We start from the raw sequence: 72,089 nt of genomic DNA on the forward strand, positions 1-72,089 counted from the left end.
CCCTAAATCTCTCCATATTTTAATGCCGTTGATTCCATCAATGCCCCGCATGCGTCCCCGCAACGCCGTGAGGCCCCTCACCACTGCGAATCACCGCCAGCGCCGCCGGGCCCAGGTAGCCCATACCAAGGCAACTGCTCCCGCTGCGCCTTTGCGCAATAAACAGACCACGCAGTGTCAGCGTAAAAGGCCAATTTATTTAGACCAGGCTGCGTAATCTGTACATAACAATAAACATAACCGTTAATAACATCAAACCCCCACTCACACTCCCCTCTCATTTGTTTCACTCGTTTCACCTCATCACAAACCCCTAGAAGCTCCATACCATACTTTATTCCTGCCCCTCAATCACTTGTCATCCAGCCCACTCCTTGCGTCCTTCCAGTCATGCCTCTATCCGCCATTCGAACTCCCCCCCCCAAGGGATGGGTGTGCCCGCTCTTGACCCCCTGTCCCTTCAAAGTACCGCCTAAAGCAGCTCTGGCCTAAACTGGCAACGCTATAGACTGACCCAAAACCACTCCTCCAATTGCCGGGTGGGTGGGAGGCCTTTCTTTTCTCCCTCCCGATGGTGTCAGGCGCAGGAAGAGGAAGTTCCCTTCCTCCTCTGCGCCTATATACCCACCCCCTAACTCCTCCCCTTCCCCTGCCTGTCCTATCCCGCGCGAATGACCCCGGGGGAAGACTAGTTTGTGACTGTGCTTCCCCCGGGGCCTGGCATTCAGCAATCCTCAGAGGCGAGAGGACAAAGAGGGCTACACCCTCGAGTCTAGGAGTTTTATCGCCTACGGGGAGGTACCGCCATGCTCCTCCCTCATTCCTCGCATTCCTTTGCGACCCTCCCCTTGCTCACTTCCAGGGAAATGAAACCGTTCCCTCTGGCACTAAATCCCACTAAAGGTACCCCTCCCCTACTCGCGGGGGTGCCTCTCAGGATTCCGATCAAATATGACCCATGTTGTGAAGCAGCTTTTTCTCCCGCTTGCAAACTTGGCGCTTTACCTGTGCAGAGAAACCCAATGAAGGTCGGAGAGATGCTGAGCCCTCCCACACTGACCTGTCAGTCTTTCTAGCATGTCTTGCTGAGAGGCAAAACAGACCCTGGACAAATACATATTTTCTCAGGAGGTTTGAAAGAATGTTTGAGAGTGTTGCTTAAGAAACTGATTGAGAGGATGAAAGCTGAATGGCCCTCCATTCAATTGGCCCTAAATACATCGGGAAGCGCATGGCCTTTTATGCGCCGAGGAGGACTCTACGGTCGGCCTTGTTGGCCAAAGCCGTTGTTCTTCCTATCAGATTCGCCCAGATCGGAGGTCGTTCCTTCCGTTACTTTGCTGCACGTTGCTGGAATGAGCTTCCTGTTTCCTTAAGGAAAGCTAACAGTCTCCTTTCTTTTAGAAAGGAGCTGAAGACCTGTTTTTTTTCCGTATGATTCTTAGCGACCTCTGCGAGTAGCTGTGTTGTGTTTCTCTTCCTCAGTCCTCTTTGCCAAAGCGCCGGGACACCCCTTGGGGTAGCCGTGCACTATAAAAGAGACATTACATAACATAACATAACAGAGTGCTTGTGATTTTTGATCGGATGTATTGTTTTTGATACAAATGTATGTCTTAATGTGTTGTGATCTTAAAAAATTTAAATAATTGTTAAAAATGAAAAAATCCTTCTTTTGAGAAACAAATAAAAAAAGTGATTAATTCAGACAGAACTAGCAGGCTGTTGCACATATTGTCTTGGTTTGCAATCTGATTGTATAGATTGGATCATAAAACATGAGAAACAGTATTGGCGTTTGTTTAGTTTAAACAACAGTGAATGAGGCATTTGGAAAGGAAAGGTGTGGTTTGACATCTTGTTTATTCCTCCTCCCCAATTTAGGGGTCGATTACTATGCCATCCGGAAGCATTGTTTCAGACCGACTCGGACACATTTCTGTGATCACGATGTACCGAAAGCGTCTGAACTGTCCGAGTTGGTTTCGCAAGGCACTGGGAGTAACTAAGTCCGTTGGAGCTGCATCGTAGCTGTCTACACAACGTGTTTCCAGCCAAGCGATTAGGATTGCAGATTCGGATAGCCTTTCGGATTCAGTTATACCGACACGGATCAGCTGTGGTAATCAAACTTTGAGGGCCCGTTGCAGGCTCCCCTTCACCCAGGGCCCTACTAATTGGGCCCATGGGGATCCCCATGGGTTCCCCTTCCCTTGCATGCACAGTAGGGTGCAAGGTGTTCCCCAACTACCCTTTTTCTTAATGGGGCCCTGTGTTCTCGTTCGCAACACAGGCTCCCATTGAAGTCAATGGGAGTCCTACCGAACGGTGTTAGGACACACCGTAATCGATCTCTTGGACTCTACGAACCTAAGCCATTCAGAAAGCATTACCAGAACAAATCGGTTGGACTGCTTTCTGGACAACATCTTAATCGTGCGCTTAGTATGAAAGCAGCTCCAGTGAAGAACCCAGGCAAGTTGGGAAAGTAAAATGGCTCTTAACCTCTTTAGAAAAAGATCAACAAAGGAAGAAAAGTATCGGTCACTTCTTAAGGCAATATCAGCCAGTCAGGAAACAGTTTAGGCCACTCTCGACTGACAGACCACAAGAGGGTCAATATGTGAAATCTACATCTGTCATGTGCAAGGCTAAGTTATATCACAAAATCACAATAATGATCCTGAAAGGTCCTCAGCAATTAATCGCCCTAGTGGGCTCTGGAGTGTCTGGATGCTTCATGCATCAGCAGTGGCGAGATGTTTCCAACTTCCAGGTCGAAGTAACAATAGATCTGAAGCCATTAAATGATTGGATAGAACTCTGTTATCTTTTCATTGGTAAAATGTGAAACAGAGTTCTTGGTGATGACCACGCAGATAGGCCATTTAGAATAAATCCAATAAAGCATTATTCCAGCCCCTCATTTTTTGTTGTGTTCGAAACTTCTTGTTTAAGAAGACATAATCCCACAATCGATTGGAGTGTTCCTGTCCTACAGTGTGCGCCAAGCATTTGATTGCAGATATGTTATCTGATGAAGACGAAACAGACAAGTCAACCATCCATCTATGTGTCTGGGTATTCTTCCTGTAAGAGCAGAGTGTCTTGAGATCTCAAAGAAAAAGAAGACCAGAGTACTATGAGATATTCCTGTGGCATTCTTAGGGGTAGATTTTCAAACATTTTGCATTGGATTAGTGTCCCAAAAGGGATGCTTACCAGTACAAAATATTTTTGCTGGAATTTACTTTCAAACGCAAATCTTGTTTTGTGTTGGAATTTACCACAAAAGTAGCACCAAGCAGCGCAAAGTACTGCTTAGCGTTACATGGGTGGTACAGGGGTGTTCCCATGCAACCGTCCATGCTTTCTGACGCAAAACCGTATCCCCAAAGAATTGTAGATAGAGTTTTGTGCCAAAAGTAAAGCTACTTCTAAGGAGGTGCCAACAGGAGAAATGTTTTTATTTCTCCTTTCTTTTCTGACTTTGCGTGCATGCTTTACTGTGCATCACATACACAAAGTGGGAAAAGCATTTAAACTTGTCTAGGCATGATATTTTGTACATGAAGGGTCCCCTTCCTGTACAAAACCTTTGCTAGACTCAGGCACACACTCCAGCACGATGGCACTAAGGTGTGTGAGTGGCACACAGCAGCTAAAATTAGTGCCGCCCTAGGGAAAGGGGAGGAGGGGAGGAGAAAGTCATATCTCTGTAGATGGTACCTAGACAGATTATCGAGAAAAAAAGTATCCCTATTCCAAAATATTGAGTCTGCAAGAATATCGAAGTCGCGAATATCAGTTTTAAGGTAAGTAATATCGATTTTTATGATTGCAAAAATATCTTTGGAAAAATATAGTTGTCTAAAATATCGTTTTTTAATGAGTGTTATATATTTTAGAATATTTTTTAATGTATGTGATATTATTTTTTGTATAAGCTTTGTTCATGTTTTTCAATGTGTGTTACATTTTTAGTCCTTATTAAATGAAATTAAAATACATTTGAAGTTTTTTATGTTCTGTAGCAGGTTGTGGGTTTATAGGAGAATAGGGTGGAAGGATATTTAATTATAATAAATTAATGACTATTTTATAGTTATTGTTATGTCTTTAATAGATATTTAATTGTTTTAATTGTGCTTTTAATTTTTTGGGGGGTAAATGTTATTTGTGGGTTGTAGGGTTTATGGGGTAAAGGGTGTGAAGTAATGTATTTGTAATTAATTAATACTTAGGGCTCCATTAGGATGTCGGGCGGATCGCCACCGCCATGATGGCGGTGGCGATCCGCCCGATAAAAAATGACCGCCCGACACCCTTTTCCCCCCTGCTACATTACAATGGTGGGGGGACCGCAACGGAGGGAAACACCAGCCGCCACTTTTCCGCCCTGGTCGCATTGCGGCCGGGGCGGAAAATGATTAATATGGTGGCGGTGTCTATGAGACACCGCCAGCCATATTACGATGGCAAGAGAGCGATGCCTTTCCGCGGCGGCAATGCCGCCATGGAAAGGCAGGTGGTGTTCACTCTGGGGGGCCCTGTGGCCCCCGGAGTGAAGGCCAAAGGGGGGTGGCACACGGGGGGTACCTGTGGTACCCCCCTGCATTTGCATAATCAAAGCAGCAGGCACCGCGCGGTGCCTGCCGCTTTGATTACGTAAATGCTGCTAAGCATTTTTAGTATTGTGGCGGGCGGAGCAGAGAGCTCCACCCGCCACAATACTATAAATACAGGATGTGCCCGCCATTGTGGCGGGCACATCCTAATGGTGCATGCGGGACCCCCGCCCTTAGGGCGGGCGGTCCCGATTCCCGATAGGATGGCGGGCGGGCAAAGCCCGCCCGCCATCCTAATGGGGCCCTTAGTTTTTAATTACTATGAATTAATTAATTGATAATTAAACATGGTAATTTTGTAATGATTTTAGGTGTGGGTTTTGGAATTATAGGTTTAAAGAGTGGGAAGTCATTTATTTTTAGTTAATTAATAATGAGTTGTCAAGTAATATTAATTAATTAATTGATAATTGTTTTTTTATTTTATAGTAACTTTTTTTGTTGTGGAGTTTATAGGGGTAAAAGGTGGAAAGTAATGTATCTTTAATTAATTAATAATTAGTTGATTATTAATATTAATTAATGAATCGACCACTAATTATGTTAATGATTTAATAAATTGTTTTTGGGTGTGGGTTTTGGGTTTACAGGGGGAAAGGGTGGGAAGTAAATACATTTTAATTAGTTGGTAAATACTATTAGTTATTTAATTGAAAATCATTTTTAATTGCATGATACATTTTTTTTAAGGTAAATTTAATGTTGAGTTTGTGGAGATTATAGGGTTAAAGGGTGGGAAGTTAATTAATTTTAATGAATTATAATTTGGTTTTTAATTAATAATATGTGTTTAATTGATAATTATTATGTTAATTTTGCAACTAAATTAATTTATTTTAAATTTTAGATGTGGGAAGTAAATTAATAAAAAAATTGATTACTATTATTATTAATTTAATAATGAATGATGTTAATTGTGTAAATAATTGTTAGTTAAATGTTATGAGTTATTTGTGGGTGTATATCGTAGGAAGTACATTAATGATAATGAATTAATAATTATTATTTCTATAGTGAAAAGTAGTTTGTTGATGAATATTTATATTAATAGTATAAATATTGTTTTAGGTGCAGTTTGTGAGTTTTTTGGGGTTATAGTGTGGGAAGTAAGTAAACTATATTTATGTAATAAATATTATTTTCGTTAAATAATTTCTAAAAAAAATATTTGGATGAAAATTAGTATTGTGTTTATAATAATAGCGTAGTTTATGTGATATTTATTTGACATTGTAATACGTTTTTAATTTTTTAATTTTTTTAATATTAAATATCTTTTTATTTTATTTGTCAACATATTTATATATTTTGTTATTATTTACTTTATTCTTAAAATTATTATTTTTTTGTTGAATATATTTTGTTTGTTTTTATTGTTGAACTGACTGGAGTGGGAATAGTAAATTTCCCCCCTCTGCTATCCAATCCTGTCCCTACTGTTGCATTTACTGGAGTGAGAATAGTAAATGTTATCCTTCGAATTCCAACACTCTCCCCACTGTGGCACTTATTGGTGTGGAAATATAAAATTATACCCCGTCGCTATCCAACACTTTCCCTACTGTAGACTCATTGGAGTGGGAATAGTACATTTTGCCCCTCCGTAAAGCAATACTTTCCCTACTGTTGTACTGACTGGATTGGAAATAGTAAATTGTATCCCTCCGCTGTCCAACACTTTCTCTACTGTTTTACGTATTGGAGTGGGAATAGTACATTTTACTCCTCCGCTATCCAATACTTTCCCTTCTGTTACACTCATTGGGGTAGGAATAGTAAATGTTACCCCTCCTCAATCTAACTCTTTCCCTACTGTTGTAGTGATTGTAGTGGGAATAATACATTTTACCCGTTCGCACTCCAACAGTTTTCCTACTATTGTACTGGCTGGAATCTGTAGAGTAAACCTTACCTACGTGCCATACAATGCTTTTCTTCTGTTGAATTTATTGGAGGGAGTTCTGTACATTTTACCCAATGTTATTATTTTTGCGTTGTGTAGCATGGGAGTAGTACATTTGTTATATAGTAATTTGAATAGTTTGCATAGTTTGGTATAAATTGTAGCGGGACTAGTATTTGTATTCCATGTGATATTTTATTATTTATTTTATGCTGCTATAATTTTTTTTATTATATTATATTATATATATAATTCTTTTTATTATGTTTTGGTTTATTTAAAACTATAATATTTGTATTTATTATTATTTTTAATATGTCAAATAATTTTAACTTAATTTAAAGAATTTTAAGTTGTATAACTTTTTTAATTATTTAGAATGGTTTGTTTTTTAAAGATTGTAGGGCCTATTAGTATGTCGGGCGGATCGCCACCACCCGCATGGCGGTGGCGGTCCGCCAGACAATAACCTCTGCATGCATGCAATTTACCCCCGCCTGGGTATGTTGGTGGGGGTTCCCGCGGCGGACAGGAAGACCATCTGCCGCTTTCTCGCCCGGTCGATGAAAATGTTTGAATATGGTGGCGGCGTCTGCTAGACACCGCCAACCATATTACAAAGGGAGCAGGAAACAGCCTTTCAGTGGCGGCACAAAGGCATATTTTGAGGGTCGATATTGTGTTAGTGAACCCAATTAGATTCTCTACTTATTCCTCCTTGTCCTTCAACCCAGCACAGCCTCTTCAGGGGCTGAGCTGTGTTGCGTGCATTTTAAAAATCTGCCCCATAGCATTTAGCAAAAACTTTGCTGAAATGTCACCTCCTCAACAGCAGCATGATTGGACCGTAGATCAAGTAGTGGGGATATCTCGTGCCATTCGCTCATCACCCCTGGCTCACCCCTCACCAGTAAAACACTTACAAATGATTGATGTCCTCTGCGTAGCTTTATTATTATACCAAACACCATTTTCAGTTGTGGGTAAAACTTCCCACATTGACCATTTATTAATTCACACATAAATGCTGCACCCATACATATGCGCCACAGTTTACCATATATATATACAAATTGGCATCTCTAGAGGCGTGTTGTACCAGCAGAACACAACACCAACCCCTTTTACAAGCCACCAGCTACTAGGGTAGAGCCAGAGAGTCCAGGACCACCAGCAGGGCGGCCCCCTCTCCTGCCTCCCTAGAGCTGCCATAATTGCCTCCCCTGCTCCAGGGTCAACAGTTTTTCCATCCAAAAGGCGTCCCCCAGCCTTTTCTCTTAGAAGGGACCCCACCCCCCACCATTGAACTTAGGGACGGGTGGGTGGGTAACTATTTCCCGGCTAGCCTTCTCGTCAAACAGGCGAGAGACAAAAGAGGGCTACTCCCAGAGGTGCTGCACCTCTTATTGCCTTGGAGGGAGGGTTCTCAGACGCCCACCAAGCATCTCACATTACGGTGAGACCCTCCCCATGACGTCTGGCTGCAGAATCGAAACTCACCCACTGAGGCGGGCACGGAATGCCCACTAAAGGCCCCCCTCCCCCAGTCGCGGGGGTGGCCTCCCATTCCTAAAGCCACCATTCCTCACAGCTAAATATGTCTGCTGACAGTGCAGGAAGATGAAGTATTCAGACACTACTTACACGAGAACTTGAAAAGTGCTTTCGTAGACATTCCATCTCACCTGCAGGAGGCCCCATCTTCTTCATACCTATGCTCACTGGCGAATATCATCCTTGTACTGATTACCACGAATTGCATAACATCAAGAACTCCTACCCTTTCCCCCTAATTTCTGCCATGTTGGTCCTGATTAAGACAACACAGATTATTTCCAAACTAGACCTAGATGGAGCCCTACGTCTGATCCATATATGTGAGTGGAAGACAGCATTCAAAATGACAGATTGGCATTATAAATTCCTGGTAATGCTGTTCGGCTTCTGTAATGCACCTGTGGCATTTCATTGAGAACATTTATAGAAATATACTAGACACTTAGTTGTTTATCTGAACAAAATACCTGTCTTTTCAGAAACTGCAGAACAGCATCAGGAAAATGTCAGAGAGGATTTAGGTGGATTAGGAAACATATGCCCACAGAGAACAAGCATCTGGCTTATATTTAATGAAAGTGCCTGGTAACTGATGGACGAGTGTGTGTGTGTTAGTGCATGGCTGTATTGGTGGGCTAGTCATTGAAGATAGGTGTTGAATGAGTGAGTGGGTGAATGTGAGTGACTGGGTGAATATGAGTGACTGGCTGAGTATGATGTTGTGGATTAAATAGTGGAAGTTGTGAACGCCTTTGTACACGTTTGTTTTCAGCCAGGTTGGCATGTGATGGAAGCTGAGAGGAGAAGGTAGTGGGCAGAGGGAGAGGTGAGGAAAGTCGGTGAATAGTAAGGGGAAAGATCAAAGGAACTCATCACATGAGTGCTGTAATCTCATTATGTAACGAATTGTTAAACAAATTTATATTCTTGACTAGCTATGAAGTTGTGAGAGAAATTACAAGGCATTTGAGGCAGAATTCTGATTTTCAGTAGTTTGTATCAGAAATATGAATATATATAATCCACTGAAATTATTAATTTGCATCATTTTAGCAACACACTGGAAGCAACCACGGTTTTTGTGAAACAGTTTTAGGCTTGTCAAGAAGGAGCTGTCATGCACAGAAACACGATTGAATTTGTCAACACATTTGTGACCTGTATGTATGTTTAGAACATTTTCTTATACCATAGCCCTTTCCTCCGGGCCTGTTTACCATTAATCAACAACAGTAATGTAAAACAAATGTAAGGGTGTTACTTTGGATTCTAAGTACAAGCTGCGTTGGGTAACATTCGGTGATGAGCACCTGGTTTAGTTTTTAGCTGCTTCCGTTTCACTAATGTGAGTACACATTCGCGATCGGTGTCGGGTTTGCAAATACAGAAAAAAGAAATTACAGTACATTTCGCACTACCTACAGCAGTTTGAAAAAGCCATTTTTCCCTGTTAACAATATCGCTCTCCTTTGACAGCCAACAAATGAATGTAACTCTCTGAGAAGGGTCTGTTTTTTACATTTCACACCAGACCTACTTTCATGTTAGTGCTTTAAATATCAAATCAATTGTATGTTTTTACCAAGTTATTGCAGGCTGAGGAGGGGGACTCCCTCATGGGAGTCTATTCAAAGCATGATCATTACACACACAATGGCTTCTGGAAACAACCAACCTGCCAAGTTTTGTTCTTATCACAAGACATGTCAGTGATACTAGTGCTGTGAGGCGGGGGCTTCCCTAGCGCTAAGTAGGGCTGAGCGGTAAACTACGGGGCATATTATCAACAACGAGTGCTATTTTTCGCTAAATAAGCTTAGCAAATTTTTTTTTATCACCTCCCATTGTATATACAGGCTAAGAAGTGGTCTGAGCAGACGTTAGGATTTGGCGATATTCGTGTTTAGCGTGAATATTTTAGTTGCTACGCCTGTGTTGATAATAGGCGATAGCGATGTTAGCGACAGCTTTCAGTCGCTAACAGGTTGGGTACGCCCACTTTGCATGTCATTAGCGATAAATATCGCTGACAAGCAAAGCGGGCCCCAAACCGTTCACTATTACCTAAAAGCTGTCGCTAACATCAGTTAGCGACAGCTTGCTAATAGGGCAATGAAATTATCGCCGCTTTGCGGCCGAAAACGGCCGCAAAAGTGGCGATGATTTCATTTCGCTTGCCTTGGTAATATGTCCCCATGTTCCTCCGGTGAAGTTCGAAAGTTTTGCCCACTCAGCGCTCAGCTTGAAGTGCTGAAGTGCGGACTTTCAGAAAAACTCCGCCAACCGGGCTGGAGAAACCCCCACAAACTTCCTGGTCTGAGCAGAGAATCTTTCCAGCCTGCTCAGTCTGTGACACTGCCCAAATGCTTGCTGGGACCAGGAAGGACGAGGCGCAATGTAGGAGGTAGGCGGCAGCTCCAGGTAAGTGTTTATATTTTTTATTATTAAACCCGCGTGATCCCCCTCCTGGGCTCGCCTGGTTTTCCATCCATAAGTGGTGTTTAGTGTGCCTGCTGCAGAGAGAGGAGTTTTGTCTAGGGGCAGTTTTGACTCATCATAAAGTTGCATAGAGAGTTAATATGCCTGCTACGAAGAATGTGTACCAAGCAGATCACAGAAGTGTATGTATGTAAATAGCTCAGTGAATCACTGTTTTTGTCACAGAGATCCTTTTGTTACATTAGTAACAATCCTAATATAGCACAGTGACCTATGAACTGTCATCAATGAGCTGCATACAAACTACCTGGGATAGGTTAGAACATTGTTTTTTTTACCCAGTCTTTCATTATCCTAATGTTGCTAAAAAGGGTTTGTTTAGGTAGAAATACATTCTTATTAGTAAATCCAGCCCCAATCACTGTGGTGTATTTAAAATATACTGCCTACTGACATGGATAACACGTGACTCCTTCATCTTTTAATGCTCCTTCTCTTATGTAACATTTCCAATAGACTGATTCACACACATACGACTCACTGCCTGTGTGTAATGTGTATGTGTGAAGTGCTCTGACACCCTACCCTGGTATGAATAGTGCTGGAAAACAAAATAAAGGCATGTGAGATGAGTCATGGAGAGTTGAAGGGCACTGTTGGACGGTGGTAGTGAGAGAATCTGTGGAGGTGAAGATCATTAGGGGGCACCAACAATTTACACAATACAAGCATGTCTTCTTGGACTTTGTCTCTAGGCGCCGAAGTCCAGATCTTTCCCCCAACTGGTTCTCAGGGGATCTAAGTGGGAGTCAGCCTCACTGGCCCTCGGAGAGACCCACAGGTCATGGGGTCAAATGAGGCAGAGTCCTTGGTCCTTTTGGGCATCAGGGAGTTCCACCTTCCAGTTGTCCATGGCTGTCGCAGTCCCAGGATCCAGCAGCAAAAAGCTCAAACAGCACCAAAAATAGCTCTTTCTATGTCTTGTACAAGAGTTTTTAAATGGGGTGGAAGGTTCTAGAAGCCAGGCCCCCCTGTGCCCCTGCTCAACCCCTGCCCCAACCCTCCTGTACAACATGCTGGGACAGTTCAAGATGGTGTCATCCAGGATTCGCTGGTCAAATCTGCTCTTGGGGTCTCTCCCCTCCCTGGCATCACTGTCAGCATTTTTCCACCAAAATTTCAATGCTCCCTCCTTTGTGGCTCAAGTTGTCTGTCTCTGCTTCCTCCTTTTTTCACTGGGTCTGGACTGTTCCCAAATGCAGATTTTCCTTCCACCCCTTCCTCCTTAGAAGCTGAAGGAAGCATTGTTAATTACTCCTTTTGTGTGGGGCGGCCTTTTTCGCTCTGCTGGGGAGAAAGGTAACTTAGTCCAGCAGACAGACCAAAAGCCTAGGCTCTGATCCTGAGGTAAGCCAGAGAAATATGACAATTCTGGGTGACCCATAAGATGTACATGTATGGTCTTGGGACCTGCGAAGATAAACTTTAGAACCTTTTCCACCCTTGTTTTATACCTCATGCGGCTTTGTGGGCCTAAGTGAAGTGAAACTACACTTGAAGGCAGATTTCCCCTCATGTTCATAATAAAGTGGTACTACAGACAAAACAGTAATCCACTCTGACTTTACCTATAAGTTAGCACACACAACAGAGAAGCCCTATATCAAACACTCTCATCTGTACACTGTCCAACCCCAGATTGAGATTATTGATCCTATAGTGATCCAACTAGGGAAAGCAGAAAATAGAATACATCCTGCTCCCTAAGACAAAACAGGGGAAGAGAACACATGTCTTAATACTGCCCTCACACACTTTGCAGTGCCATGCTTCATCATTTGGCCACATCATACATCTAGGTGCAGACCAACACACTAGATGGAGCGCAATCTTTTTTTAGACAAAGGTTAAGCGGTGAGGGTAGAGAGATAAAGGAAAAAGATGTGATAATACACATACAACACGTAAACGTAACACAACACAAAAAGAAAAGAAAGAAGGGAGGTCTCTTCCCCTCTATAACGGGACCAAAAAGTGCAGTGTTTGATTTAAAACAACCTAGGGATCGACATAAATACTTTTATTCTGTCTGGGGTCCCCTGGAAGGGTTAAAATGTATATATTGGGGTATAAAGGGAAAGCAATGATCCCTATAGCCCCACTGCAATTACCAACATGTTTCTGCCACTACTAAGCCCCCATAAGTGTGGCACTGGCTTTCATCAGGGTGTTGGTCCCTATTTTCCAATTCTTACCCTAGTTGGGTGTCTATTACCTTAGTCTTTATGTCTGTAGATAATTTCTCATATTCTTGCTCCTCTCCAGGATTTCTGTGAGGGAACAAATTCTTACAGAGTCAAAACAAGAGAGAGGAGTTGTAAACAGCTCATGTTATCAATGCCCGTCGGGTAATCACCTACCCACTCACTCTATACCAGTCTTTTGCTCTCCAAGTTAATGACATGCATCTTCCACAGTGTTTTACTACAACCCAAGCACGGAGTGCTCCAAGGCAAGAGTCATCCCGGTCAGTTCACACAACAGGAGTTATTGTCACATCCACAATAATGGCACACTGCCTTAGATTCTCAATAATCCCCTCCACTACCCTTAAAGCAAAACTCACAATATGCATTTTCACAAATCGGATCATACTCATACTCATACAGTCATCTGATCACCATCTCAACCTTTTCAATGACTTCTTCCCTATCCTTAAACAGAAGGCCCATAACAACGACAAGCCAGACCCCCAACCCCACAACCCTACCTACATAGACACTCCACCCCTCTCACCTTCTTGTAGGACCTCACCAACCACACCACACTCTACCATCCCAACCACCTCCCCGGACTATGGTATAGTTACTCCTGACCTTGTCCCTAACTTCAAACAGTTAGCACACAGTAATGATAAGACCGGCCCCTCCATTTTATAATCCTACCATCATAGACAGTCCACCCCTTTTACATTCCCACAAGACCTCACCAACCATTCCACACTTTCCCAACCCAACCACCCCACCTGATTGTGTCATGACAACCCAATCTCACCATACCAATCCTTGCTCGACCGCAACTTCGAGAAGGACCACAGAGCGTTAAATTGCCAAAAATGTATCCATCACTAGCCCAAAAGAACCAACACACTCACACATCCCCCTCCACCTCCAATAGAACTACACAACAAACAAACTCAGACAAAACAGACATCTCAGCACCCCCACCCTCTGACCACTATGCTGAGATTGAAGCCAGACTTAGAGACATCACACAGGCTCTCCAGCAACTCAAAACTGTCGTACTGAATCTAAGGAACATTACTTTGTATATCTCGCACAACAGATACCCCCGAAACTACAGGAGAATAATCGACCACTACACATTATCAACAACTCCCACCACTCCCACCCCCCAAGTATCACTTTCAACAGGTCCACCCATTTACACCCACCCCTGGCCACAAAACTGCGCTCTACACCCTACCACAACCCCTCATCTAGGCCAGCTAGGACCAAGATTCCATTCTCTGATAAGGACATCCAAGCCCTTCTCTTCACTTACGAGACAAAACATCAGGACTTCTCACACAATCTGAACCTCATCTCAACAATTGTATTGAACCCATACAGAGAACAAAGACCAAACTCGAGAGAGATAAATGAGGCCAACCTCAAAACAGTACCCCTGACAGAGACAACCTCTATGGACAACAAAACTCACTTGAAGTGCATGCTCCTAAACTGCAGATGAGCCGTAAAACACGCAGCCGACATAGCAGACCTCATTATTACGAATGATCTTGACCTAATCCTCCTAACCGAAACATGGTTAAAGACAGATTCTACATCCATACTTGACATTTTAATCCCTCCATGCTATGACATCATACGGGCAGACAGACCAAAAAGATCAGGAGGTTGCATAGCTTGTATACAATGCACCAACTTCAAGGTTAACCAATCTCAAACCACCGACCTCCCCTCCTGCGAATACCTAAGCATAAATATTGTGAGCAACAACAATACCCTATGCAAATTACACCTGATCTACCACCCTCTGGGCAACAACCACTCATTCATCAAACAAATCATGGAGATCATCTCCTCCATCACAGGACAACACTGCGCCCACATCTTCCTTAGAGACTTTAACCTCCACTGGAACAAATTCAACAACCCCGCAGTTAAGAGCCTTAAAACCTTCCTCACTGACCTTAACCTGGTCCAAATATGTGACAGTCCAACTCACAACCAGTATTCAATACTGGAACTTGTTATTGCTAGTCCTAATTCCATCAAACTAGAATTGATCAACGATCATCCCCTCTGACTGGACAGACCATTACTAGATCACCTTCCTCCTAACTGAACCAACTAAAACACATAAACACCAACTTAAGAAGCCCAAACAATGGAAAAGGAACACCCATGACATCAACCTCCATGATCTAACCTGCCTCAGCAACAACATTCTATTACCGCCAGTAGGCATGACAGAGGTCCTCGACTTCACTAACCACTACAATAACTCAATGACAAGCATTCTTGATGCAGTTGCATCCTTTCAGCTAAAAAGAACCTCCCCTAAAGACTCCAAACCATGGTTCAATGGTTGAATAAATTACCAAAGACGCAACCTAAGACTAGCTGAATGGACATGGAGATCCTCACCATCGCACCTTAAGCAACAGAGATCTCAAAGTAACACCTAAAACAAGCACATCAGACACTCAAAAGAAACTTTCTTCAAAGAGCAATTAAACAAGGCCAAAAATCGACCAAGGAAACTCTTCGAAATGATCAAGCAACAATCCGCTTAACAAACCAATGCTGCTCCACTAGAACCAAACTCCCAAAAAAACTGCAACATATTTGCCTCCCACTTTCTTGTAAAGTCTAAAAACATAGAGAATGAACTCCGAACAGCAAATGGCCACCTCAATAAAATACCTCACGCTACCCACCACTCAACCCTGTCTATACAAACCACTAACCAAAATGAACTCCCCCTAAAAAACAAAGCGTCCTGTAACACCTTCAAATCTCTTAACAAAAATGACATTCTCAAGATCTTAACAACAGTTAAACCATCTAACCACTTCTGCGACCCCATGCCTGCCAATATCTTCAATTAGATCAAAACCTCTCTAATCCCTCTGTGGACAAAGATAGGGAATCCCTCCCTACTGCAAGGAACCCTTCCGAGCTGCCTAAAAACAGGTCAGATAATGCCCATTCTATAAAAAAAAATAGCTAACTACACTATCCCAGCTAACTACCGCCCAATCTCAACTATCTCTACCCTAGAAAAACTACTAGAGAAATGCATCCATTCCCAATTATGTAGCTACATAGCTCAATTCCACCTCATTGACCAGGTTCAATCTGGCTTCCGCCAGGACCACAGCACGGAAACTGCCATGACACACATCGTGGTTGACGCGCTTAGAATACTAGACCAAAATGAATCTTGCCTCCTAATCCTCCTAGACCTATCCTCAGCCTTTGATACGGTCAAAGGTCTCCTACACTTACATGAACACAGAATGGGGCCATCTGGGAATGTCCTAAAATAGTTTGCATCCTTAGACAACCTAACACAAAGAGTCAAGCTTAACCAATCGATGTTGACCTCTACAGCGGTCACCTTAGGAGTACCTCAAGGTTCCTTCCCCTCACCTACTCTCTTCAATCTATTCATGGAACCCTTAACCAAAATTATAAAACTCTCCAATGTTCAATACCACATATATGCTGATGACACCCAACTATACCTAAAAGTATCATCTCCTGAGGATATCCGCTCACTCAATACAACCCTACAAAAAACACACACTTGGCTAACCAGAAACCACCTCAAACTCAACGCGCTCAAAACTGAATCCCTCCTAATTACCCCACCGCGAGGACACGCTGACATAGAAGACTGGATGAAACATTTAACAGCCTTCAACTGCAAACCACACATCATATACTCCGCAAAATCTCTAGGAATAACAATTGACAAAAATCTCAACATGCAGGAACACAGTAGTGCTGCCACAAGAAGAGCAAACTTCCACATGAACATCATCAGAAAACTAAAGCCCTTCCTTCCCATCAACAACCTCAAATCAGCAGTACAATCCCTAGTGATGCCCAGACTAGACTATGGGATTACACCCTTATGTAGTCTGCCGAGATCCGGCCTAGCTCCACTCAAAGCCTTACTCAACCAGGCTGCAAGTCTGGTCACCGGCTCCAAAAGGAACAACCACCCCTGATCTAAAGACTCTGAACTGGATCCCTTTCAAGGCAAGATCACAGCTAAAAATCGCCTGTATGACACACAAAGGTTTGCACTTTGGCACACCAAAGTATCTAGCAGAAAAAGGGTAACTATCAGGCGGTGGCAGAGCATACGAGAAGCTCCAACACCTGGCTACTGAAACCACAAAAGTTCTTGAAAAAAAACATAACCAAACTTTCTCCAGCCTAGCACCCAGAATCTGGAATGCCCTGCCCCCAGAAATTAGAACAAACACTTGAGCACCTCCTTCAAAAATGAAGTCAAACTGCTTTTAATGAACCCATTTCTACCCAACCACCTCTGCTCTGGGTCTAGTCCGTGCTATAGAAAACTCTTCAAATAAATAAATAATCCAATTTCCTAACCATGATATCAGGGCCAGCTTTAGCGTTAGTGGCGCACCCCTCCCTATGTCGGTATGACCTCCATCATAGATTCCCTCAATATCCTCTACCAGTGGTGCCCCTCATGTCTCCGTTTCCTTATTTTATAGTGGTATTAATCCCAATACAGACTGCCAGAGCTGATTATATCACAAACATATTATGCAGAAATGAGTGATGCAATTGTATGAATCAATTTAAGGGGAATGTCACTTAAAGAAATGAGCACTACAAGGTGAAGAAGTCATCCATACTAGTTGACATTATATGTTAAGAGTGCTTGGTTTGGAGAAATGAAGGCAAAGATTTCCTACATTTTCATATAGCACAGTATTCAAAGTTGCTGTGCTGCATGAAAAAACAGCATGCAATATATCTACTATGACATAGTGCTGCTGCTCTCTCCTCTAGCACTTGCGTGCCTTAGACTGCCTTGCGCCAATGTACACACCATTGCACCACAGTGCAAGGGAGGAGGGCGTGATGTCAAGCGTAGGTTTTATACTGGAACAACAGCCTTCCCGCACAAATTTCTATTCTTTGACAATGCTATAAAGGTTGAAATCCATTTCTACCAAAGGCATTAGGTAGAGATTAGCGACCATGGGCGGATGCATTGGAATGGCCATGTATAGCCCAGTAAATGCCTCCTTGTAAATCAGCACATAGTGCCACTTTGTGTTACATTATGGCTACTGCTTAATGCATTTCAGTGTATGCGCTGTAAAGTAAGCCTCAAAAAACTTTGCATAAGGTTTGCATCACTTTTGGGATGCAAAGCAGACACAAAGTTCTAGTAAATCTGCACCTAAACTCAGGATTTGAAACATAAAACAACGCTTGGAGGTGTCATAGTAATACAATTGTATTACCACCTAAAGGAACCCAGCTTTTAGGAACCTTAGAATAATGAAAACTTGGGGTGGGGGGTAAGGTTCTAAACCTCTGCCTTTCAATGTGCATGTCGTGCTTTGATGCCAGTTCATATCTCAGTGTGCTATTTTAGGATTGTAAATTATGAACTAGTAGTAACAAAAGGATCTCTGTGACAAAAGCAGTAACCCACTGAACTACCTTCATAAAATACTAATCTATGATGTGCACATGCAGCAAGAATATGAACCCTCTATGCATTATCATGAGTCAAAGCCCTGACAGGAAAAACATAGATCTATCCTTTAAGTGCTTTAACCCCTGAATGATCATGCAGCTTTTATTATCCCCTTAAAAAAGCAGGGCACACAAAGGTCTCTGCAAGTTGATCTTCCAGCCTCAGCCTGTCTTGCCAAAGCGCCCCTTTGACCTTGAAGCGCAGTGCGGCAGCACCTGTTGCACTACATGCTGAGCAAATACAAATGTGAAAGGCAATCCCCCACACATGATCGGTTCTAAGTAATCTTAGCCCACTACAAAGAAGTAAGATGCAACAATAAGTACTTCTGGTCAAAAACTGAGACTTCAATGCCTTCGTCCTACAAAGGCATTTTAGAACAGATGCCATTGTTCATCTGAGTAATATTCTTCTTCAGGACTTTATGATAGTTTCGTTGAAATAAATGAAACTTTTTATTTTGATGCCCTGTTCCATCTTCATTAAAACATGTCAGCAACACACACTTACTCTGCATTGTTTTAGCTACAAAACCAACCAACTGTGTCTATCCCACCGGTTCATTTCTGGAATGAGACTCCCGCAGAGAACAAGTATGTCATGTCCATACCCTGATGATGGGTGTTCAAAAAGGGACATGGTTAGGACTGGGTTACTGGTTGATTGGGAGCGTTAGACCTGGTCAAGCAGCAACCACAGTCCTAGTCAGGATAAGGCACAAGCAACCCCCAATTAACCTGTACTCACCTCCTGGTAGCCTAGCATACAGCACCAAGGCTTAACTTAGAGGCATTGTGTAAATTATTTGAGCAACACAAATAGTTTACACATTGTTTACACAAAAAGATCTCACACCATGTTAGAAAAATAGGGCTTGATTTAATAAACGAAACAAACCCAAAATGATAAACATCCAATCAGTAGAACCAGATTTATAATTTTTTTAAAGAATAAACTACAATCTAGCTCCCAATAGCATAAAGTGACAATAATGGTTATTGGGTCGAACTGGACCTGGTCAGAATCAAAAGTTTAGGCTGACCATGATAACTCGAGACAAATACAGTCCCAGATTAGTCCTGGTGAAAGTTTACCTTCTCAAATGTTGTGCCAAGAGTACCTTTTGCGTTAGAGAGGGCTCCAAGGAGCAAGGAGTGCATCGAGGGCGGCAGATGACGTGGTGCGAGGAGACGGCTAGGCATCGCAGATAGACAAGTTTAGAGCTTAACGTTGGCAATCCTCGCTGGCTGGCGAGCAGTACGGTTTCGGTGGAAACCCGTCCATTAGCAGTTGCAAAGAGCCCAATAGCTTAATTTAAGAGCCTGCTGAGCCACACCAATGGTCAGAACCTGAGTATCACCACTTGGGGGTCAGGAACTCATTGAAGATGGGTCCTGGAGCTGTTGGGGAGCCATTTATGTCCCTGGGGCTAAGGTCAGGAGGCCAGCAGACTAGCCATTTGAATCACTCTGGGGTCCTGGGTTCAAGATGTTCTTCCCCAGGCAAGAGGGCAGCAGGTCAGCACACCAAGGCAGCAGTTCCTTCATAGCAGCACTCAAGCAGAGTGGCAGTTCTTGTATCAGCACAGTAGTATTTCTTCCTGGCAGACTATCCACAGGCCCAGCAGTGGACTGAAATAGTTGTGACTGAGGTCCTTCTTTTATACACAGTTGTCCTTTTAAAGTGGGGAGAAGCTTCTAGAGAAATGCGTTGAAGTGAACAGATTCTCTGCCTTCCCGGCTCCAGACTAACCACCTGAGGTATTTTTCCCTTTTTGTGGAGGTAGGGCACAGCCTATTCAAGTATATGTGTGTGGCTGTCTAGAAGGAACACACAAAGCCCGACTGCCAACTACACCCAGTCCATGTGATCAGAGACAAGCTGCAGGTTCCAAATGGCTCAGGCAAAAAAAAGCCAACTTTCTAAAAATGGCATTTTTGGGATTGTAATTTGAAATCCAACTTCACTATAAATTAGTATTTAAAATTAGGATTCCAGAGACACCAAACATGACCCAGCTGTATAATCCAATTTGAAAAGTGCACATAAAATATAATAAGGCAACTCCAATGTTATCCTATGGGAGGGATAGGCCTTGCAGTAGTGAAAAATGAATTTGAGAGTTTTTCACTACCGGGACATGTAAAATTTAAAAGTACATGTTCAACTTTTTAAATACAATGCACAGTGCCCACTGGGCTGTCCAGGGCCTAAGTTAGGGCCTACGTTAGGGTTGACTGATAGTTTTGAGCCTGGCAAAAGGTTTATTTTGCCAGGTCACCATGACAGGTTAAAACTACACACACAGGCTCTGCAATGACAAGCCTGCAAAATGCTTAAAGAGCTACTTAAGTGGGTTTCTCAATTTTGTGCTCATGCTCACTAGTACCATTTAATTTTCAGGCCCATGGTATGTGTAGTACCGCTTTACTAGGGACGTCTAGGTACATTAAATATGCCTGTTGGGTATAAGCCAATGCTACAATGTTTTGAGTAGAGAGCACAAGCACTTTAGGACTGGTTAGCTGGTGAAGTGTGCAGAGTCCTAAGGCCACCAAAAAGAAAGTCAGAAAAAACAGGGCATCTCAAGAAAAAAAGTTGGGAGAAACCACACCAAGGAAGCCAGGTCTAACAGATATCTTGATGACACACTGCAGGTATAGGCCTATGTTATAATGTTTGAGTAGACAGCACAAACACTTTAGCACTAGTTAGCAGTAGTAAAGTGTGCAGAGTCCTAAGGCCACCAAAAAGAAAGTTAAGAAAAACAGGAGATATCAAGGAAAAAAGTTTGAGGGAAACCATGCCAAGGAAGCCAGGTCTAACAGATATCCTGATGAAACACTGCAGGTATAAGCCTATGTTATAATGTTCGACAGGGCGGGCGCTAGGAATGGGATGTGTGGGAAGTTGCTCAGGGCCTCTCACTTAGCCTACCAGCATGGGGCCCGCACCGATCAGCTGCCCTGTTATTTCCCTGCCGATCCAACTAAAAGAAAGCTCCTTGCAATTAGGTTCCATGGGAGGGGTCCCCTCCCCAGGCCTCTGAGGGATGGTGTCTGGAGGCCTCTCAGGGATGGTGTCTGGAGGCCTATGGGAGGGAGATGCTTCCTGTTTTCCCAATTACAAGGAGACCATTCAGAGACACTGTGGGAGGCCCATTGTCCAGAGTTTTAACTTTTAGCCCACAAGTAATTCCCACACCTATTCGGCTGAATGTGTGAGAATTGCTTGTGGGCTGCAAGTTAAAACTGTGGGGGCGCTAAAATACTGGACAATGGCCTCTCTTAGTGTCTCTGAATGGTCTCCTTTGAAGGGATCACTTATGTAAATTAGATGGGCCTCGCACATTCCCTTTTGGTCCAGGGCCCCGCAAATCCTAGAACCGGCCCTGATGTTTGAGTAGAGATCACAAGCACTTTAGCGCTGGTTAGCAGTGGTAAAGTGTGCCGAGTCCTAAGGCCACCAAAAAGAAAGTCAGCAAAAACAGGAGATCTCAAGGAAAAAGGTTAGGGGAAAACCATGCCAAGGAAGCCAGGTCTAACAACATATTGATGAAACACTGCAGGTTTGAAGAGGGCATTGTCAAATCTGCCTGCAGAGTAGTGGAGGCCTGTGTGATGCCACCGAGGGAATGCAGAAATAAACCGTACACCATCTGCATAGCTAGAGATACTAAGGGTCCAGGGTGTCAGTACCTTAAAGCAGATGAATGTGAAAAGTAAAACATAAATACTTCGTTTTATTAGTTTTCTTCTACCTTTGATACTACTTTACTATCACATCAACAGGATCTGGTTCTTCTTAAAAATAAATATGCCTTGTTGTGCAACTCCATCAACTCCCTTCCTTGGCGCGCATCCTCAAGTAAATTGGATTATTTGTATTTTGGATGTCTCGAGAAATGTTTGAGAGTGTATGGGGCTACATCAAAAGATTTTTTATAAACCCCAAAATATCCTTTCATCCTCATGCAAAATAGAGATTTCAAAATATGATAAGTAAGAATCCTTAAGTTGGGTCTCATTTTCAAGTTCCTTTTTAGGTCTCGCCCTGGTGAAAAGAGCACAAAGCGAGCTCTCGCCGCGAGACCTATAGCCGTCCACTCCGCTTCCAAGGAGACAAGACATGGTGACGCGCATCACGCCCGAATCGGATCAGGTCGCGTGCGCTCCATCTCCTGTCTCCCTTGAAAGCTCCAACACAGACAGCCACACCTCCCCCAGCTTTCGCACACGCATGCGCACACACAGAGACACACACACATGAGCGCACATACATGCACGCACACATACAGAGACACACACACCACCCCCCCAACCCCCGCCGCCGCACACACACACACACACGAGCGCACTCAGACACCCCCCCACCGCCCCTCTTCCCCCTCCAACTAAACCCCACTCACTGCATCGGCGCCACTCCGGACTGCTCCTCTGGCCAGGCACTCCATGGGCGCGGGCTTCCAAAGACGGAAGTCCCGCCCCTTGACAGGTTTTGGTTTCGCTCACGTCTTGTCCCATCAACACCCTTTCACTTTACTAGTGTAGGAGAGGTGCACGCGCATGGTGTGAGCTTGCTGCAAAGGGGTCTGTACCTTTTGTAAATTGTCACCCCCCCCTTCCACGCCTTACCTCAGACAAGCTCCGCTACACTACGGTGGAATTCAGTAGGACGCTTGGCATGCAGGCGATGCTGCTTTCAATCCTCAAGGATACGCAAGTCGGGTTTGCTTTGTTCCTATCAGCCGGTAGCTTCGCAAACAGCATAAAAATGTAATGATTTGCATCGCGCCCCCACCCGCAATCCGCTGTCTATACATTTGTACCATTTTTAGCACTTGGCCAGAGCACAGGCAGCTGATGCCTCTGCGGGGACTACCCCTGTCGCCCTCAAGTTATAGAGTCGCACTGGACCGGACGCACATTGAAGCCTGACCCTCCAATCAAGGCGCTCCACTAACCCGCACATGAATAGCAGAGGCCTCCCCCTGGAAGATATTCTGCATTCAACTCCATTGCAGAGCACTGCAGAGGCCACTGCACACCGGGATATAAACGGCACTTAACTCCTATGCACATGCGTGCTGTCTCACTCCCTGTAGCATGCAGTGAACTGGGAACCACGCATATAGCTCAGGCGTGTGTTGCACCACTGGGGGTATATTACACCCGCCCCCAATTAAAGATTGTACCCCAGAAAGTGCACCAAGGCTAGGGTTATTCCCTAAGGATTTCACAACAGTAAGCTCATCTGAGTGTAGTGGACACTTTATCTCTGAGCACCAACACACAACGTATGGACCTGAGCTCTGAGTTCACTAAGAATGCCCTGTGGACATGCGCACATGGTATATGCACCCTGTTAGTTCGGAAGTGTACAGCACTCGAATGCATGGCAAGTGGTACAGAGAGTAGCGGCTGGTTCTAAAAGCGCAGCTACGTCTGGCTTCACATGGGACAACTGAGCCATCCCCTGTGGGCTGTTGACGCAGCTTCCTGGCAGAAAAACTGCACCAAAGAGCAGCAGACCTAATATAGTGTATGTGCGCCCTGAAGGATAAGCTGCGCTCAGCTGGCGCACGCACTGCGTGTGAGACACAACTCCCTTACCAACTCCTCAGTAGCATCCCTACCATTGCCGACTTAGCTCTCCGTAGGACAGTGACACACACTCTGCACGCAGCTCCATTACTGCTAGCTCAGCAGGCGCCGGCCCCCAGCAGTCCCACTGCATGTGGCTCTGGCACACCTGAGACAGGAGGCGCTGCTTGCCGGCCTTACAGCAGCACCCCTCCCCCAGCGGGCGCTGCTTGTTTGTTAGTCTGTTTGTGTTCCTTTCTCTGTGCGTACATGCCTGCTTTCCATTATTTTTGCATGCTCCTCTGTGTGATGAGTGAGCCTGTCTGAGTGACTGCAAAACTGAGAGACAGAGTGCGACGGAGTGTGCCTCTGTGTGTCCTATTGGTGAAACGTGCGATTTGTCTATATATACATTTCCATGGCACTTTGTGCCTACATGTGCTTGCAGTGTGAGTATGGGTCAACTTCTCAGCACTCACAACTGCTCCTTGTGAAAAGTGGACTGTCTGCTCCTACAAAGGTTCGCTTACCATGGCCCACGCTATTTACTTTGAATAATTTGTTAAAGGACCACTGGCGTCTCGCTTCTCGTTACCTTTTAAAACTTCTAGTTGTGTTGTCTTATTTGTAATCTGTGTCATGAAGAGTCATGCTGGCTATTATCACTCAACTGGGAAGTTACAAAAATCGGAAATATACTGAGCGTAGACCCCTAAAAGCGGTATTGGCCCTATAGCCCTTAGAAGCACCCACAGCTGTAACTAAGATATACGGAACTACTGATGTAGTGACCACCAGGACAGGGGGCAAAAAGAGCATACTGTGTATAAAACGACTATAATCATCTGTTCCATTCATGACATCCACAGTGCTTCTGATTTACAGGAGCACCCCTCCCCCAGTGGGCACTGCTTGTTTGTTAGTCTGTTTGTGTTTGTTTCTCTGTGTGTACATGCCTGCTTTCCGTTGTTTTTGTATGCTCCTCTGTGTGTGATGAGTGAGCCTGTCTGAGTGACTGCAAAACTGAGAGACAGAGTGCGACGGAGTGAGCCTCTGTGTGTCCTATTGGTGAAAAGTGCGATTTGTCGATATATACATTTCCATGGCACTGTGTGCCTACATGTGCTTGCAGTGTGAGTATGGGTCAACTTCCCAGCACTCACAACTGCTCCTTGTGAAAAGTGGACTGTCTGCTCCTACAAAGGTTTGCTTACCATGGCCCACGCTATTTACTTTGATTTATTTGTTAAAGGACCAATGGCGTCTCGCTTCTCGGTAAATTTTAAAACTTCTAGTTGCGCTGTCTTATTTGTAATCTGTGTCATGAAGAGTCATGCTGGCTATTATCACTCAACTGGGAAGTTAAAAAAATCGGAAATATACTGAGCGTAGACCCCTAAAAGCGGTATTGGCCCTGTAGCCCTTAGAAGCACACACAGCTGTAACTAAGATATACGGAACTACTGATGTAGTGACCGCGAGGACAGGGGACAAAAAGAGCATACTGTGTATAAAATGACTATAATCATCTGTTCCATTCACGACATCCACAGTGCTTCTGATTTACAGGAGCACCCCTCCCCCAGTGGGCGCTGCTTGTTTGTTAGTCTGTTTGTGTTCGTTTCTCTGTGTGTAAATGCCTGCTTTCCGTTGTTTTTGTATGCTCCTCTGTGTGTGATGAGTGAGCCTGTCTGAGTGACTTCAAAACTGAGAGACAGAGTGTGATGGAGTGTGCCTCTGTGTGTCCTATTGGTGAAACGTGTGATTTGTCGATATATACATTTCCATGGCTCTGTGTGCCTACATGTGCTTGCAGTGTGAGTATGGGTCAACTTCTCAGCACTCACAACTGCTCCTTGTGAAAAGTGGACTGTTTGCTCCTACAAAGGTTCGCTTACCATGGCCACGCTATTTACTTTGATTCATTTGTAAAAGGAGCACTGGCGTCTCGCGCCTCGTTACCTTTTAAAACTTTTAGTTCCCTCGTCTTATTTGTAATCTGTGTCATGAAGAGTCATGCTGACTATTATCACTCAGATGGTCAGTTACAAAATTCGGAAATATACTGAGCGGAGCCCCCTAAAAGTGGTATTGGCCCTGTAGCTCTTAGAAGCACACACAGCTGTAACTAAGATATACAGAACTACTGACGTAGTGGACGCGAGGACAGGGGACAAAAAGAGCATACTGTGTATAAAATGACTATAATCATCTGTTCCATTCACGACATCCACAGTGCTTCTGAGCTGCTCTGGACACATGTGCCCAAGGTAGAGGAGATGTGAGGTCCAGTACCTAAGCTGAGTATGAGAATGAAAATACCGCCTTTATTTAAATCCTAGATTCGGTACATACCCAAATTGTGTGATCCTGATCAAATCAATGTATTTGCACCAGCGGCGTGCCTCTTATGAAAGAAGGCAAATGTGGTGTGACTTTGTGAGAAGCTTCAGGCGCCTCATTTCCACCCACTTGAGCAAATATTGGCCTGAGTGGAAGAGACTTATATTGCGCATATGAACACTGAATTCCAGGGAGATGCGGAGATGTTTCTGTTCAAAAGCCAGTCACTCTCTCGAAGTCCCTCATGTAGGATGCACCTCCCTGTACCCAGGCCTGGTTCCTATGGGCTTTATCTTTTCTACTCTCCACACATCACCCTTTTTTCTCTGTCTCACTTTCCACTTTCCCAACTTCACCCTCCTTTCTCTCCACTACAACTTGCTGCCCCACCCACTTCACCCTTCCACCGACTCAATTACAATAACTTTTATTCAAGTATTAATTATTTAAAAAAAATTAAAAGCCATTGTTATTTGTAATATCAATACATCTAAGTCACATAAATACAACACATATTGCATTAGAAATGCTATAGGTGTCACATTTGCGAAAGTTATAACTATTGGCATTGTCATACACCATGCCAATAACTCAAACTTTAATGCTACAAGACCTATTGCATTGTAAATGCTTGTTAGTTAATGAATCAGAGACATATTTCCTTCATGGAGGAGGATGGTACAGGTTACTGAGTGCAGCTTCTTCTGTGCTGGCACCCGCAAGCAACAGCCACACTGAAACCTCAAGTGGCATGGAGCAGCTGTAACCAAACCAAAACAACAATGAACTGTTCCTCGGAGACATGCGTCACCCATTTTGTCATGTCATTAGAAATAAGTGAATGCAGTGCTTTTTTTCATTTTGCTCTCACATGGGTGTTTGAGTACAATGTATCTGTACCATAGATGCTTTGTGCTATCCCACACTCCTCAGATGATCAGTATGGTGATCCGGCTATACTGCTTCAGTCCTTGGTGGTTAGATGCAGGACCAGCGGCAGCTCATCCGCAATGGTGGATGAGCGTAGCCCCACTGACTCAGAGCCAGCAGCTCAAATATAAAACTATATTTTATCACTGTTTTTTTTGGACGGATGTTGTCCATTGGAGAGTTAGAGGAATAAAGTGGTGTGTGCAATTTTGAGTGCGCATGTCTGTTTGACCGGCTGTCTTAGGCTGGCCAAACAGACATGCACAGCTAGGTTTATCCAACCCTGCTGTATTGCACAGCCCGGTTGAAGAAAGAGCACAGACTTCCTGTGCATGAGTGAGTGTTAAAAGAGCGCACTCAGGCCAATCCCATGCTGCTCTCATAGCATGAGAGCAGCACAGGGATTGTACAAGGAGTCTATGATTCGGTACCAGGGTCTGCTGGGACCAGGGAGCAGCAGAACACCGAGGCTCAAGGCGCGAGGCAGCCAGCAACTTCAGGTAAGTTTTTTTCTCGTTCCTCGCCGGAAGAACCCAGAGAGTCCGCCTCCCCCCGTTCAGATCCAAGGCCACCGAAGTCATCTGCGGCGTACCACAGGGATCATCACTCAGCCCCACCCTCTTCAACGTCTACATGAGCCCCCTGGCAGCCATCGCACGCAAACACAACCTCAACATCTTCTCCTACGCCGACGACAAACAGCTGATCCTCTCCCTCACCAACGACCCAGCCAGAACCAGCCTACACGAAGGGATGAAATACGTCGCCGAGTGGATGTAGAACAGCCGTCTGAAACTGAACTCAGACAAGACGGAAGTTCTCATCCTAGGATTATCTCCCTCCGCCTGGGACGACTCCTGGTGGCCCCCTGCCCTGGGCACCACTCCCAAGGCAACGGACCATGCACGTAACCTGGGCTTCATCCTGGATTCCTCCCTCTCGATGACCAGACAAATCAACGCCGTCTCATCATCGTGCTTCAACACCCTGCGCATGCTCCGAAAGATCTTCCGATGAATCCCCACCGAAACCAGGAAGACAGTCACCCAGGCGCTCGTCACCAGCCGACTGGACTACGGAAACACCCTCTACGCCGGAACCACAGCCAAACTTCAGAAAAGACTCCAACGCATCCAGAACGCCTCCGCACGACTCGTCCTGGACATCCCCCGACACAGCCACATCTCCGACCACCTGAGAGACCTGCACTGGCTCCCTGTCAGCAAGAGGATCACGTTCAGACTCCTCACCCACGCACACAAGGCTCTCCGTGACCTTGGCCCCAAGTACCTCAACAACCGCCTGACCTTCTACACGCCCACCCGCCAGCTACGGTCGGCCAGCCTCGCCCTTGCGTTGTTCCACGCATCCGCAGAGGCACCACCGGTGGAAGATCATTTCTCCTACCTGGCAGCCAAGACATGGAACTCCCCCCCATCCACCTCCGGCTAACCCAGGGCCATCTCTCCTTCAGGAAGCAACTCAAGACCTGGCTCTTCGAGCAGTAACGTACCCCCCCCCCCCCCCCCCCCCCAGCGCCTTGAGACCCTTCCGGGTGAGTAGAGCACTATACAAGTGTCATGATTGATTGATTGATTGACCTCCTTGTGCTCCCCCCTGTGCCCCTTCATCCGCCTCACCTCTTTTTGTTTACGTCGTGCCCTCGTTGGCAACCTGAAGGTAAGGAAGAAAAAAATAAAAATAAAATTGATTATCATTTTATTTTTCACTTGTGGGACTCTGCTGCCACCTAGTGGGGTGACACTCCTCTGCCATACCGGAGGCGCTGCCCCTGTTTTACAGCCTCCATATGTCAAGTCAAGTCAAGTCAAAGAATTTATATAGCGCACTACATACCCAGAGGGTCTCAAGGCGCTTAGGGAGGGGAGGAGGATTACTTGTCAAATATCCACGTTTTAAGTTGCTTTCTGAATGCTAGGTGGTTCTGGGTAAGGCGAAGGTAAGTGGGGAGTGAGTTCCATGTTTTAGCTGCCAGGTATGAGAAGGATCTTCCTCCCATGGTGGTCTTGTTGATGCGGGGTACAGTGGCGAGGGCTTGGCTGGAAGAACGTAGTTGGCGGGAGGGGGTGTAGAAGGACAGTCGTGAGTTGAGGCATTCTGGTCCGATGTCGTAGAGTGATTTGTGTGCGTGGGTTAGCAGTCGGAAAGTGATCCTCTTATTGACGGGTAGCCAGTGGAGGTCTTTCAGGTGGCCAGAGATGTGTTCGTTACGCGGGATGTCTAATATGATCCTGGCTGAGGCGTTTTGGATTCGTTGGAGTTTCTTCTGGATTTTAGCGGTAGTACCTGCGTAGAGGGTGTTTCCGTAGTCCAGTCGGCTCGTGACCAGAGCATGGGTGACTGTTTTTCTGGTTTCGGTGGGGATCCAGCGAAATGTTTTTTTGAGCATGCGAAGAATGTTGAAGCAGGATGAGGATACGGCGCTGACTTGTCTGTTCATTGAAAGTGAAGAATCCAGGATAACGCCTAGGTTCCGTGCGTGGTCTGTCGGGATGGGTGCTTTTCCAAGGGCTTCCGGCCACCAAGACTCGTCCCATGCAGAGGGGGATGTACCTAAGATGAGGACTTCTGTTTTATCTGAGTTCAGTTTCAGACGGCTGTGTTTCATCCATTCGGCAACTTCTTTCATTCCTTCGTGTACGTTGGTTTTGGCGGTGCTGGGGTCATTGGTGAGAGAAAGGATCAGTTGAGTGTCAACCGCGTAGGAGATGATGTTGAGATTGTGTTGGCGAGCGATGGCCGCAAGGGGGCTCATGTATACGTTGAAGAGGGTGGGACTGAGTGAGGATCCTTGTGGTACGCCACAGATGACTTCAGTGGCCTCGGACTTGAATGGTGGAAGGCGGACTCTCTGGGTTCTTCCGGTGAGGAACGAGGTGATCCATTCAAGTACTTTTCCTTGTATTCCGATGTTTCTGAGGCGTTGTAGAAGGGTGCTGTGGCAGACTGTGTCGAAGGCTGCAGAGAGGTCGAGGAGGATGAGGGCGACTGTGTCTCCATTGTCCAGTAGAGTTCGAATGTCGTCTGTTGCTGCGATGAGGGCGGTTTCAGTGCTGTGTTTTGCTCGGAAGCCAGATTGTGAGGAGTCGAGGGATTTGTTGGCTTCGAGGAAAGCGGCGAGTTGGTTGTTGACAGCTTTCTCGATGACTTTGGCCGGGAAAGGAAGGAGCGATATGGGGCGGTAATTTTTGAGTTCGGTGGGGTCCGCTGTGGGTTTTTTCAGAAGGGCAGTGAGTTCAGCGTGTTTCCAGCTTTCCGGGAAGGTGGCGGAGTTGAAGGAGCAGTTGATGATGTCTCGGAGGTGCGGTGCTATGACGGAGTCTGCTTTGTTGAAGATGTGGTGAGGACATGGGTCTGTGGGGGATCCTGAGTGGATGGAGTTCATCAGGCGGATGGTGTCCTCAGTGGAGATTGGGTTCCAGTCGTTGAGGGTGTTCAAGGGGGGAGAATGTTCAGCATATGGTTGGGTGGGTTGGTCTCCGGGTTGGTTGTCGAAGCTGTTGTGGATGTCTGCAATTTTGTTGTGGAAGAATAAAGCCAGGGAGTCGCAGAGGGCTTGAGAGGGGGTGATGTCGTTGGAGTTGGCCGAGGGGTTGGTAAATTCCTTGACGATGTTGAAAAGTTCCTTGCTGTTGTGGGCATTGTTGTCTAGTCGATCATTGAATGCTGTTTTCTTGGCCTTTCGGATTAGTTGGTGGTGTGTGCGGGTGGCGTTTTTGAAGGCGTCCTTGGTGCTAGTGGTTGGGTCTTTTTTCCAGGCCTTTTCAAGGGAGCGGCAGAGTTTCTTGGACTTCTTAAGATCATCGTTGAACCATGAGGCCTTCTTGCTGCCAGGTTTGCTTTGACGTTTTTTCAGTGGTGCTAGGATGTCGGCGGTGTTGGATAACCATAGGGTGAAGTTGGCGGCGGCTTGGTCTGGGTTAGAAGAGTGGGCTGGGGTGTTTAGAAGGAGCGATGAGGAGATCTGGTCGATGGTGATTTTGTTCCAGTTTCTTTGCAGAGTTGGTTGGAGGTGGTTGGTGGGTTTCGGCTTGTTGTAGGTGAAGTGAACGCAGCTGTGGTCAGTCCAGAGGAGATCCGTAGTGTGGCTGAAGGAGACATGATTGCTGGAGGTGAAGATGGGGTCGAGTGTGTGACCTGCGATGTGGGTGGGGGAAGTGACCAGTTGTTTAAGTGAGAGGTTGGCGAGGTTGTCCAAGAGGGTGGTGGTGTTGCGGTCGTTGTTCTTTTCAAGGTGAAAGTTGAGGTCTCCCAGAAGGATGTAATCTTTGGAGGGGAGCGCGTGTGGAGTGATGAAGTCCGTGATGTCTTCACTGAATTTTGCGCGGGGTCCTGGTGGTCTGTAGAGGAGGGTGCCTCTGAGTGTGGTCTTGGGGTCGATGTGGATCTGGAAGTGAAGGTGTTCAGAGTTGGCGAGGTTGACGTCAGAGCTGGTTGAGATGTGGATTGATTTTTTATGGACGATAGCGATTCCTCCTCCTGTGTGGCCGGTACGGTCCTTGCGTGTGATCTTATAATCTTCAGGGATGGCAATGGTGATGTCTGGGGCGGAGGAAGCGTTCATCCATGTTTCTGTTAGGAAGGCGACGTCTGGAGAGATGGTGTCTAGTAGATTCCATAGGTCAATGGCGTGCCTGTGGACCGGTCGGGTGTTGAGCAGGATGCATTGTAGGTGGTTGGGGTCGGGGATCTGAGGTGTGATCGTAGCGGAGTTGTTGACGGTGCCGATGAATTTGCAGGAGTAGCAGGAGAAAGGTCCATGGGTATGTCCAGGCGCGGCTTGGACGCAGTTGGGGGCGCGACCGGGGTTAAGGGCTAGGAGGGTGGTGGCATCGTAGGTAATGCGGGTGGGCTGGGCAGCGCGAGGGGCAGGGGGTCTGGCGCTGGGCGCGGTCCAGGCGCGGACGGGCGTAGACGGGCTTACCTTTGGCGCACCTTCGGCGCGGCCGAAGCGCGTGGACGCTGCGCATGGGGGCATTGGCCATAAATGGATGGTGGAGGGGGTGGAGCGTGGGAGGGGCGGCTGGGAGGCGGGATCTGGGAGGAGCCACGGGCTGCCGAGGGTAAACACAGCTACAATGGAGGTAAACACTGAAAATGCACTCTACAATCGTCTCTTTTCTGATAAATCAGCAGTAGTGCGCAGAAGGACCTCAATATAGTATCAGCAGGCAAATACTAGCGAGCGCCGAGTACAATACAGAGAAGACAATTAAATAAATAAATTAAATCTGCACCAAAACGATACCGAGCGCTGAGTGCGCTTAAGCAGCAGGCAGGCAGGCAGGTAGGCAGGAGCGAATGCAGCCAGCAGTGAATGCAGCGTCTGGGGGAGGCAGAGGGCGAGGGGAGCGACCGGACAGGACAGTGTCCACTCGGTATCACAAAGCTCCTCCCTCTATCTCTACTTCCAATAGAGAAATTTGCCAGGCTAGTAATATTATTGGCATCCACGATTCAAGCAATTTCTTTATGGCCACTTCATTACAGAGCACTTGAATGTGTAAAAACTAAACACATCAAGAAATATTTTTCATATGCTCACTCGTTTCCTCTCATCAGGAGGGCAGAATGGAACTCCAATGGGGGTTGGACCATGAAATTGGTAGAGATGGAAACCCTATTCTGAATTCCAGACTTGATCTAGCTAGCCTTACATTTCAGTGGAAACAATCTGGTTTGGGCAGTAAGACAATTTCTTCACTAGCGAAGAAGTCTTGTGGGAGCTCACATGGCACAATAACTGTTAAGCGATTTTTTAAGGGATCTTCTGCGAATGGACAATCATTCAGTAGAGCCCTATGTAAATCACACAGAAAACACAAAATCCCGATCTAGGCCCTTATTGCAAGGGCCCCAGAAAATGGGATGCTGTGGGTCCCCTTAGACATGAGGAATTACTTATGGAATCAATAATTCTGGATCTGATTTTCCCGAAAGTCCTATTTTCCCCTAGATTTTCACAGGGAGATTTCAGCTGCTTTAAGGAGTTTAAATTTCCATGTGAAAATAAACAGATCCATGGAAACACCACATATCTCATCATTCGTAGGGGGTTGGTAACTGCTGTCACTGGTCCAAACAGAATTAAGATACTACTCCTGATGATGACCCTATGTATGACGATCCATCGAAAACCTTGTTTGCGCGCGCGTTTACAGCGCGGCAGTTACATCGCAACGGTAATCACAGCGGTAATGTTTTGATCGCACGTTGTTGCGACGCTAATGCGGCCTTCGTATTGGATAGCGTGTCACATCGCAGACTTTACATCGCGCGACATGACAACGAGATTGTTGTTTATTTTAAACTTGTCCATCTCTATATTTTGAATGTCGTGTGTCGTGCGTATTTATCCAGCAAGACTCCACCGTTTTGTGGAATACCCACACGAAATAGTCGGAATCCAGGCTTGCGCACACATTCCCGGGTTGTGCCCTTCAACCCTTGCACATGCTTTATTTCGATCAGTAGGACCGAGGGATGTACAAATCAAAGATCTCATATTTTAGATTGGCTAGAGGGTCTTTACCTTAACAAAGGAAGAAACAATGTATTTTTGAGAGCGATGTGTGAGAGAATAATATTTTTAGAAGGAGTCCCAGCTTTGAGCGTGGGAGGGGTGGGTGACACTTATTAGTACAATGGAGCTATGTTAAACAAAACAGTCTACTTGTTTTGCGCTTTTAGGGGTTGCTTCTCAACAGTCAGAGAGAATATAATTCCAGTTTACTAAATCAAGGGGAGTGCACTGGAAGGGTTACATGCCAGATGGAATTGAAAATCAGGACGCGCCTCAAAATTGAATTAAGTTGGAATCACATAATGTTTTGGAGATTAAAACCGATATCCAAATTAGGGAGTGGTACACCTTACAGCATATAACTCCGGTGAGACAGGATCACTTTCATAGTCATCGAAGCAAGTATACCATTAGGTGGCCTGAAAAAGATGAAGTAAAATTAATAAGTCCCTTGAATTCCTTGATTCCAGCCTCAATACAATTAGCAGCGGAACATTCCTTGGTTTCTAGTTCTGCTTCTCAAAAGGGCCAATGGAATTGTGCTATTAATGAGGGCTCTGTTTAAATTTACCCGAAGCTATCTGAAGTGAAAATTTAAAAAAACATCGGGTTGTACCCTTCAACTCGTGAACCTGCTTTATTTCGATCTATAAGTGCTTCGTGTTGATGCTCCTGCCACAAAAAGTTACATTTCAACACGAAGCACTTACAGATCAAAATAAAGCAGGTGCACGCGTTGAAGGGCTCAATCCGGTTTTTGCGTTTTGTGCAATACCTAAACTGGAGCACTTTCTAGTGGTCATTTTTTCATGCTACCCCGGCTAAATGTATAAGGGCAGATTTACAAGCCCTTTGCGCCTCTTTTGCGTCACTTTTTCCATGTTAAAAATGGCACAAAATTGGCGTAAGGGCCTTGTCAATAAGCCCCATAGTGCCTTACCTGCACTACAGCATTGTTGTGTAAGGTGGTGAGTCTGCTTGAGACAGATTTACCAAAATTTAATGAAACAGGCAATTTCCCTTCCTGCCATTTTTGTATCACTTCTCCCTGGGCTTGTGTCACCGCATAGTGTGTAAAGGTGGCTCATGGGAGATAAACTTCAACTATGATCCTCACTGGAAGAGGAGTGAGTAGCGCAACCAGATGTTTGAAGGGAGAAAGCGCAATGAGCGCCGGTAGGTAGAGTGAATGCGGGTGGCACGCAATTCCACACTGACTTCTGAAATGACTGCACAGAAAGACCTGCAAATCATTGTCATTTATGGGGGTCTCTCAAGAAATTTCCATTTATTTGCAAAAAGCAACGTTTGCTCCTTCATTGCACTTGACCACATTAAGAGCTGTAAGCCTCGAGAGGGATACAGAAAGCACTTGATATATAGTGATTTATTATGCCACCTTTGCCATACATGCCTCCACCCATGCATCCATCCATCCACTCACCCACACATCATGCACCCATCCACAATTTATTATGCCACCTTTGTGAATCAGTGTGAAACAGCTTGCCATAAATGTATTTCAGTAGCATAATTTTGCCACCTTTGCCATACATGCCTCCACCCATGCATCCATCCATCCACTCACCCACACATCATGCACCCCTCCACAATTTATTATGCCACCTTTGTGAAGCAGCTTGCCATAAATGTATTTCATTAGCATAATTTTGTGGTCACCCGGGAGCGCAGTTCATGTGAATGCTTATTATGTGGGATTAGGAAAGGTCTATAGCCAAGTGACAAAATAGATGAAACAAATTATTTTACTATTTTCTAAGGTGAAACCGAAGGTATTATATACCACATATATATATGATGTGTAAAGTCCAACTGTAGTCAAAACCAATAAGCATTAGATATTTCTGATATAACTTTATTATTCTTTTTATATATAAATATAGACTTTTATGTACTTTTTTTCTCTGTTATCTTGTTTTGTTTTTTTGGGTGATTATTTTTTGTTATATAATATTCAGTTAAAATTACATAAGAAAAGATACAAAATCAATAGACATGAAACTGGTGTAGAATGTTGAAGGCAAAGCGGTAGACACCACTATGCGCGTTTCGGCTCTTGAGCCTTCTTCAGGTGACCGTCTATTGTTCTACAAGTAGTAGAAAGACATACATAAATAAGATTACAGAAACAAACATACTATATACAGAGGACTAGAAACAAATATACAAAATATTTACATTTTTAGCATTTTTCCAAATGCTTATTATGTGAACAGTAGCATAATTTTGTGGTCATCTGGGCGCATAAACATCCGGGAGCGTAATTTATTATGCCACCTTTGAGCGCATTGGCGTTCACATCATGCACCCACTTGTCCATGTGAATTTGAGCACATTGGCGAATCGGCATAATCTCTATGGCATTATTTCATAATTCCACTTGAATGTTCAATTCCACATAATAATCGGCATAATCTCTTATGGCATGACATCCCACTCGAATGTTCAATTGCACATAATAAAGCGTAAACATCCGGGGGCGTAATTTATTATGCCACCTTTGAGCGCATTGGCGTTCACATCATGCACCCATTACTGTTTTAGGGGACATCCGGGAGCGTATTTCAGTTGCATAATTCCACTCGAATGTTCAATTACACATAATAATCGGCATAATCTGTTATGGCATGACATTCCACTCGAATGTTCAATTGCACATAATAATCGGCATAATCTCTATGGCATTATTTCGATGGCATTATTTCAAGGTCCATGTGAATTTGAGCGCATTGGCGCATTGGCGGTGACATGCCTTGCAATGTAACTGTAAACGCGCAGTAGTCGCATGCGTTGAGAAAGCATGCTATGTAACCGCCCCGCGATGTAAAGGTCGCGATGCAATGGCAGCGCGACATAATACTGTTGGTGTAATGGGTGTTCCCCCTATACTTGTATCACCAAAAACATCCTTAGAGCTCTGTCTTCAGAACTTAATCTTGGTTAGAGTAGAATAACTTTCAGAGAGTCACAACATTATTGTGGATTGTCATTCCATGAAAACACAAATGAAAGAGGGAAGGGTATGACACTGTACGTCCCTTCACTGACTCGGCATGAACACAAAAGTGGGTACAGTGGCTGCTTAAAAGCAAAGTTAAGTGGAGTACTCTATGATTAGGATTTAATAGATCCAGTACACCTCTCCAGATTTTGGAGACAGTGAAAACTTGGTCTCCTACCTGGGAAAGGTCATCCTTAATGGAAGAGGAAACCTCACACACTTGATAGTGTAATGTTTCATCATCGGGATCCTCTCCCCACCCCGGAAGGGCAGTGCCACATAGGTGGACCCAACCTCCTAGAAGACTGTAACGAAAGGAGTAAGTTTCTAAATAAATGTTACTGGACAAACCCGAAAATAAAGGGGATCTAGACTGAAATTAAGAATACCTTAGTGTTCCTAGCGTAATGTCTATATTCAACAGGACACTCGGTATGAATAAAAACCTAATCTGAATGGGTAATGGAGGTCCATGACTCACACCCATTTCCTATCTGCCAGCAAGTTTCGTCCCATCTATGTTTGCCTAAACAGTCTGTGTGAGGCTATCTAATTAGATAACTCAAGTGAGACCTACCTGATAATTTTATTTTGTTTTCAAAACCGACCTTTATTGACATCTGTAAAGTTAATACAGCAGGGTGCCTACATCCCATCGGGCCGACACAGCAATATTAGACATTCTATACAGCAGATAAGGGGGGGCGAACATAGCAAGCCGCATACAACCCCCTAGGGGGCCGGCCGTGTCAGGTGGGCAAGCAGGGCATACAGTCATATGGCCGAGATACCCGCCACCCCCTCTCAACACAATCCCCGAAAGGAGGGAAACCGGAAACAGTTCTTGAAGTTTTTGGAAGTGGGATGGAGTGACCATCCCGGCCGTATTTATTAAAACAAAATTAAAACATTAAACGTTTCATGTTATGTACAATTTCATTACCATATTGCGATGTTTGGCTAACCTTAACAGATTCTCTAATACAGAGGTTCTCCTAGCCGAACTAGCAACCTACAAAACATTTCTTGACATATTGAAATTGTACAACCTAACGTTTAAGGGCCAACGGCAAGGTCATACCCGGTGTCAAGATCCCTAACCAAACTTACCCCTCCCCCTTGGGATGGGCGACAGCACGGAGGCGTACCTCAAGTGCAACTACTACCAATTTCCCTTGACTTGACGGGGGCACCTAAAACTCGACGCCAGTTAAAGGTCGTTCGAATACTCGTGTGAGGTATCTAGAAGGTATCGTGGACCTTATCCCAACCCCACACAACTTACCGCATCTGCCGTCGCAGATGTCACTGGCCCCGGGAAATTCCCCAGGAGGGGGCTGTAACCCCTCCTACAAAGGAAGGGGGCTTGACCGCCTTTCCTTTACTTCCGGCGACCCATCCTTAGAAGGGACCGCCTCCCCATTGAGGGGCCAATGGCCACCTCTCCCGAGCGCTCCCATCCGTGTTGGGTGACGCCCACTCATAGGGATCTACTAATTAGTGCTCACCGATCATGACCTTACCGCCTACCAAAATAAATACGACAGTGCAAATTAACCTAAGAATACATTGGCCACTATGACCGAAAGAGCATGCATCAAAATTCAATCCTAAACTGAATATCTTTAATGGCAAACATACTCAAAACGACCATTCTTTATTAACTCAAAATCAACATGGCACTACAACCTGTAAACGAAAACAGAAATAAACTTAATCAACTTTATTATACACAACTGGCTGTCTTCAGGGGCTGGTGGGTGGGTCAAAATTGGCTCTTCGTTCTGTCCCGAGCTCACGTGCAGCGAGGAGGTGCAGCTTCAGAGCACAAGAACAAGAGGATGTCTTCTGGTCTTGCGTCCCTTTTTATCCGTCTTCAGGGCGGGCGTATACCCGCCCCTGCCTGCCCCTGAGGGCGTGGCTGGCTGCGTCGGTGTCTAGGCCAGCCCACTCTAGGGCGGGAACGAGCGCGCCCCGGCTACGCCGCTTCGGGCATACCAGCTGAGACGCGCCTCCCGCCCAAAAATGGCTTCCCGGGGGGATCGAGGCACTCGGCCATACGTTCGGGGGGACCGAGTCGGTCGCCCCTTTCCATATGGCCGAGATACCCGCCACCCCCTCTCAACACAATCCCCGAAAGGAGGGAAACCGGAAACAGTTCTTGAAGTTTTTGGAAGTGGGATGGAGTGACCATCCCGGCCGTATTTATTAAAACAAAATTAAAACATTAAACGTTTCATGTTATGTACAATTTCATTACCATATTGCGATGTTTGGCTAACCTTAACAGATTCTCTAATACAGAGGTTCTCCTAGCCGAACTAGCAACCTACAAAACATTTCTTGACATATTGAAATTGTACAACCTAACGTTTAAGGGCCAACGGCAAGGTCATACCCGGTGTCAAGATCCCTAACCAAACTTACCCCTCCCCCTTGGGATGGGCGACAGCACGGAGGCGTACCTCAAGTGCAACTACTACCAATTTCCCTTGACTTGACGGGGGCACCTAAAACTCGACGCCAGTTAAAGGTCGTTCGAATACTCGTGTGAGGTATCTAGAAGGTATCGTGGACCTTATCCCAACCCCACACAACTTACCGCATCTGCCGTCGCAGATGTCACTGGCCCCGGGAAATTCCCCAGGAGGGGGCTGTAACCCCTCCTACAAAGGAAGGGGGCTTGACCGCCTTTCCTTTACTTCCGGCGACCCATCCTTAGAAGGGACCGCCTCCCCATTGAGGGGCCAATGGCCACCTCTCCCGAGCGCTCCCATCCGTGTTGGGTGACGCCCACTCATAGGGATCTACTAATTAGTGCTCACCGATCATGACCTTACCGCCACAGGCCCGGATAGTTGACCGGCTATCCGGGCCCCCCACAAAACTCCTAGCTAAAGGTCATGTTCCAACGTTTTTAACCATGCAAAGAAGTCTCCTATGAGTAACTCATTTCCCACCCGAGACAAATGCACACCATCCCCCAGATACATACTGTCATCATTAATACAACCGTGCGAGATAGAATGCAATGTCCTGGAACGGAACAACCTACTCATTTTGTTATTAAGTTTCCTAACAGAATGGTTCAAAGCAGGGATCGAAATAGCCCCCCGCCACACTTTTCGTGGGATCATATGAGACCACGCAATTATGCACCCCGGAACTTTCCTCGCCAACCAACTTACAGTGGAAAGCATTGCCTCCAGGAGAAGTCGTCTACCGGTGGTGACCAAATCATTGCCCCCTAAATGTACTATGACTATAGACGGCGGTGACCTCATCCGCCCTAACAAACCCTCAAAGAATGCCTGAAACTGGTCAATACAGAGACCGCCCCTTCCGTAGAAGGACATCCTGTACCCGTATTCCCCAGCTACGTGAATCATGTCACCTGCTTCGAATACGTCTGCGGCACGCCTCACGTATGAGTGGCCCACGACCCACACCTCCATTCTCACAGCTGGTGATGTCTGACCGCTGGCCCGGTGTTGGGTCGACTGCATAGTCCGCCCCGCCTCGAAGGCTTGCGTAACTGAAAACCAAACAAAAGACAAGAAGCGTGAGTACATTATTACAGCTTCACAACATGTGCAACCGCACGTACCTCTTATAACAATTGGAGGACCAACGCCCCACTCGTTTTACTTGTTCCACATTAAGACCCCTGGCTGTAGCTTCAGTGGCAGCCCCTATCCGAAAGGAATGGGTCCCAAACTCACCCGGGTCCAAGCCCGCTGCAGTAATTGACATCGCGAGCACCCGCTGAAACTGAAACTTCGTCAGCGGGGTGGCGTCCGCGTGTCTCAACAATGTCCCTCCCCATGATGCCACCCTTCGTGCTAGGTAATCTTCTAAACACTTCACCGGACACATGGGGGACCCTGGAATCCTGCGAATGACTATGCAGTCTCCCACCCCACCTTGATCGGTTTTCGACTTAACAAAGGATACAGTCATCGTTTCACCCCTGATCTGAACGTGTTCCCGGCACAAACCCCCCACCACATCCTGCTTGTTCCTTGCCACCAGCTCACTTATCCTCATCGCCCCGTGAAATGCAAGCGTAAAAGCAGCTCGGAACAAGCAGGCCTCGAACTGAGACGAGCATGTGGCGGGGAGTGTGGCCAGCAACTGGGCCAACCTATCCAGACCTATCGGGCGCCTCTCATCTACTCTGCGACCCTCAAGGCGTTGCCACCCACGTAGCGCTTTCTGTACCACGAAAGACGCTGTCGGGTCCTGGATATTATGAGCCCTGGCAACAAAGGAAATGGCAGCACGATGCCTCTGGGCTGTAGCCACCGACTTCCCAGCCCTACGCAAGGACATCAGAAAATGTACTACCCAATCCTCGTGCCCCCAAAGCCCCCCTCTCTCAGTCCCCAAAAAGGCTAAATAGGCCCGAAACGCCCCTTCGTATGCCTTCCTCGTCCTTGGTGCTAGACTCTCTCCCACGAGGTAACGAAGTTCGGGGCACCGAGAGACCAGAGAGCTTCGGGAAAGGGTGCTGGCTCTGGGTCCGCTGAGGGAAGGAAACCCAAGAAAGCCTGTATTTGAAAACGAGACAGTGCATCAGCAGCCTGATTCATCACCCCCGGGACATGTTTTGCTCTGAATACCACGTTCAGTTGCATACACAGTAAGACAATTTCTTTAAGCAGCCTTAAAATCATTTTACAACGTGCTGCCTGACTATTGATGCATTCTACAACGGTCATATTATCAGACCAAAATATGACAGAGTGATTTTTGAATCCATCGGGCCAGGTTCTGAGGGCCACCCAGATGGGAAACAGTTCAAGGAAAGCAATGTTACTCGTCAGCCCCCCTTCATGCCACCATGTTGGCCACCTTTGTGCCGACCATTTTGTGCCGAAGATGGCGCCGAAACCCATGCTTCCCGCTGAATCTGTCCATAGACCAAGCTCTTCAGAGGACAAGGCCGGTTTGTTCCAGACGACTCGACCATTGAAATCCGCCAAAAATGCTAACCAAATACGCATGTCCTGGCGGACCTCGGCCGATAATCTCGTGCGATGGTGACCCTCTTTTAGGCCGACCATCGCCTGGGCAATTGAACGGGAGAAGGGGCGGGCCATCGGGATTACCCTCAGGGCAAAATTCAACTTCCCCACCAATTGCTGCAATTGATGCAGCGTAACTTTAGATGCAATAATACACATTTGCAGGGCTGCCCTGAATTTCGACACTTTGGCAGCTGGTAAACGAAAACAACCCTCACTAGAGTCCAACTCGATCCCGAGAAACTCGAGGCAAGTCGTGGGACCCACAGTTTTACCTGGTGCCAATGGCACGCCAAATTGATTCATTAAAACACAAAATTCAGTCAAGGCTCGGGCACATTCATCATCCCCAGCGGCCCCAAGGAACAGAAAGTCATCGAGGTAATGCATCACATTTCGAAAACCCGTTTTCTTCGTGTAAACCCATTGTAGAAAACTACTGAATTTCTCGAAATATGCACAGGATATCGAGCACCCCATCGGCATACACCTATCCATGTAATACGAACCTTGAAACATGAAGCCCAAAAGCCGTTGGTCTTCCGGGTATACCGGGAGCAAACGGAACGCTGACTCGATATCTGATTTCGCCATCAGCGTCCCGGGCCCCAGGCGATTCAAAATGGCTACGGCCTCATCGAATGATGCGTACCGCACCGAACATATCTCTGGATCAATTGCGTCGTTCACAGAAAGGCCATGAGGCGCTGATAAATTGTGAATCAATCGAAACTCACCTGGGTCCTTCTTGGGGACCACCCCTAAAGGCGAACAAACAAAATTCTGTACCGGGGGAACATTAAACGGGCCGGCAACCCGACCTCGGGTAACCTCTTTCCGGATCTTATCCTGTACTACAGTCGTATGCTGCAAGACGGAAAGTTGGTTTTTGCACGACCCGACACCCTGAAAGTTCCCCACCGGGATGCGGAAACCATATGAAAAACCGTTTCGTAGCACCCCAGCTGAAGTACGATCTGGGTATTCGCTGAGCCAGGGAATCATCGCCAGGGTATCAATCGGGGTTGGTAAAGGCGCCCCTCGGACTATATTAGACCTGTTTGGCGCCCCCTCTACCCCCATTTTCACCCGATTTGGCTCTGCACGAGGACTCTGGATGGGGTGCCCCACAACCACTACATTCGTGTTTGAATTTACAAGATCCCGAGGGCCTAGTACATTTACTTCTGTTGAAATTGAAACAGAAACCCCTCTTCCCTGTATTGCCGGCGGGTCTTGGGTAATCGTCTGTACTCGTACCCGACCGAAAGGGCGTCCCCCCATTTTGGCGGGAGGATTCACCAACAGTACTCCCCACCAACGGCACTTTCAACATCCCCGACTCTTTCATCTTATTCCATGTCAAAGAATCGTAACAGTCCCAGGTTAAACTTTTGTTATGCTCCATCGCTTTCCTGAAAAGGTTGTCATAACAGAACCATTGGTTACCTTGGTGCGATGTCGAGTACCCCATAATTCGTGACTGATATACTGGAAATTCAGGGAGCAATTCAGGCCTACGTTCCCCCAAAATTGACGTAAAAATTCCCCAAGCATTACCCCAGTTGCCAATATTCTCATTCACTTTAAAGGCGGCCATTTTTGCGCGCCAAACACTTGGATGCATCAGATCCTTTTGGCCCTTAACAGTTTCAACCTCATAATGATCAACGAGCAAGGAGAAAATGTTTACGTATTCCCCCGCCCAAATCTTTTCCTTTATTGCCAAAGGAACATGTTGCCCCAACTTTTCTCTACGAGAGGGTGTTGACTCATCCCTTGCGATCGGCAATGGCCGCTTACCTGCACCGGACGCTGCCTCCGCCACTCGTGGCTTGTCTATCACCGCATCCGACGCGGGCACCTTGGCTGTATCACGTTTCTCGCGCAACTGTTTAATGAGTGCTTGCGCTTCGGCAGCCGTGGCGCCCTCGCTACTGTCCCCCAACCACGCCGCTAACTGTGCCGCCAACTCGGGAGGCATGTCTTCAGTGGATGTCGGGGTAATTACTACAGGAATCGGATTCCCCTCCTTCGGTACCGGGGCCGGTACCGGGGCTGGCGCCTCGAGCGGGAAACAGGGAACCGGGACGTCTCCCCCGACCGGCCCCCTTCTCGGCCTCTTTGGCTTCACTCCGGCCGGTGGACGCCCCGATCCCTCCTCGCCGTCTCGCTCCGCCAACCGCTTCTTAATTTCGGACATGTCCTTCATGAGGGCCCGAACCAACTGGTCAGTCGACATTCTCTTCGCGCCTTTCTTGGGCATCTTTTCAGACGAAGTATCTAGAAGACAAAAAGAGAGATTAAAACACTCAAAATTGGCTCTTCGTTCTGTCCCGAGCTCACGTGCAGCGAGGAGGTGCAGCTTCAGAGCACAAGAACAAGAGGATGTCTTCTGGTCTTGCGTCCCTTTTTATCCGTCTTCAGGGCGGGCGTATACCCGCCCCTGCCTGCCCCTGAGGGCGTGGCTGGCTGCGTCGGTGTCTAGGCCAGCCCACTCTAGGGCGGGAACGAGCGCGCCCCGGCTACGCCGCTTCGGGCATACCAGCTGAGACGCGCCTCCCGCCCAAAAATGGCTTCCCGGGGGGATCGAGGCACTCGGCCATACGTTCGGGGGGACCGAGTCGGTCGCCCCTTTCCATTAACTCAGGTCTCTACCCAAAGTCCCCAAACCAATAAAAACAGTAAGCCACAGAAAAATTGTCGCACTCACCTAGCATTTCAGACCAGTATCCAGTCCGATCCCGCACAGGGAACCCAACCGAAGTTCCCCAGCTCACACGACCTAAGTCAGTTTTCCCCCTGTTGAAAAGAGGTCAGCATGACTCTATGACCGGGAGGCCTCCCCCTCTGCAGTCCCCACCCCGACGCTCCCACCCCGTCCCCGACCCGATCAGGGTCTGGATCTGTGTCTCCTGAGTCAGTATGTGCTAATAAATATATTTGAAGAAGAGCCCATATGTCCTTAGGGCGGAATGAGGGTGGCATAAGTTCTGCATAGGTGTGCAATTGTTTCTGGCAATATTTAAGGTCACGCAGCCAGTCCTTAAATTTGTGGGCTCAGCCCCTCCCCAGCGACAGGCTATTTGCCGTTTCGCCATCAAAAGAACCAGGGAGACATATTTCCGTACCTTGGCAGGAACCTGTTCTGTATATCCTAAAAGGGCAGTAAAGGGATCGTCAGTCGCATGTATCCCAGTCATTTCATCTATTGCATGCAGCACATCCCTCCTGTATTCCGGAACAGGCGGGCAGTCCCAGGCCAAGTGCCCAAAGTCAGCATCCCCGGCCCGCACCTATCATAGCTGGCAGTGTCGCGCAAGTGTAGTCGGTGCAAGCGAGCAGGCGTGTAATATAATCGGTGAATATATTTATAGTGTATCAGGCGTAGCCGCTATTAGTTGATATGGCGCCCGTCTGGCGACAACGATAGGACCATTGTTCCATTGTGATGGGAGTTCCCAATTCCACCTCCCACTTATCCTTAGCTTGTGCTAGGTCTCTCTCCCAGTCTCCCTGAGTCGAGCGATACAATCGCGACACCACATGTTCCGGGGGAGTGTGCTACAGGAGAATATGTAGGGGAGCCATAACAGAGGGTTTGGATGGAAAGCACTGAGTCAAGGAGCGCATATCCTGTCAAAGACGCACGTAATACAAGTGTTCCAAGGGAGTGGGGGAGGTGGTGCCAAAGAAATCGTCACTGGATTTAGACTTCCCATTCTTGTATAGCTGGCCCCAGGTAAGACATGCCATTTTGCGTACCATCCGCGGCATCCCCCCTCTGTTGTGACTGGTAGATCATGTCTCCCCTGCAAGGGCGTCAGTGGCGAATAGAGAACAGGGCATTTATGTTTACGTGCTAAATCGTGCCATGCACTGGTCTTACATTGAACAGTTGTAGCCGCCTGGTGTCTAGAGACCGTGACAGTGCTGAGATACGCGGTGCTTGGTGTGGGGGCCATGTAACCATCCTCAATGGCTAAGTGAGGGTACATCCAATAGGCCGCGAAGTGCGCCTGAGCACAGATGAAATATAACTTCATATCGGGGACTTCAAATCCCCGAGCTTCAAAGGGACGAGTGAGAACCTCCCATGCCAGACTAGGCTGCTTTCCTCCCCACACTAATCTGATCAACTGGGCTCTGACACATTTAAAGAAATATCGGCTTGGTGCACACAGAATATTTGTAAACAGGTAGAGAAGCTTGGGTAGGATTACCATTTTTATTAAAGATATGGAGAGAGGCATTGCGATCCATCTGGTGATCTTATCCGTGATCAGATCCAATGCTCGTCTGTAGTGGACCGCATCAGCTCCTCCCGGCACCTAGAGACCCGGATGCCCAGATAAGTAAGTGTGTCCCCACACCACTTCAGTGGAAAGTCAGGAGCGAATTCCGGTGTGGCATTCGTTAACAGGAGGATTTGAGATTTCTCCCAGTTCATGTTAATCCCAGACAACTGACCAAAGTAAATAAGCAAATCGAAGAATAGAGTTGAGGCTTACAGCAGGGTCCCGCAAGAACAGCGTGAGATCGTCAGCATACAGGTAGATTAAAATCTGCCTCTCTGGGTATACCACCGCATGGTCTCGGAAATGTTGTCTAATCTTTGCCGCCAAGGGCTCTATGGCAATAGCAAAGAGTAGAGGTGACAGGGGGCATCCCTGTCGGGTGCCAAGAGTAATTGCGAAGGGGGCCGACTGAACCCCATTGACTATTACTCTCGCTCCCACACCCGAGTACAGCAGATTGATCCATTCCAGGAAGGGGGCAGGGAAACCCATCCGCTGCAAGACGAAGGCGAGATAGTCCCACTCCAGGGAATCAAACGCCTTAGTGGCGTCAAGAAATATGGCAGCAGCGTTAGTGTCAGGATCTATGTCTTGGAGGCGAGCGAATAGCGCACGTAAATTATATGACGTGTCACGAGTGGGCACAAAGCCCGATTGATCAAGGAGCACCAATGCTGTCATAAGGGGACTAATCGGATTAGCAACTAATTAGACAAAAATTTTCTCAACTACATTTATTAAGGCTAGAGGCCTAAACAAGTCGCAGTAAAGCCGGCTTAGGTATGGATATAATTCGTGCCTCGCACATGGCGGGGGGAAGTATACCCGTCTCCTGAGCTTCCTCGAAAACATGCCTTAGTACTGGGATAAGAAGGTGATGGAAGGTTTTATAAAATTCGTCCGGAAGGCCATTTGGCCCAGGCGCCTTCCCCGATTGCAACTGCATTATGGCCGTTATGATCTCCTCATCTTTGTGGTGTCTCAAAAGAAATTACCTCTGTCCATCTTCCAACCAGGCTATCGCCGTATCTTCAAAAAAGGAAGTGAAGTCTATTGTCTGGGTTATATGCATTTTATAGAGCCCCTTATAAAATTTACGAAAGGTCTGCAGAATTTCGGCCGAGTCACTGTGAGTTTGACCGTTGTCATCTTCAATCTATGGAAGGGTAGAGGTGCTGTCAAGGGAGTTTGTTTAAATAAAAATTAGTGGTATGAACTGAATTGATAGAATGAGTAAATAATCCTTAAGTGAAATCAATTCCTCAGAAATTGAATAATTAGTTATATGTAGTCATTGATCAAAAACACAAATGCAAAACATGAATAACAAACACAAAGGTGTATTGGAAAAATAGAGTTTATCAAATAGTAAAAGGGTCGATAATTTCATATACAAGTAAAGTTAATTCAAAAATAATTAGGTCTGCAGGTACAAAAAAAGATATATTAACAAGTAACTCGACAGAACCTAAAAACACCTATCCAAAATCAATATAAATGGGACAAAAAGTGGATGAGGTGGAGGTCAACGTTTCGGTCTCCTAAATACAACTTTCTGAGACCATCTTCAGGACAGTTGTCAATTGAGAACTGTATAAAAGACCAATGTAATCTCAATTTGAATGCCGCTTATAATTGGTCATCTCGTGTGCAAACCTTTCGTGTAGGGCAGAAGCAATGGAGCTGCTCCTAGTATTAGAGCCGCCAATTATTTAAATTCAGGTCAGGACAGGACAGGGTCGTAAAAGTCGATGCCAAGCGTCAGTAATCTATCACTCCGTGTTGGATAACCGTCATATAGATATGCGTTGCCTTATCATCAAGGGTCTCAAGAGTTGTACGAAATTAGAGGAGAATCTGGACACAACAACAGGGTCAGTTGAACTCGTGTAGAGTTTCCTATTATAGATGCGATTACTCTAATGTCTCCGTGTGAATCGGTAGCTGCAGTGCGGGCAGCAAGCAGAAAGCTAAAGGCTTTAGCTTTCTGCTTGCTGCCCGCACTCAGAACATTTAGAACACATTCAGAACACAGCATGACACTGGAGGAATGATAATGGAATGCGTTTACCATAGAGATTTAAGGTCGGATTTTAACAGTAATGTTTTTACTTTGTGGAGAACCCCTGAGGAAGGACTTCACATAGTCTGAAATGCATTGGGGCACATTAGCACCTACAACCTATGATGTTTTATGTTTTACTGCGTGCATGGAAAAAGGCCTGGATAGGCATTTTCGGAGGCATGAGAAGTTGTTTTAAAACATAAGCCAATTACGTGTGTAAAGAATACCGAAAATAAAATCAGATGAAGAAAAATATTTTGGATTACAAGGAGTAATTATTTTCAAACGTGATCAAGTTATTCATACAAAACAATTGATTTTCACGATATCAGCTGTGCGCCTGGACTGGAGTGAAACATTGCTCCATACTTGTTGTTGCAAATTATCGACGTGAAAAGGGGCAGATCACGTATTCCAGGAAGCAGGCAACATAATGTAGAGCGGAAAAACGTGGTTAAAAAAGGAGTAAATTGTTAAACAAGGAGTGCACGGCTACCCCTAATGAATGAATTTGAATCTTCTGCCCTACCAGCAAGTAGCACCCACTGATAAGACCCTTTGACAAGCAACTAAAAATGGATATGAGAACACACGTGAACTTACACATCAAAGGAAAAGAAAAAACCTTGCGAGTGCACATTCGACTTTAAACGACTTATGGATATGATTCAAGTATTTCTGGAACATTTTTCCTATGTGAACATCTTTTATATGTGGCGAATATAGAGTTGCATGTTACAAATTTACGACAAGTATTTTTCCATCATGTTTACGACGCGGTTGAGTACATCTATAGGGAGGGCGGGGAATAGCAATTTTTACCTGGGGAAGCCTGAAACCAGACAAGTTTAACATAAAGGACTGATTATATATAAGAAAGTCCAAAGATATAGGAAGAGGTGTAGTATGGGTACTGTAGGCAGTAGTAATTATAACAGCACTACTAGTAAGACAGTGATTGGCTATACTGAAGAGGTGGGGCAACTCCATAGGAATTTAAAATAGCGGGAAACATGGCGTGTTGGTAAACGCCGCCAGTGAGAGAGAACCGCAGCGGCAAATAACAACGTGGAATGGAGTTGCAAGGTACGAGGTTCAGTGAACGAATGCTGGGGTAACATCAGCTTGTCATGGGGCGGAGAATGGATAAGTAGAGAAGGTTAGAAACTAGGGGTGTCTTTCACAGTCATGATGTTTGAAATTATATAACAATCACGCTGGCTAAAGTATTCACTAGGTGTAACTACGGGAGTGTTTAGCTTCGGTTGTAGAGGGAAAGCGCTAGGCATAGGCTAAAATTCAGAACACAGCATGACACTGGGGGAATGATAATGGAATGCGTTTACCATAGAGGTTTAATGTCGGATTTTAACAGTAATGCTTTTACTTTGTAGAGAACCCCTGAGGAAGGATTTCACATAGTCCGAAATGCATTGGGACACATTAGCACCTACAACCTATGATGTTTTATGTTTTACGGCGTGCACGGAAAAAGGTCTGGATAGGCATATCCGAGGCATGAGAAGTTGTTTTAAAACATAAGCCAATCAAGTGTGTAAAGAATAACGGAAATAAAATCAGATGAAAAAAAATATTTTGGATTACAAGGAGTACTTATTTTCAAAAGTGATTAAGTTATTCATACAAAACAAGTGATTTTCACGATATCAGCTGTGCGCCTGGACTGGAGTCAAACATTGCTCCATACTTGTTGTTGCAAATTATCGACGTGAAAAGGGGCAGATCACGTACTCCAGGAAGCACGCAACAGAATGTAGAGCGGAAAAAACGTGGTTAAAAAAGGAGTAAATTGTTAAACAAGGAGTGCACGGCTACCCCTAATGAATGAACCTGTTTGTCCAAGGCAGAGCCCAATGGGGTGTAAGGGAGGGACTTCTTCACTAAGATGCATGTGCCACGATCATATGATGAGTAGGATGAGAAGCACGTGTAGCTGGCCCAGCGCGCGGCAAAAGTGGAGGGGACAGCTGGATTAAAGTGCGTCTCCTGCAGCATCGCGCAGTGTATGTCATGCCGGTCTAAGTAAAATAGTATGTGCCTGCTCTTGTGGGGTTCCCCTAGTCTTCTTACATTCCAAGTGAGAAAGCGGTATGTGGGTGGTCTCGAACATTCAGTCATAGTGGAAATTGGTCTGACATAAGTTGGAAGTGATATCCAGGCGGTAGATTACTACTATGGCGTGTGGCTTGTTTCAAGGTCTGTTGCTACTCATAGCCATAAACAAAACATTCCCTCCCCCCTCCCACATCAGCAGCCCAAACCCGCTGTGGCCCACTGCCCTCCCCCCTCCCCCACGTCCCGCAACCTAGTGTTCCCAACAGGGGAGAAAAATGCAGTCCATGCCATACCTAGCAAAAAAACATTAACCACTATATCAAGTAAGGGTTCACCTGAGAGGTGGAGTCCATAGGGCGAACAGGGGTCTTCCTCGCCGAGGCGATTGTGTTCGGGAAGCATATGCAGGATCATTGCGGTTCCAGATTCTCAGGCAGCCACTCTGTCCTATGATATCTTCACCTCGTTAATTCAGGGATAGCATGTATTGGTCCATGTCACTGCACACAATCGGGGGGAGGGGCAATTCGGTCATCCTCGGTCTCAGCAGGCCCTCGCCTTCTCCGCTGCATCATCCAGTGTCTTGCAGCCTGAGGGCTACATCCTTGTCATAACGAGGGTAGAATGCCAGACCCGCCCTCCACCCCCGCCGCCATATCAATCATCCCTTATCATCAATATCATCCAGGTCGTCGTCGAGGGGCGTGATCTCCATTAACAAGTCAGAGCTGGAGGGCTCCAGATAATTCCACATGTGAGGTGCCTCCTCCGGCATCAGGGCGATGTGGCGGGGAGACACGTCCCGCTGCCTCTTTCGGCAAGGTTTTTAGGAAGTCCTGTGCAAGCTGATGCAGTGCTGAAGAAAGGTTGTTTGCTTTGATATGTTACCTTAAGTCGGGCGGGAAAGAGCATCCCGTATGGAAGCTTCAACTGTTACAGTTTCTTCTGCACCGGGAGAAATTTCTGCCTCTGTTCCTGAACGGCTAAAGTGAAGTCAGGATATATAGATATGTCCGATCCCTCGTGGCGCAGCTGTCCCCGCTCCCTGGATAAGCGAAGGGTGGTATCCCGGTCCCGATAGTTTAGCAGCCGGGGGATGATCGGGCGAGGCGTTGCTCCGAGTACTGGGCGAGCTGCCAGCGTGCGATGAGCCCTCTTGACCACCAATACCAGTGAGAAGGCCTCTCTTCCAAAGAGCGTAATGAGGAGGCATTACACGTACTATTCCATTTTCCCGGTGGCAGTGGATTCCGGTATTCCCAAATTGCAGAGGTTGTTCCTTCGAGAACGGGATTCAAAATCCTCGTTCTTTGCTGCTATTACTCTCAGCACCTTCTCCATTTCCAGCGTTCGGGAAGTTGTCGTAGTTGAGGTGTCTTCTAAATCCGATATCCGCCGCTCCGTCTCCGCCAGTCGTTCCTCATGCTTATCCACCGTGTGGGAGACCCCATGCAGTCGCGCAGACATGGAGTCCATCTTGTATTCAATGGAGGTCAGGCTGGATTGCATAGGCAGTAGTAAGTCTTTCATATCTGCAGTTGATGGTGTCTGAACCAACACCAGTTCTTCCTCAGGACCCGTCTGGGAGCGGGTGCCCTTCCGTGCTTAAACTTCAGCTTGGGCTGGCGCCCATCTGGTTTCCCCATGGCTGGCAACAGAGCACGTACGAAACAGGGGTGTCCACTCAACTGCGCAGGTCTCAGAATTCACCAGTGACCCGCTCATATGCAGATTCCCGGATATGGACAGGCTCTGTCTCTGCAATGTCTCTCAGGGTGCCGAGGGATCTCGCAGGAATCCGCCAGTAATCTCCAGTCCGCCCAGGAGGACCCAAGAGCACCCCTTCCTATGCTCTCCGCGTGCTCCCCGGGCGTGTCAATATGGCGAAGGCATCTCCCCTCAGTATACCAGATGATTGGTAACAAACCAGTTCTTCTGTTGGTCTATGCCTACTAGCAGGGTCTAGGCAGTATTGTAGACTGGCTTCCATGTATAACCAACAAAACAGGGGGGGGGGGAGGGGGGAGACCAACCAGGAGTTGTTGCTCTGGCAATGGGGCCTCCAGGCCACCCAACGTCTTTGCAGGCCCTTCCGCAGGCCAGGAGAGCAGGTCCATCACAGTTCTTCTCTTCTGTTTCCCGTGTTTATTTTAATGTGGTGCTTTGTTTTTTGTCCTTACCCCAGGGGCAGAGCGTTCCCTCCAGTAATGGGGCCAGCGCAGTTTCTCGTGGCTATCTGCCGCCTCGCCGCATCTCAAACTTGCCTCCTTGCTCCCCGGGACATCTCCCTGAGCCAGCTATCCCAGACACGGGCCCGTGCATACCTGTCAGGCCCACGAGTCTCCAAGCAGTGCGGCAGTCCCCCTCCCTCTCCGCCGCCGTCGCGCCAATTACTCCGCCGGTTCCGGGGCATCCGAATATCTCACCGCCCTCAAGATCCGCCACAGCCCCCGGGTCCCCGGTCCGGCCCGCCAGCGCTCTCCTACCTCCAGGCGGGCCGCCGCAGGGTAGCAGTCATCACTCCGGCCGCGTGTTCCTCAGCGGGCAGGAGTATCCCGTGTCTCCCCCACAGTCCGCAGAGGGGCCCCTCTTGTTCTGAGGATCAGCGGGCTTCGCAGACAGGGGGCGAGCACCTCACCGGCGGTTCTCACATCTTCCGGCTCCGCAGCCCAGCACTGCCTCGCCCCGTTTTGTCTTCTCAGGGTGCTGGAGGCCGACAGCAGTTTCCTCTGTAAAGCCAGCAGGTAACAGTGATGTTTTAAGCAATACATATCACCGCTGCGTTACGATGCTCGAAATTGTCAGTTTGGTTTATAAATTATGCGCAATAGCCAGGATAAAAGGCGGATATTTTCCCAGAACTGCAAGAGCCGCACACGAGTGCGGTCATCTTGCTTGGCACCCTCTAGCGCCCCCCCCTTCCCCCCCAAGACCCACTGATACTTGATGAGTAGGAACCTGATACCTAATTTGGAAATATAATAAGACAGGCATGAAAATTAAACTTAATAGGAAAATGGAAACCTTTTTAAAAATCCCCTTAATTAACCAGGAGACATCAAATCTTCTGGATATATTTATGGAGTAAAGGCAGTGATGATGCAAGCGCTCTTTTTCAGCAGTCCCTTGACATTGGAGAACTCTGTGTGAACAACAGTGGTATGACCGGAGGGCCTACTTATGTCTGTAATGAGGCTATATCATTAAAACTGTCGAAAAAATTTTGGGGGCGCAGATAGCCTCTGTTTCTTACTGTAATCTTTAGGTGACACCAATATCCTAGTCAGAGAGAGGGTGGTGTCCTTTGTAGTCACACACTACCAAAGAAGGGGATAACATAGTTCACATTATAATGAGGTATTCAAAAGTTTATAAATGTCTATGACTTTTAACTTTTTCTTATCGTCCATTCTAATTTAGACACATACAAGAGAGAAAGTAAGATGATAGATCAATTCTCCATCTTTTATACATATTACTCAGGGATAGTTGAAGACTTCAAATGGGGGATACATGCATTTTCTATCTATTAAAAACATCAATTATAATGTGTCATTTATCGGCTCACAATCAGGAGGTGTTCTTTACAAGAGAAAGAAAATGCACCTACAACAAGAGTTAAAAAAACGAATCCCCCATTTGAGCCAACGACGATATTCGAACCTGGTTCCCCAGTTCCAAAGTTGGCAGTTCTGGTCATTACTCCACATCCTCTACCAAATAAATGGCCTAAGTATCATAATATTGACCACTGCCTTACTATCTTCTCTTGTGCTTGAAGTAAGTGATGGCGACTGATTCTAAGTACAGCCATGGACGTCATTTAGGGGTCAGTAGCGGTCCCAGTTGCGAACCATAGCTTGCCCGTTGCGACCCCTAGCACTTCCCTTGCGACTCTGGTCTTGGAGGTGGCAAAGAAAGCAATAGGAATCAAGAAATAGTCATTTTCATTCCTCTCTCTTTATAGGAGCAGCTTCTGAAGGCAGCTGGGCACAGAGCAAATCTGAAACATTTAAAGTTTCAACTTGTCTGAAGAGCTACGTTGTTGCTTAGCAACTCTTTTTGAAGCTTCCAGCATCCACCACGCACAAGTCTGCTTGGCCTGCAGGCTGTGGATTTTGGTGTGCTTCTAGGCTGGCCGGCCTGCTTCCCTGTGTTGCTGGACCCCAGCTTTCTTTCTGGGATATGACCTGCACTTTTGCAGAACAAATCATTTTTGCAATCTGCCAGGAATCACAGCATGGCAGTCCCAGTAAGTGGTTTCATTTTATTTTTTGTGTAATGTGTTTCATATTTGCAAACCAATATGTGATTATGTTTCTCCCACAGCATTGCATATCTGCCAAGCAGGTCCGGACTGGAAACCCAAAGAAGCCTTGTTTGGGAATTTTGCCAGACCAGTCCCGTACGTTGCATAGCGAGCAATGCAGACCACTCCAAGGGAGTTTTGGGACATTCTCTGCCAAGACAATTTGGGAACTAATTGCAGAAATGATGCATTCTACAGCACATTTTTTCAGTGTATATATATTCAATTGCATTAGCTTTTAAAACATAGTAAATGAAGACCTTACAATGCACCAGGATACAACAATCTTTTTTGGGGCTCTTCAATGACTCCCTCACTAACACCTCCAACAGTGCCTCTCATCTCTCCATAGCCCTCTCTCACAAGAATTTCATTTGTTTTATAGTGCTTTTCATACCACTGTAGGGCACTGCACATAACACATATATACAGAGACAATGAATCATATGAATTTAATTCAGAGTATAGAAAATGTTACATAAAACAAAGTGGACTACAAGGGGTAGGATTCACATTTCATCCATACTGGAGTGCTTGGTCGTCGAGAAGTACAAACTCAGGATTCAGAACGTAGCACAGTGGTTAGGGTTGGCATTACTAATAAAAATGTATTTTTACTCAACTACACCATTTTTAGCAACATTAGGATAAGGAAAGACTGTGAATAAGCATAACTTTCTAACCTGTGCCATGCAGCCCTTTGATGGCAGTTCATAGATCACTGTGCAGGACTACCATTGCAATTTACAAACTGTGTCGTAACAAAGGGGTATCTGTAACGAAAGCAGTGAGCCACTGAGCTAGGCATATGTCAAAAGATTTTAAGGCACTTGCGCGCATTCACTGTATTAATGTCTTTCACCTTAATTTTCTGTTCTGCGTGTTCCCCAGTCCACCACTGAGTCTTCAGCTTTTGTGTAGGGATTAATCGCACTCACCGGAAGTCTTCCCCTTACACTTCTGGTAAGATCACGGAGGTTAGCACACTAGCAGCTGCTGAACCTCACTACAAAGGCCACATGCCTTTCGCTACGCGCAGCGGGCGCGCCAAAGAGAAGCCCATCTTTGCCCGTCGGCACCTGGACCGGGCCCAGTGTCATACCCTGGCCCTCCCAAATCAGCACCACATGATAAGCTGTTAACCTACACCAGCAACCAACTCTCACACCTGCCCACCACTCGACTTAGACTCCCCGGTCACCTGTACCTCTTTTAATTACTCTAATTGTTCATTTAAACTGGAAACTCACAAAAGATTATCACCCACTCGGCCCTATCCCTGCCCATTAATCATGAAAATATTCACTCAGCCCTCATAAATGCACGTTCCCTTCCAAAACACAAATACGAAATATCGGATTTTCTAATGGACAACAACCTTGACCTACTATTTGTCACGAACACTTGGGGGGACCCCTCCTCTGGTCCAGACTTCTGCACCACGACCCCTGACAGCTTCTGTGCACGCAGACAAGGTAGAACTATCAAAAAAGGAGGAGGCCTGGCTATCATTCATAGAGACAAGTACTCAGTCAGGACAGAGACTATTCCCTTGCTGGTTTTCGATAAAACTCTCTCAATCCCATTCCTTTAAAGGAACCCTCCTCTATCGCCCACTGGGCTCTCGGGCCGAATTCCTTTCAACCTTGGGCAGCCTATTAGAACCTGTAGCAGGAGAACCCAATTTCACTATCCTGGGGGATTTTAACTTCCACTTGGAGACTCATAAAGATACAGACACCTCATCCCTCATTTCAGAACTAGAGGCAGCAGGACTTTTCCAGCTGGTGAAAAGCCCCACACACTCAGCGGGCCACACACTTGATGGTCTGTTCTCCAACGACAAGCACATTTCACTAAAGAATGTCCTTCCCCTAACCTGGACTGACGACTGTGCAGTTCTGTTCGACTTTCAGATAGGGAACAACGAAGCAGTTCATAGCCTGAAGTAGCATTGAGGATCACCTCCTCAAAACACATCTACTATCCAATCAGCTTGATACTACACCAGATCCTGAACTTGCTTCCACCTACTATTCAGATTGCCTCCACAATGCCTTCAGTTCCTTGGTACCACTTAAAAATGCCTCCAAAATTAGGAATACCCTTTCCGCCCCTTGGTTCTCAGAGGCACTGAGGCTTGAGAAACAACGTTGTAGGAGCCTTGAAAGACGCTGGCGTAGAAATTACGAAAACGCTGAAAAAGTCCATTACAAGGAAGCACTGACCAAGTACAAAACCCTCATTATCTCTGAAAAAAGCAAATTCTACCTCAGACAAATAGAAACTGCCCAAGACTCAGCAAAACAGCTATTCCAAGTAGGGACCAAGCTATCAGGGCCAGCGACGAACTCCGCAAATGACGCCACCCTATTTCTTTGCAACTCACTGGCTAGTTTCTTCCAAGAAAAGGATAACTAAATATATGCCAACTTCTCAGTCATTTTTCATTTCAAGAAACTTTATTCGGTTAAAAACAAATAACCATAAAAGTAACAGACATAAAAACAAATTACAATAATTACAATGATTACAGCTCATAATTGTGAGTTCAGTGAGGGAGATCAATAGAAAATTTAAACCATTTCAGTAACCATTTGTTTCCTTTGTTTAAAAACACTTTTTAAATAATTTAAAACCACAGTAACAGTTAAAACCGTATCCATTTTCTGGACTTCTAAAAAAGCTGGGCGGCATCTGGTTAAATTCATTTCTTTTAAAAAAGGGACAATGATTTTTCTGCGGGAGGCACTATAAAATCTGCAGAAGAAAAGGATATGGATATCTGATTGTTGTGACATACCATCACACAAGCAAGTGGGCAATATACGCTTCCATGAGTTCATGGTAGGAAAAGACACTAATCTAAAAAATATACAAAATCTAAAACGAGTTAAAAGAAAGCGATCATAGTTTGTCATGGGCAGGGATAAATATGGCTGTACAGAGTTAGTCTCACAGAGAGTAAGGAGGTGGGAATGTACTGAATGTTTCAAGATTTCAACTCTCTTCCTCTTCTCCACAAGATGGTCCAGGCAAAGGGTTTTTAGTGTACTCCTAGAAATGCTATCCATTGATGATGGATCCGAATAATAAGAATAGCATCCAATCTCAGTCAGGAAACACTTTACATATCCCAGCCATTCTGCTCTGTCCACGTGATCCAAACTGAGGGTGTCCTGTAACAGGGCCCGAATCATAACGCATTCATTTGTAGTCCATACCCTATGCCACAATAGGATAGGTTGAATTTTGATAATATCTGTTATGTAAGGTTGGCCAAGTTCAGCGTGACAGTTAAATGTGGCAGCACACTGTGGAACTGCAAGGACTCCCCTCGAAAATGTATTCTCCACCACCTGGATTGGATCAACATTTGCGTACCCCCACAAACCTGAGCCATACATAGCCACAGACAAACATGTTGCTTTATATATAGTTAGCATTTCTTTTATCGGCTTCCTGCCCAGTTTTCTAACAAAATTCTTTAGGGCCATGATCGTTTTCATAAATAAAAGGGTTCTAGCCTTAATTGCGCTTGTCCAAGAACCTGACTCATGGAATAAAATGCCCAAATAAGAAAAGGTTGGGGTGTTATCCAGTGGCACATAGTTTAAAAACATCCGTTTCATCGGTTTACCAGATTTTGGACCACAGTTCATTGTGAAAGTTTTACTACAGTTTACTAGTAAGTCTAAATTCAGCATAAATTTCTCAAAACTAACTACTAGTTTTTGCAGAGCCCGAGGAGTGCGTGCCATAAGCACGGCATCATCCGCATACATGAGCGCAGGGATTGATACTACACCAGATCCTGAACTTGCTTCCACCTACTATTCAGATTGCCTCCACAATGCCTTCAGTTCCTTGGTGCCACTTAAAAATGCCTCCAAAATTAGGAATACCCTTTCAGCCCCTTGGTTCTCAGAGGCACTGAGGCTTGAGAAACAACATTGTAGGAACCTTGAAAGACGCTGGCGTAGAAATTACGAAAACGCTGAAAAAGTCCATTACAAGGAAGCACTGACCAAGTACAAAACCCTCATTATCTCTGAAAAAAGCAAATTCTACCTCAGACAAATAGAAACTGCCCAAGACTCAGCAAAACAGCTATTCCAAGTAGGGACCAAGCTATCAGGGCCAGCGACGAACTCCACAAATGACGCCACCCTATCTCTTTGCAACTCACTGGCTAGTTTCTTCCAAGAAAAGGATAACTAAATATATGCCAACTTCTCAGTCAAAACTAAAATCGACAACCAGACTGCTAACCCCAACGAGAAAGAAACTACTTCTACTTTCTCGGAATTCAAACAGGTCTCACCACAACATATAAAAGATTTAATTACCTCTATCAAGTCAGGTTCTTCCAATTACCCTTACCCTCCTTCTACTCTGAAACAGATCCCTGACCTAAAAGCCCCTAACCTAGCAAACATCTGCAATGTGATGTTCTCAAAGGTAATTATCCTTCCATCTGGAAAAAGGCTATCATCAACCCTCTATTAAAGAAGCAAAACCTTGATCCCGCAGAGACTAAAATCTACAGGCCCATCACGTGCCTTCAATATCCAGCAAAAATCTTTGAAAAAATCATGAAAACACAGTTGGCCAAGTTCATCGACGATAACAACCTACTAAACAGCGCATAATTTGGCTACAGGAAGGGCCACAGTACTGAGACAGCCCTCATCAAGGCATCTGACAAAATTAGGATGGTACTTGGCCAGGGCGGGGCTGCTGTCCAAGTGCTGCTTGACCTTTCGGCAGCCTTTGACACGGTCGATCACCCCACCTTGATTGACCGTGTCTCAACCATCGGCATTGGACACACGGCCAAAGTCTTCCTCTCATCCTTCCTCTCCAATCGCACCCAGTTAGTGAGGCTTGGCGAATTTAACTCCCCACCATTTGCCCTCCCGTGCAGTGTGCCACAAGGATCTTCTTTGACCTTATTTAATATCTACGTGTCGGACCTGGCCAGGGTCATCAAAGTCCGTGGGATGGGTTTAACTTCTTACTCAAACTCAATTGGTGCTTGCAGTGCACAACGATGGAAGAGCAGTCGCTGCAAGATTTCAGGAAGGAATGCTAGCCATCAGTACATGGATAGCCAACAACTGTCTAAAATTAAACTCTGACAAGACGGAGGTGATGATCTTCGGCAATCTGTCCCCTAGCTGGTCCCCCACATGGTGGCCAGTGAAACTGGGATCACCTCCGTCAAAAAGGACAGAAACCTCAGTGTTATATTTGATGACAAACTATCTTTAATACACCACACTAATACAGTTGTCTCCTCATCCTTCTACGTCCTCCGGATGATAAAAAAAACTCCTACCATTTCTCCCACATAGTGCTGGCAAAACCCTCACCAGGACACTGGTAATGTCAAAAGTTGATTACGGTAATGGTCTCCTAATCAACGCCCAGGAAAAGGTCCTTAGCAAGCTACAACTGGTACTGAATGCGGTCGCCAGGATTCTGTCAGGTACCCCCAAGTACAAGCCTATATCCAAGATGCTACGACAGCTCCACTGGCTACCCATAAGAAGCCAAACCAAATTCAAGGCACTATGCATTGCATAGTAGCACCGGTAACACCGGACCTGAGTTTTAAAAAAAAACTCTCTGTGCATACATTCCCAATAGACTCTTGTCCTCTTCAGCAGCCAACCTTTTGACGGTCCACCGAACCAAGGAAGTCTCATGGGGCGACAAACAATTCACAGTCACTACTGTTAAACTGTGGAACACTCTCCCCCTCCACATTAAGTCCAGTCCCACCCTTCTAGCTTTTGGGAAACGGGTAAAAGCCTGGCTTTTCGACCAATAGTCACCCGCCTCAGAGCCGATTTATCACGTAGTCCGCTGCGCTGAGACATCCAAGGGTATTTGCGCACTTTATAAGTTGCTTAAAATAAAAAATAAATAAATTAACCATCTGCGCTACCTCATATGACTCAAAACTGCCACTAGACAGAACACTGCAATCAGTGGCACATCGAGTGTGAAGTCCAATGAAAACAAATTTTGAGTGAACAAAACGTTTCAAAGTATTTTAACACGCACACAAATATATACACAAACAAAGACTAAAATACACCACGTATGTATGTAATATTCAGCTGATGCTTCATGGTTCATCCTGCGGAGAGTGAAATCTGTAGTCACATCCTGTTGGAAAGATCATATTAGAATTATCGAGAAAGAACCTTGTGAAAGTTCGATGTTAAAGGATAGTCTCAGTGCAAGGTTTGTGTGTGTCTCAAAATGGGGGTCTCTGTAGACCCTTTGTTGCGTTTTGCTGATTAAATGGACAGTAATCAGTGCACGCTTACCTCATCAAGACTTCACTCTGCTTCTCTCACCTACTTGGGATTCACCTGGGAACTGCATATTGCCAGTTTCCCAGGCTCCAGTGAATTAAACAGAGCGAGGACATAGGTGCGTAGCGTCCTCGCGTCTTGACAACTTGACCGTTGAAAAACAAGATGGTGGTCGCGTAGTGAAGCTACTCAGTCTCCATTAAAGTATTCATTGTCATCGATGTCTTACTGGTATGGCCTACTGCATATTCTCTGAGCTCATTTTGGGCGGTTAGCTCCTATCTTGAAAGTTGAGAAAAAAGGGAAGTCACAAAATGCGTTTTCTCCATGTTAATTTCCATAGAAAGACAAGCAAGACAAGGCTGTAGCACGAACTGCTGAATTGAATTACACCAAATTTGGCAAAAGGTAGCTCTTGGTTCAGATAGCGACTTTTTGTTTAATGGTGTACATCCTTTCAGTAGTTCCTGAAAAATTCAAAAATAAAAAATACCGATATCTGGTGACCGCAGTGGATTCACGAACCCTCCCGAGCACAAGTTTGTTACTGATTGGCTGCCAACACTCCAAATCAGAAAGTGTTGGCAGCCATCTTGTGACTCGGTAGAAACAGTCACCAGAAAAAAGGTTAAAAATGAAGAAAAGGAGGCAGGGTAGAAACACCCTGACCCCCAAGGCCTAGTCAGGCAGTCCCCCACAGCGACCCCCCGGTCCCAAAAAAGTATTTTCTTACATATTTTCTATAGGATTCGTGCTGGGTGCACGAATCCGGCTGTAAAAGATGTTTAAAAACAAATCATGGACTCCCCTGCTTCGTTTTAACAAGCCCCCAGGTGGGCCAAGTCCTGGGGGCATATATGCAGGGGCCCCACAGCCCAGGGGACCACCACCTCCCTGGGGCTTTATGAATTATGGGCTGGGTCCCTGGGGACCGCCGCTTCCCCAGGACTTTCTTCAATTATGGGTGGGGGGCCTCGTGGCCCCCCCCAAGCCAATGGGACTGCCACATCCCAAGGGCTTTCTTTAATTATGGGTGAGGGGGCTTCGCGGGCTCCCCCAAGCTCCAAGGACTGCCACCTCCCCAGGGCTATTACAAATAATATGTTTGGGGGGCTCAAGTCTCCCTCCCACTGTCCTGGGGACCACCACTTACCTAGGGCACTAATTATTGGAATACAGGGGTCTGTTGCGGACCCCAGGCCCCGGGGACCACCGCCCCCCAGGCCTGGCTCCAGCATTGCAGTTTGAGGGGCATGGCCTGCTATGAGAACTTACCAATGGTGCTGTGTGGGATTACTAGGGGTAATAGGAGGGGTAGTTGTCCCCTAAGGTTGTCCTTGGGGGCCAACTACCCCTCCTGTTAACTCCAGTAAGACCTAACACAGTGGGATTGCTAAGAGGTCTTCGGAGGCCACACTCCCTTTCTCCATCACTCTGCAAACACCACTCTGCAAGCACTCCTCCTGGCACACTACGGGTTGGGGGATGAAGTCCACTTTACTCCTAAGGGAACTCTGGGGTCCAAGAAGTCCTCCTGGTACCTCCTGTACAAACTAGCAAAAACCTCAAAAACCTCAAAAGAAACATCCAAACCCCTAATATCAAGCGAGGAATTTTCATCCTTCTTCTGCAACAAAATCTCTGCCCAAGGAAATCCGCTACTCCCCACCAAAATCAAAATCTGCTGGCTCTAACTCTTCTCTCCGCGCGTACTTCTCAAACCTCACCCAAAAACCAAGCGCACTAGTCCAACTTTAAAATCTATGACAAACACTTTATCTCGAGAATTCTTACCTCCTTAAACCCGAACAATCCCTTCAATGATCCTCTCCCTTCTAACTGCCTAGCTGCCGCCTCTCAGGCTATCATCCCTTCCTGGACCTAAAAAATCAACGCCTCCCTCCTACAGGGCTCAATTCCTGATTCATTCAAGGCTGGCCAAGTTGTTCCCATCCTAAAAAAACCTACGTGGGACCCTGCATCCGCTGACAACTATAGACCGATATCCAACATCCCACTCCTAGCCAAAGTTCTGGAAAAATGTGTGCAACAGCAGCTGAGCTTACACATCACCAACTTCCACTTTCTAGATGACTTCCAGTCCGGGTTCAGACCTGGACACAGCACGGAAACCACCCTCCTCCACATCATGGATTATGCCCTCAGGATGGGTTTGGATGGCACTGTCCTTGATTGGTTTAGATCCTACCTCCAAAATCGCTCACAGAGAGTCCTCATCAACGGTAATCTATCCGCTCCCTCTCCAGTTGGAGTCCCCAAGGATCAACCCTCTATCGTACCCTCTTCATTCTTTGCCTTGAACCACTCACTAAGGTGCTACGTGCTGCCAATATCTCCTACCTTATGCATCCCGACGATACACAGATCTACATTAAAATCTCTTTCCCTGAAGACATTTTCTCCCTGAATGAGGCCCTGAAGCCCATTGGCTCACCACCAACCAGCTTAAACTGAATTTCTTCTAATCTCCCCATCCAAAACCAATCCAGACATCCAGGAATGGATCAAGACCATCACAGCACTAAACTGCCCTCCTACCATTGTTGACTCTGCAAAATCCCTTGGAATAACCCTTGACGGTAGCCTGAATATGCGTGGCCATATAAACTCAATGGCCAAAATGGCCAGATTCCACCTCAGTTACCTAAGAAACCTAAAACCCTTCCTCGATGCTTCTGACCTTAAAACGGCAATCCAGGCACTAGTTATTTCCAGACTAGAATATGGATACTCTACTCTCTCAGGGCTACCCAAAAACTCCTGATCTGCCAAAGACCTTTTGCTTCAACCAGCACGCTTCCAGAAGAAAAAAACCTACAATAGGGCCTTCTCTGAGGCCGCTCCAAGAATTTGGAACTCTCTCCCCCCCGCCATCAGAAGACTTCTGTCCTTGGCACACTTTAAAAAGGAGACCAAAACCTTCTTAATGGGCAAATACCTCACATTACGATTACATTACAATCACCTCAGCGACATATTCCACCCTCTACCTCGGCATTATCCATGGCTTCTACGGATGATACCTGTTCCTGAACTCCTGGGCTTCCCACCCAAGAGTTGAGACTTCTTTTATAAGGTATATACCTGTTTTAATTTTTATCTCATTAGAAGCCGGGAACTTAGATTGCATGCTTTTTTTCTTGTATAATGTATCCACCTATTTTACCCAATTGCTCCCTCCCTTCCTAACGCTTTGTATATCACCCTAAATCCTGTAAAGCGCTCTGATACCCTCACAGGTCTGGTTCGTGCTCTATAAAACTATAAAATAAATAAATTAAATAAATAGGTAGCATAATGCCCTGAATCTATGGCTTGTCTTTGATATGTGTGGGGGTGCATAAAGTGCAACAAACCCAGATCATTCAGCAGGGTGTCCATGAGATGGTGAGGCATCCTGGCTGACATCTTTCCATAGACCACAGTGCCTTCTGCGGATGTCAAGCTTTTAATTTCCTAGAGTAATGTGAGATGAAATAGGAGCAAGAGTGAGCTGAGATGAAAACTAGGAAAGGTGGAGGTAAGAGGGGAGTTATCGAACAAGCAACCTGGCAGAGGAAGATGGAATATGGAAGACTGATGTTAGAGAAGAGAACCAACCCTTACAACAGGGGCATTACAAAGTAATGCCTTTAGCGCACATCCATTACCACACAATGGGGGTGATTACAATGGCGGGCGTATTGCCACGCTGGGCCGGCACTTGGTACCCCCCTTCATTGCCATGCACGAGGTGGCAGGCACCGCGCGGTGCCTGCCCCGTTGTATGTGGCAATGCACAACATGGCTCTTTGGCATTGCAGCAGGTGCTGCTTACAGTAGCACCTGCCGCAATGTCAAAGATGTGGAATGCGACCGCCACGGTGGTGGTCGCATCCTAATTGGCGGAGCGGGACTGCTGCACCGCTGGCAGCCAGTCCCAGCTCTGCTAGGATGGTGGACGGACTAAAGTCTGCCCACCATCCTAATGGCCCCCAATGCCTTTACCATGCATTGTTTTTACAACGCAATCCGTTTCCGCAAATATGCCTTTACAAGAAATGTCTTTACATCTCAAGGTAAGCATATGTAAGGCAAGTGTGATTGTTTGATTGTTTTAAAGTCATCCTGTGCCCTGGGCACCCACAACTTTTTGCTGACTGGAACTGGTGGTAACTGACTCTGACTGACCCTGTGCTCTGTTTAACCAGGCCCAGGGCCAGGGCCAAGCTAAAAGGAACACATTAGAACACAGTTAAGACACCCAACATACACTAGGGTACACTATCGTATGGTGGGGTACCCCTGTAGTTGGCATGACCTACCACCTAAGCCCCTAGTATGTAATAGGGCAGGGGATTGAAACTACCTAGAAGTCTCCGGTGTCCTGGGGCATGCCAGTTTAGAGGCCAGCAGATTCTCTGCACCAGCATGTGTGCAGTGCTGAAGCCTGAGGTCAGTTTAAAAGCTGCACTGGTGGCCAGGACAGCTTGTAAACCTTAAATTGTGCCCAAACTCGACTTTGGGGGTAGGGGCCCTTAAAAATTAAAAAAACCTACCATGTTTTTGCATATTAGGGACCCCCAGGGTCACCCCTAGGTATCCCAGGGGTGGGGGGTCAGTTATCTATAAGGAGCACCCTTATAAAATGAGTTTTAGAAGCCTGGGTAAAGTGAAATTTTACATTTCACTCTCCACATTGTCTGAAAGAGGTGCTCAAATTCGACTTTGATGCTGGAAGAATTGGGTAAGGGTGATCTGCAATATTTCTGCAGATTCAGAACCCTTTAAGTCTCCCCTAGTTGCACAGGGGGTGAAGTGCCGGTAGAAATTAGGGAATACTTATAAAATATGGTTTTATAAGCCCTGGTGCTACAAAAGTGGCGCAATTCATTTTCCCCATTGCAAACCCCATGGCCCATAGGTTAACATGGTAGAAAGTGATTGATTAATAAATATTGATAGGAGAGGACTAGCCGGACCATTCAAAGACTTCCCAGAATGGTTGTAGTAAATCCAACAATATTATATTTTTGAATTTCTCCTAAAGTGTACATACAATAAGTTATGAGACTTTCTTGTTTGTAAGTCCAAATTCAGCCTTTCAGTGGTCTGCCCTGATTGGTCAAAGTTAAGTGGATTAGCCAGGCTGCTGGGAGGGCAGTGATCTGTTCTATAGGAATGCCAGGCCAGGAGGTGGCGTCGTAAACTACGCTCTTCAAAGGGTTTTAGTCCACTATGACAGTCATGACCCAGAGTCAGGACTAGGCTTAAGAAAGGTATTTGCAGATGGTACGGGGATGGTCCATGGAAATGAGATATCCCAGGGAGTGCATTTAGCCACAGTGGCGGCTGGTGACATTTGAAAGTGGTGAGCGTAAAATTACTGTCTTACTTCACCGCGGCGAGCGAGCGTGAACAACTTAAGGAGGAACAAAAGTGAGAGATAGAGACAGGAAGAGAGGGAGAGAGAGATCTAAAATGAAAGTGAGATAGATAGAGAGAGAGAGGAAGCGAGGGAGGGAGAAAACGAGAACAGAGAAAGGGAGAAATGAGGAAAGATGGGAAAGGGAAGAGTGAGAGATGGATGAAAAATGGAGAGGGGGTGGAGGCGGAGATAAAGATGGAGAAATATAGAGTGGGCCAGGTGGAAGAGAGAGGGAGAAGCTTATGAAGAAAAAGAGAGACAAACAGGAGCGAGAGAGAGATAGAAGAGAGGGCAAGAGGTGTAGAGAGACGAGAAAGAGTGACAAAGGCAAAGATGGAGAAGGAGAAAGGGGGAGAGGAGCACATAATGAGAAAGAGAGAACCAGATAAAGGTGTGAAAGGGAGGTAGAAAGGGAAGAGATGAGAGTGGAACGGGGAGACTGAGAGAAAATGTGAGAGAGCGCAAGCGGCCGAGAAATGGGGAGGGAGCGAGAGCGCGAACAAGAGGAGATGAGGAGCGAGAGAGACAGAATGAGAGGGGTAGAGGAGGCGAGAATGGAAGAGAAACAGAACGAGGTCAAAGGAATCAGTGAGAATATAAAACAGGGTGCTGCACCCATCACCGATTTTATAACATCATTCCGCAGTCATGTTTTATCAAATGATGATTTCTAAAGCTTATGGCAATTCTTTTCAAAAGTCATAGGGCTGGTGAGGTGCAAAATTGTAACTGAGCCTTTTATCACTGTTGTCCTGGGGCCTTACCCTGCCACTGTGCCCAAAACAAAGCGCCAAATAACACCAAAAGCACTCAACCCTCAGGGGGCAAAGGTGAGCAGCCCAAAACTCACTCAGGGAGGGCTGGGGCCGGTTACAGCTGTATCCGCAAGATTTTTCACAGTTCATCTGAAATGTAAAGTGCATTGATAGCCCTAATTTGTAATCTATTCCAGTGGACGTGCTCAATTAGGCAGATACAAATCCCTCATAAAAGTATTAAGTGGTAACCTACCTAGGGTGCGTTTCATTGCATTACGGGATTTGGCAAAATCTGAACCCTTGTTAACAGCTTCAGCTACCCTTGCTTCCTGAGCATGTTGTGGATGCTGGTGGGACCCTTCCCCCCCCCACCTTCAGCACAGCCACTATGGAGACCCGACATCCTATAACTGAATCCGTAAAACAGCAAATGTCCTCCACCAGCAGTGCGGAAAAAACCAAAGAGCACACATGCAGGAAGAACTCCTGTGCTACAGTCAAGCCCCTGGGTGCTAACCTCCACGGACACCACCCAGAAGATAAATGGTGTGTCAAGCCAGTAGCCTCTGTTCAATACTCGCATCTGTAATTCGGAATCAGTCAGGCATGTTTTTATCCTACAAACTGTAGTCTTCACTGGAGTCCCTGTAGTGGGTAAAAGCCAGTAGGCCCAGCACCGCCATTTTAGCCACTCAGCTTAGATTGTCTGTTTTTAGTGGGAACTAAATATCTTCTGAAGGAAATATTGTGTCCTACATATCATTAATGTGCAAACGATATTTAGGACAAAATATTTATGAATATTTACACATTCACGAATACACAAGATATTCAAAATTATACATGAGGAAAAATTGTATATACACCCACAGTGGTTAAAGTACATTTTGTTAGTTGCTGCTATGTTAATTCCCATGATTATTCCCACCACCATCGCCAAGTAATGTAGCTGCCCTGGGTGCCAGCCTTTCAAAACTTAAACAATTTAATACCATGCCACTGCAAACTTTGAAGTAGAAGAAAATTGCATATGTGTAAGTAGTAGAGTTTCGCCATAAGAATGCTTACTAGGTAGATTAACTTTATTTTAGCCAATGAGACAGAAATCTATAGGCTCTGAAAAAATTGAAGATAAACCCACTCCCAGCCCATTGGCATCCTGAGGTTTCTCGCAGAAGGAGAGAAAAAAACAACTGACTTAGGGGGACTTGATTTAGTTTTCAGGCACGTAAATAACATTCCTGTAAACATTGTAAAAACATCTAGACGTTTGTTCAACTGAACCCACTCTAGGACGCTGAAACCATCACACTGAGATTCTGTCACGATAAGGAAGACCCTCCGGCGATTCCATTGCAAGAACTTCACGAAGTGTAAACACACATTACTTCTGCATTAGTTATTTTTGAAAACATTATGGCAGGATTAAAATAATGGATCTGGTGGCAGAGTAGATAACTTCAAAATGTTTCTGACGTGTTCCTTTCAGTCACCACAAATGTGAAGAGAGTCACGTCCGGCATGAATGCGGGTGGTACACGCGAGGTGGGGATGTATTTAATTACATTAAATACAAACAAATAAACTTACCAGGATGAGGAATCTCCTCTGCCGGTCCCGCCGCGCATCCCGTCTCCGAGTCCTCTCATGGCAAGTGGCAAATCATGAGACTGGATGTGACTCAAGGGCAGCTACTCAACTGTATCCTGCCTGTTGACAGGGCATGGGGCGGCCATACGTCACCGCCCGTGCAGGATCCTATCTTCAGGCTCTTGTACTACATTAGGCATGCGCAGCATGCCTAATGTAATGTCAATGGAGCTGGGAGCTGAAATTAAAAGCGCCCCTTGCAGATGCGCAGTCGGAGTCTGCTGGACTCCTGCTGCTCTCGCCTGGTGCACGTTTGTAGTTGAATGACGACTGACTGCTCATGCGCAGTTGAATTTGTGAAGCAGCTGCCAGCACAGGCAGGAAATGTAAACAGACGAATTTCGTCTGCCATCTGTTTACATTTCCTGCTGTCCGTGGGCAGTTTTGCTTGTTGAATCTGCCTAGTGGGGCGCTGCCCCGACGCCCCTATGGACCAGCCGCCCCTGTTTAGCCAGCTCTTACCTCCTTGCTGGAAAATCAGCCATTATGGATTTGGAAGGATGATGCACTCTGGGACAAACTAATGCCACACTCCACAGGATGTGGTCATAACTATGAGGAGTTGCCCTGCTCTCATTGGTCAGCAGTGACCTGGTGCTTGACCCAGAGAATTTTGAATAAGTATCTGAGAGGGGAGAGCCCTCCAGATCTGCTGCTTGAAATTGAATGAAGCAGGAAGCGCCCTACTGATGATTTTGCTGTGTGCAAGGAACTCTAAGGCCTGACCTATGAAGACTGCACCATCTGAAACTACAGCCCTGTGGATTACCTTGCTGCCAAAAGACTCAAGAGTGGAAACTCCCTGCAAGCTACAGGTTAACAGAGCTCACCTGAACAGCCCCACAAAGAATTCAAAGGCTGGAGTACCAGTGGATTTGTAAGGGTTTTGTTCAAGTCGATTGCGGAATTGAAGTTTCACACTTTCAAGGTCCCTCTTGGAGATTCCAGAACCTTGGATTGTGTGTTGGATACTTTGGTACCTGCAAGCAGAACGACAGGAAGGTGTTTTAACTGGACCCCGCTTGCTGAAGAAGGCGGCCCACTACAGTGGTGAGAATTCTTCAGAACAATTTATAAAGGTGTGTCCCTGACAGAGAAAACGAAATGACTTAAGGGGCACTGGTGGTTTCTAAGCACTAGAAAGTGACTAATCTTTAAACATTCATATCTCTGGTTCCCTACAATGGATTATTTTCGTTTTGGTGTCATTTAAAAGATAAAAATATTACCTATTTTTATAAATTGGTGTTGGATTTTTATTTTGTGTTGTGTCTTAATTATTTACTGAAATTTTGTTTTTAAATGCTTTACTTACCTGTCTTTGAAGTTAAGCCTGTCTGCTCGCAGCCACGTTAGCAAGGGTTGAGCAAAGGAATACTTTTCTAAGATCTATGCTGAGTCCTATCATGTGTTAGTAGCCTTATTGCCAGTGGCAGACCTACATTTGCTCCTACCAATAACCCACTTTCCAACTGTGATTTAATAGGAGTTAGGCGTTGGCGGGATTATTGGGTAGGTGTTAACGATTTTAGGGTTTGGGGGTTAATAAGGGTATAGAGTGGTGAGGTTATCTTTAGGGTTTAGGGGTATATGGTGGTGAGGGTGTTTTTAGGGTTTAGGAGTGGGTAGCGGTATGGAATAGATAGGGTCATTAAGAAATGGGGGTTTGTACCATCTAAAAAAACATATATATATATATATAAATATAATGACATACATATATATGGATATATACACACAACACACAGACATACATATATAGGGTATATAGGGATTCCACCTACCTTCTGTGTACTTCCTTTGCATTGTAAAGGCATGTGTGGTAAAGGCATACGTATGGTAAAGGATTCCGTTGTAAAGGCATTGCGTGGTAATGGATGCATGGTAAAGACGTACCGTATATGCATGCATTGTTAAGTCATGCAACCATAGGAGAATGTTTGAGGTAGATTGGATGGTGGGGGAGGCATAGCAGATGATTAGAGGGATGGCGAATCAAGAGATAGCTACAATTGCTTGTCAAAGATAAGGGTAAAGACTGTATCGGAGCTAACTGAGAGAACTCAAGACAGCTGGTCAAACGGTGCAGGGAATAGTGGTAATAATGAGAGAGGTGGAGTTGGGAGGGAAAAAGGGAAAGATAAAGGTGAGCGTGAAATATGGATAGAGAAATCTGGGCAAATTAGAGTGATCAAGTTGGAATTAAGGGACAAATTCTGAATCCAAATAAGAGCGAAGGGAGTGCAAAGGAACCGATTGATACGGAGGTGAGAGAATAAGAGAGACATTTGATGGGAAATATGTGAACAATAGCAATGAGAATTGGTAGTGGGAGGGAACAGGTAATAGAGCCTGAGAATAGGAGAGCGATTTGTTTATAAAAGTGTGATTAAGAGGTGAACTGGGAGAGGAGAACACATAACAGGATGATGTACAAAAACTGTTAAAGTGATGAGTATGACATAAAAAGTGGACGGTTGGGGGAGATGGGGAAGTAAGGCATTAAAAAGATAGCAAATATGGAGGTGTGAGGGGTCCTAAAACAGAGCTGTGAGAGGTCGAGATGGGTAATGAAAGAGACATGTGATGATATGATAAAGGTATGAATGGTATATCTAATTTATTAATTTAGCACTAATTGTAGAGTTTATACCTTTAGTGATGTACTTTCTGTGACATCACCAGGGTCAAAGGTCACATGGCATTACTGCAGGGAAGGCATCAAATGTCATACGACGTTACTTCCTGTGATGTCAGTGGGATCAACGGGCATGTGATGTCACAAATGCTACCCCTGGCATCTTGGTGAATCGACGTACATATGTATGGCAGCTTTAGAAACTGAAACATTAAGGTTCAGCTACTGTACATTGGAACAGCAGAAGTTCATGCTAACCTCATATCCTGAGACGCTTCCTCCTCAGTGGTATTCCCAGAATAGAGCTTGCTCTTCTGAAGGATGCTCTAAATAATTCGACCGAGGCAGCTACCGTCATGAACACATTTTCCCCATCTTTAACACTCTATAATAGCCACCCATTAACACCATGTTCATCTCAAAATGGCCAGCTTACTGCATAAAATACTGCCAATTGGATCCCGCCATTTCCTTGTGCAGAAATGAAGACTGACCACAGCAGAGCTCTGAGGCTAGACTTCTGGAGATTCCAGGCTGTAAGAAACACTACCTCATCTTAACATCACCTTCATGGTGCCCACAAGAACCTAGACTACCTACCCCCACAATCATCTGGTATCCCTATCCCATGCTGCTTTTACACTTATCTATGTGGTATGTGTTCTACTCCAGAGTCATTTAACTGCAACACCACTGAAATCACTGTATATATGTGTGCTGTAATTAGGTTCCTGATTTTATGGTATTTATATTTTTGTCATTTCCGTCTACATTCATC

Source organism: Lissotriton vulgaris, chromosome 2_1 (assembly GCF_964263255.1).
Source record: "Lissotriton vulgaris chromosome 2_1, aLisVul1.2, whole genome shotgun sequence".
NCBI lineage: Eukaryota > Metazoa > Chordata > Amphibia > Caudata > Salamandridae > Lissotriton > Lissotriton vulgaris.